The following is a 72,089-nucleotide window of genomic DNA, read 5'->3' as shown; positions in this document are numbered from 1 at the left end:
AAAGACTGCATTCATTTTAAAATAAACCATAACCTTTATTTTATCAATAAAGGTTTAAAAAGCTTTACGTAGATTATCAAATAATGATAATCTAAAATATCCTGTTTACACACGACCATTACATAATGGTTTACAATACAAATATGTTACAACAAAATAAGTTTCTTGAATGCAATTTTTACACAATATCATACAAGCATGGAATCCAAATCTCGTCCTTATTTAAGTATGCGACAGCGGAAGCTCTTAATAATCACCTGAGAATAAACATGCTTAAAACGTCAACAAAAATGTTGGTGAGTTATAGGTTTAACCTATATATATCAAATCATAATAATAGACCACAAGATTTCATATTTCAATACACATCCCATACATAGAGATAAAAATCATTCATATGGTGAACACCTGGTAAACGACATTAACAAGATGCATATATAAGAATATCCCCATCATTCCGGGACACCCTTCGGATATGATATAAATTTCGAAGTACTAAAGCATCCGGTACTTTGGATGGGGTTTGTTAGGCCCAATAGATCTATCTTTAGGATTCGCGTCAATTAGGGTGTCTGTTCCCTAATTCTTAGATTACCAGACTTAATAAAAAGGGGCATATTCGATTTCGATAATTCAACCATAGAATGTAGTTTCACGTACTTGTGTCTATTTTGTAAATCATTTATAAAACCTGCATGTATTCTCATCCCAAAAATATTAGATTTTAAAAGTGGGACTATAACTCACTTTCACATATTTTTACTTCGTCGGGAAGTAAGACTTGGCCACTGGTTGATTCACGAACCTATAACAATATATACATATATATCAAAGTATGTTCAAAATATATTTACAACACTTTTAATATATTTTGATGTTTTAAGTTTATTAAGTCAGCTGTCCTCGTTAGTAACCTACAACTAGTTGTCCACAGTTAGATGTACAGAAATAAATCGATAAATATTATCTTGAATCAATCCACGACCCAGTGTATACGTATCTCAGTATTGATCACAACTCAAACTATATATATTTTGGAATCAACCTCAACCCTGTATAGCTAACTCCAACATTCACATATAGAGTGTCTATGGTTGTTCCGAAATATATATAGATGTGTCGACATGATAGGTCGAAACATTGTATACGTGTCTATGGTATCTCAAGATTACATAATATACAATACAAGTTGATTAAGTTATGGTTGGAATAGATTTTTTACCAATTTTCACGTAGCTAAAATGAGAAAAATTATCCAATCTTGTTTTACCCATAACTTCTTCATTTTAAATCCGTTTTGAGTGAATCAAATTGCTATGGTTTCATATTGAACTCTATTTTATGAATCTAAAAAGTAAAAGTATAGGTTTATAGTCGGAAAAATAAGTTACAGGTCGTTTTTGTAAAGGTAGTCATTTCAGTCGAAAGAACGACGTCTAGATGACCATTTTAGAAAACATACTTCCACTTTGAGTTTAACCATAATTTTTGGATATAGTTTCATGTTCATAATAAAAATCATTTTCTTAGAATAACAACTTTTAAATCAAAGTTTATCATAGTTTTTAATTAACTAACCCAAAACAGCCCGCGGTGTTACTACGACGGCGTAAATCCGGTTTTACGGTGTTTTTCGTGTTTCCAGGTTTTAAATCATTAAGTTAGCATATAATATAGATATAGAACATGTGTTTAGTTGATTTTAAAAGTCAAGTTAGAAGGATTAACTTTTGTTTGCGAACAAGTTTAGAATTAACTAAACTATGTTCTAGTGATTACAAGTTTAAACCTTCGAATAAGATAGCTTTATATGTATGAATCGAATGATGTTATGAACATCATTACTACCTTAAGTTCCTTGGATAAACCTACTAGAAAAGAGAAAAATGGATCTAGCTTCAACGGATCCTTGGATGGCTCGAAGTTCTTGAAGCAGAATCATGACACGAAAACAAGTTCAAGTAAGATCATCACTTGAAATAAGATTGTTATAGTTATAGAAATTGAACCAAAGTTTGAATATGATTATTACCTTGTATTAGAATGATAACCTACTGTAAGAAACAAAGATTTCTTGAGGTTGGATGATCACCTTACAAGATTGGAAGTGAGCTAGCAAACTTGAAAGTATTCTTGATTTTATGTAACTAGAACTTGTAGAATATATGAAGAACACTTAGAACTTGAAGATAGAACTTGAGAGAGATCAATTAGATGAAGAAAATTGAAGAATGAAAGTGTTTGTAGGTATTTTTGGTCGTTGGTGTATGGATTAGATATAAAGGATATGTAATTTTGTTTTCATGTAAATAAGTCATGAATGAGTACTCATATTTTTGTAATTTTATGAGATATTTCATGCTAGTTGCCAAATGATGGTTCCCACATGTGTTAGGTGACTCACATGGGCTTCTAAGAGCTGATCATTGGAGTGTATATACCAATAGTACATACATCTAAAAGCTGTGTATTGTACGAGTACGAATACGGGTGCATACGAGTAGAATTGTTGATGAAACTGAATGAGGATGTAATTGTAAGCATTTTTGTTAAGTAGAAGTATTTTGATAAGTGTATTGAAGTCTTTCAAAAGTGTATAAATACATATTAAAACACTACATGTATATACATTTTAACTGAGTCGTTAAGTCATCGTTAGTCGTTACATGTAAGTGTTGTTTTGAAACCTTTAGGTTAACGATCTTGTTAAATGTTGTTAACCCAATGTTTATAATATCAAATGAGATTTTAAATTATTATATTATCATGATATTATCATGTATGAATATCTCTTAATATGATATATATACATTAAATGTCTTTACAACGATAATCGTTACATATATGTCTCGTTTAAAAATCATTAAGTTAGTAGTCTTGTTTTTACATATGTAGTTCATTGTTAATATACTTAATGATATGTTTACTTATCATAGTATCATGTTAACTATATATATATATCCATATATATGTCATCATATAGTTTTTACAAGTTTTAACGTTCGTGAATCACCGGTCAACTTGGGTGGTCAATTGTCTATATGAAACATATTTCAATTAATCAAGTCTTAACAAGTTTGATTGCTTAACATGTTGGAAACATTTAATCATATAAATATCAATCTCAATTAATATATATAAACATGGAAAAGTTTGGGTCACTACAGTACCTACCCGTTAAATAAATTTCGTCCCGAAATTTTAAGCTGTTGAAGGTGTTGACGAATCTTCTGGAAATAGATGCGGGTATTTCTTCTTCATCTGATCTTCACACTCCCAGGTGAACTCGGGTCCTCTACGAGCATTCCATCAAACCTTAACAATTGGTATCTTGTTTTGCTTAAGTTTTTTAACCTCACGATCCATTATTTCGACGGGTTCTTCGATGAATTGAAGTTTTTCGTTGATTTGGATTTCATCTAACGGAATAGTGAGATCTTCTTTAGCAAAACATTTCTTCAAATTCGAGACGTGGAAGTGTTATGTACAGCCGCGAGTTGTTGAGGTAACTCTAGTCGATAAGCTACTGGTCCGACACGATAAATAATCTTGAATGATCCAATATAGCTTGGATTTAATTTCCCTCGTTTACCAAATCGAACAACGCCTTTCCAAGGTGCAACTTTAAGCATGACCATCTCTCCAATTTCAAATTCTATATCTTTTCTTTTAATGTCAGCGTAGCTCTTTTGTCGACTTTGGGCGGTTTTCAACCGTTGTTGAATTTGGATGATCTTCTCAGTAGTTTCTTGTATAATCTCCGTACCCGTAATCTGTCTATCCCCCACTTCACTCCAACAAATCGGAGACCTGCACTTTCTACCATAAAGTGCTTCAAACGGCGCCATCTCAATGCTTGAATGGTAGCTGTTGTTGTAGGAAAATTCTGCTAACGGTAGATGTCGATCCCAACTGTTTCCGAAATCAATAACACATGCTCGTAGCATGTCTTCAAGCGTTTGTATCGTTCTTTCGCTCTGCCCATCAGTTTGTGGATGATAGGCAGTACTCATGTCTAGACGAGTTCCTAATGCTTGCTGTAATGTCTGCCAGAATCTTGAAATAAATCTGCCATCCCTATCAGAGATAATAGAGATTGGTATTCCATGTCTGGAGATGACTTCCTTCAAATACAGTCGTGCTAACTTCTCCATCTTGTCAGCTTCTCTTATTGGCAGGAAGTGTGCTGATTTGGAGAGACGATCAACTATTACCCAAATAGTATCAAAACCACTTGCAGTCCTTGGCAATTTAGTGATGAAATCCATGGTAATGTTTTCCCATTTCCATTCCGGGATTTCGGGTTGTTGAAGTAGACCTGATGGTTTCTGATGCTCAGCTTTGACCTTAGAACACGTCAAACATTCTCCTACGTATTTAGCAACATCGGCTTTCATACCCGGCCACCAAAAATGTTTCTTGAGATCCTTGTACATCTTCCCCGTTCCAGGATGTATTGAGTATCTGGTTTTATGAGCTTCTCTAAGTACCATTTCTCTCATATCTCCAAATTTTGGTACCCAAATCCTTTCAGCCCTATACCGGGTTCCGTCTTCCCGAATATTAAGATGCTTCTCCGATCCTTTGGGTATTTCATCCTTTAAATTTCCCTCTTTCAAAACTCCTTGTTGCGCCTCCTTTATTTGAGTAGTAAGGTTATTATGAATCATTATATTCATAGATTTTACTCGAATGGGTTCTCTGTCCTTCCTGCTCAAGGCATCGGCTACCACATTTGCCTTCCCCGGGTGGTAACGAATCTCAAAGTCGTAATCATTCAATAATTCAATCCACCTACGCTGCCTCATATTCAGTTGTTTCTGATTAAATATTTGTTGAAGACTTTTGTGGTCGGTATATATAATACTTTTGACCCCATATAAGTAGTGCCTCCAAGTCTTTAATGCAAAAACAACCGCGCCTAATTCCAAATCATGCGTCGTATAATTTTTTTCATGAATCTTCAATTGTCTAGACGCATAAGCAATCACCTTCGTTCGTTGCATTAATACACAACCGAGACCTTGCTTTGATGCGTCACAATAAATCACAAAATCATCATTCCCTTCAGGCAATGACAATATAGGTGCCGTAGTTAGCTTTTTCTTCAATAACTGAAACGCTTTCTCTTGTTCATTATTCCATTCAAATTTCTTCCCTTTATGCTTTAATGCAGTCAAGGGTTTTGCTATTCTGGAAAAGTCTTGGATGAACCTTCTGTAGTAACCAGCTAGTCCTAAAAACTGGCGTATGTGTTTAGGAGTTTTCGGGGTTTCCCACTTTTCAACAGTTTCTATCTTTGCCGGATCCACCTTAATACCTTCTTTGTTCACTATGTGACCGAGGAATTGAACTTCTTCCAACCAAAATGCACACTTTGAAAACTTAGCGTACAATTCTTCCTTCCTCAATACTTCTAACACCTTTCTCAAATGTTCACCGTGTTCTTGGTCATTCTTTGAGTAAATAAGTATGTCATCAATGAAAACAATGACAAACTTGTCAAGGTATGGTCCACACACTCGGTTCATAAGGTCCATGAACACAGCTGGTGCATTAGTTAAACCAAACGGCATGACCATAAACTCGTAATGACCATAACGTGTTCTGAAAGCAGTCTTTGGAATATCATCTTCTTTCACCCGCATTTGATGATACCCGGAACGTAAGTCAATCTTTGAATAAACAGACGAGCCTTGTAGTTGATCAAATAAGTCGTCGATTCTCGGTAGTGGGTAGCGATTCTTGATGGTAAGTTTGTTCAACTCTCGGTAGTCGATACACAACCTGAATGTACCATCTTTCTTCTTGACAAACAAAACAGGAGCTCCCCACGGTGATGTGCTTGGTCGAATGAAACCACGCTCTAAAAGTTCTTGTAATTGGCTTTGCAGTTCTTTCATCTCGCTGGGTGCGAGTCTGTAAGGAGCACGAGCTATTGGTGCAGCTCCTGGTACAAGATCTATTTGAAATTCAACGGATCGATGTGGGGGTAATCCCGGTAATTCTTTCAGAAATACATCGGGAAATTCTTTTGCGACGGGAACATCATTGATGCTCTTTTCTTCAGTTTGTACTTTCTCGACGTGTGCTAGAACAGCATAGCAACCTTTTCTTATTAGTTTTTGTGCCTTCAAATTACTAATAAGATGTAGCTTCGTGTTGCCCTTTTCTCCGTACACCATTAAGGGTTTTCCTTTTTCTCGTATAATGCGAATTGCATTTTTGTAACAAACGATCTCTGCTTTCACTTCTTTCAACCAGTCCATACCGATTATCACATCAAAACTCCCTAACTCTACTGGTATCAAATCAATCTTAAATGTTTCGCTAACCAGTTTAATTTCTCGATTCCGACATATATTATCTGCTGAAATTAATTTACCATTTGCTAATTCGAGTAAAAATTTACTATCCAAAGGCGTCAATGGACAACTTAATTTAGCACAAAAATCTCTACTCATATAGCTTCTATCCGCACCCGAATCAAATAAAACGTAAGCAGATTTATTGTCAATAAGAAACGTACCCGTAACAAGCTTCGGGTCTTCCTGTGCCTCTGCCGCATTAATATTGAAAACTCTTCCGCGGCCTTGTCCATTCGTGTTCTCCTGGTTCGGGCAATTTCTAATAATGTGGCCCGATTTTCCACATTTATAACAAACTACATTGGCATAACTTGCTCCGACACTACTTGCTCCGCCATTACTCGTTCCGACACCATTTGTTCCTTTCGTTCTATTAACCCCTGGTCCGTAAACCTCACACTTCACCGCGCTATGACCATTTCTTTTACACTTGTTGCAAAATTTGGTGCAGAACCCCGAGTGATACTTTTCACACCTTTGGCATAGCTGCTTCTGATTGTTGTTGTTGCGGTTATTATTGTTGTTAGGATGATTGTTGTAGTTACTGTTGTTGTTGTTGTTGTTGTTGTTGGGCCGTTTGTTGTAGTTGCGATTGATGTTGCGATTATTGGGATAATTGTTGCGATTATTGTTGTAATTGCTGTTGTTGTTGTATTGGTGATTCTTATCACCGTTTTCCTTCCACTTTCTTTTGACTTGCTTCACATTGGCCTCTTCAGCAGTCTGTTCTTTAATTCTTTCTTCAATCTGGTTCACTAGTTTGTGAGCCATTCTACATGCCTGTTGTATGGAGGCGGGCTCGTGTGAACTTATATCTTCTTGGATTCTTTCCGGTAATCCTTTCACAAACGCGTCGATCTTCTCTTCCTCATCTTCGAATGCTCCCGGACACAATAGGCACAATTCTGTGAATCGTCTTTCGTACGTGGTAATATCAAATCCTTGGGTTCGTAACCCTCTAAGTTCTGTCTTGAGCTTATTGACCTCGGTTCTGGGACGGTACTTCTCATTCATCAAGTGCTTGAATGCTAACCACGGTAGTGCGTACGCATCGTCTTGTCCCACTTGCTCTAGATAGGTATTCCACCATGTTAACGCAGAACCTGTGAAGGTATGCGTAGCGTACTTTACTTTGTCCTCTTCAGTACACTTACTTATGGCAAACACCGAATCGACCTTCTCGGTCCACCGTTTCAATCCGATCGGTCCTTCGATTCCATCAAATTCCAAAGGTTTGCAGGCAGTGAATTCTTTGTAGGTGCATCCTACACGATTTCCTGTACTGCTAGATCCAAGGTTATTGTTGGTATGTAGCGCAGCCTGTACTGCGGCTATGTTTGAAGCTAGAAAAGTACGGAATTCCTCTTCATTCATATTCACGGTGTGTCGAGTAGTCGGTGCCATTTCCTTCAAAATAGTCAAATGGAACAAGTTAATCATACAGAATATTAAGAGTAGTTAATAGTATTTCGTAGCATAATATGAACTCATTTATAAAAGCTTTTTCTTCATATTAGCGTTTTATAAGTTTAAATTCGGGTAGTACCTACCCGTTAAGTTCATACTTAGTAGCTAATATACAATTCAACTACTACAATTCTATATGAAAAACTAATTATAATAATATTTCGCGTTCAAGCTTTTATCCAATATTTTACAAACTTACAATACCGCTTATTTTACATAAAGCATGAAATATAGCACACAATAACTTTGATACAAGATAGTTGTGAAGATAATTCTAGCTAGTACACAAGTCGTTCAGCAAAGGCAATAAAGACACGTAATTCATACGTCCAGAAACAAGTCATGCATTCTGGTTTTACTAGGACTACTTCCCATCCTTGGTCTTGTATAACATAACCGTTATGGCCGTTGATAAGACAGCGTGTTGTAACGTCGTCAAAGGGACGAGGGTTACGTAATGTCCAACAGTCCCGTAACAATCTAAAAACCTCATTTCTTACCCCAATTACCGACTCCGTCACTTGTGGGAACGTTTTGTTTAATAGTTGTAGCCCGATGTTCTTGTTCTCACTTTGGTGAGAAGCGAACATTACTAATCCGTAAGCATAACATGCTTCTTTATGTTGCATGTTAGCCGCTTTTTCTAAATCACGAAGTCCAATATTCGGATATATTGAGTCAAAATAATTTCTTAACCCATTGCGTAAAATAGCATTTGGGTTCCCCGCAATATATGCGTCAAAGTAAACACATCGTAACTTATGGATTTCCCAATGTGATATCCCCCATCTTTCGAACGAAAGCCTTTTATAAACCAAGGCATTCTTGGACCGTTCTTCAAATATCTTACAAACTGATCTCGCCTTAAATAGTTGTGCCGAAGAATTCTGACCGACTCTAGACAAGATTTCATCAATCATGTCTCCGGGTAGGTCTCTTAAAATATTGGGTTGTCTATCCATTTTGTGTTTTTATACTGTAAAATAGACAAGAGTTAGATTCATAAAAAAAATACTTATTAATACAAGCAATTTTTACATATATCATAAAGCATAAGCACACTATATTACATATATTACACCACACGAATAGAACTATCTTATTCCGACTCGCTTGTTTCTTCTTCTTCTTCGGTTTTGGTTCGTTTTTCCAAGTTTCTAGGGATATATGATGTTCCCCTAATACGAGCCGTCGTTTTCCACATTGGTTTAGAAAAACCTGGTGGTCTAGAGGTTCCCGGGTCATTGTTACAACTTAAGGACTTCGGGGGTTGACGATACATATAAAGTTCATCGGGGTTGGAATTAGATTTCTCTATTTTTATGCCCTTTCCCTTATTATTTTCTTTTGCCTTTTTAAATTCAGTTGGGGTAATTTCTATAACATCATCGGAATTCTCGTCGGAATTCGATTCATCGGAGAATTGGTAATCCTCCCAATATTTTGCTTCCTTGGCGGAAACACCATTGACCATAATTAACCTTGGTCGGTTGGTTGAGGATTTTCTTTTACTTAACCGTTTTATTATTTCCCACACTGGTTCTATTTCTTCATCCGGTTCCGATTCTTCTTCCGGTTCCGATTCTTCTTTCGGTTCCGACTCTTCTTCCGGTTCCTCTTCGAGAACTTGTGAATCAGTCCACGAATCATTCCAATTTACATTTGACTCTTCATTATTATTAGGTGAGTCAATGGGACTTGTTCTAGAGGTAGACATCTATCATATAATATCAAACGCGTTAAGAGAATAATATATCACATAATATTTACATGTTAAAAATATATAGTTTCCAACAAAATTTGTTAAGCAATCATTTTTCAAGTAAACACGGTCGAAGTCCAGACTCACTAATGCATCCTAACAAACTCGATAAGACACATTAATGCAAAATTCTGGTTCTCTAAGACCAACGCTCGGATACCAACTGAAATGTCCCGTTCTTATTGATTAAAAACGTTCCATATTAATTGATTTCGTTGCGAGGTTTTGACCTCTATATGAGACGTTTTTCAAAGACTGCATTTGTAGTGACCCGAACTTTTCCATGTTTATATATATTAATTGAGATTGATATTTACATGATTAAATGTTTCCAACATGTTAATCAATCAAACTTGTTAAGACTTGATTAATTGAAATATGTTTCATATAGACAATTGACCACCCAAGTTGACCGGTGATTCACGAACGTTAAAACTTGTAAAAACTATATGATGACATATAATGGATATATATATAGTTAACATGATACTATGATAAGTAAACATATCATTAAGTATTAACAATGAACTACATATGTAAAAACAAGACTACTAACTTAATGATTTTTAAACGAGACATATATGTAACGATTATCGTTGTAAAGACATTTAATGTATATATATCATATTAAGATATATTCATACATGATAATATCATGATAATATAATAATTTAAAATCTCATTTGATATTATAAACATTGGGTTAACAACATTTAACAAGATCGTTAACCTAAAGGTTTCAAAACAACACTTGCATGTAACGACTAACGATGACTTAACGACTCAGTTAAAATGTATATACATGTAGTGTTTTAATATGTATTTATACACTTTTGAAAGACTTCAATACACTTATCAAAATACTTCTACTTAACAAAAATGCTTACAAATACATCCTCGTTCAGTTTCATCAACAATTCTACTCGTATGCACCCGTATTCGTACTCGTACAATACACAGCTTTTAGATGTATGTACTATTGGTATATACACTCCAATGATCAGCTCTTAGCAGCCCATGTGAGTCACCTAACACATGTGGGAACCATCATTTGGCAACTAGCATGAAATATCTCATAAAATTACAAAAATATGAGTAATCATTCATGACTTATTTACATGAAAACAAAATAACATATCCTTTATATCTAATCCATACACCAACGACCAAAAACACCTACAAACACTTTCATTCTTCAATTTTCTTCATCTAATTGATCTCTCTCAAGTTCTATCTTCAAGTTCTAAGTGTTCTTCATAAATTCCAAAAGTTCTAGTTTCATAAAATCAAGAATACTTTCAAGTTTGCTAGCTCACTTCCAATCTTGTAAGGTGATCATCCAACCTCAAGAAATCTTTGTTTCTTACAGTAGGTTATCATTATAATACAAGGTAATAATCATATTCAAACTTTGGTTCAATTTCTATAACTATAACAATCTTATTTCAAGTGATGATCTTACTTGAACTTGTTTTCGTGTCATGATTCTGCTTCAAGAACTTCGAGCCATCCAAGGATCCATTGAAGCTAGATCCATTTTTCTCTTTTCCAGTAGGTTTATCCAAGGAAATTAAGGTAGTAATGATGTTCATAACATCATTCGATTCATACATATAAAGCTATCTTATTCGAAGGTTTAAACTTGTAATCACTAGAACATAGTTTAGTTAATTCTAAACTTGTTCGCAAACAAAAGTTAATCCTTCTAACTTGACTTTTAAAATCAACTAAACACATGTTCTATATCTATATGATATGCTAACTTAATGATTTAAAACCTGGAAACACGAAAAACACCGTAAAACCGGATTTACGCCGTCGTAGTAACACCGCGGGCTGTTTTGGGTTAGTTAATTAAAAACTATTATAAAATTTGATTTAAAAGTTGTTATTCTGAGAAAATGATTTTTATTATGAACATGAAACTATATCCAAAAATTATGGTTAAACTCAAAGTGGAAGTATGTTTTCTAAAATGGTCATCTAGACGTCGTTCTTTCGACTGAAATGACTACCTTTACAAAAACGACTTGTAACTTATTTTTCCGACTATAAACCTATACTTTTTCTGTTTAGATTCATAAAATAGAGTTCAATATGAAATCATAGCAATTTGATTCACTCAAAACGGATTTAAAATGAAGAAGTTATGGGTAAAACAAGATTGGATAATTTTTCTCATTTTAGCTACGTGAAAATTGGTAACAAATCTATTCCAACCATAACTTAATCAACTTGTATTGTATATTATGTAATCTTGAGATACCATAGACACGGATACAATGTTTCGACCTATCATGTCGACACATCTATATATATTTCGGAACAACCATAGACACTCTATATGTGAATGTTGGAGTTAGCTATACAGGGTTGAGGTTGATTCCAAAATATATATAGTTTGAGTTGTGATCAATACTGAGATACGTATACACTGGGTCGTGGATTGATTCAAGATAATATTTATCGATTTATTTCTGTACATCTAACTGTGGACAACTAGTTATAGGTTACTAACGAGGACAGCTGACTTAATAAACTTAAAACATCAAAATATATTAAAAGTGTTGTAAATATATTTTGAACATACTTTAATATATATGTATATATTGTTATAGGTTCGTGAATCAACAGTGGCCAAGTCTTACTTCCCGACGAAGTAAAAATCTGTGAAAGTGAGTTATAGTCCCACTTTTAAAATCTAATATTTTTGGGATGAGAATACATGCAGGTTTTATAAATGATTTACAAAATAGACACAAGTACGTGAAATTACATTCTATGGTTGAATTATCAAAATCGAATATGCCCCTTTTATTAAGTCTGGTAATCTAAGAATTAGGGAACAGACACCCTAATTGACGCGAATCCTAAAGATAGATCTATTGGACCTAACAAACCCCATCCAAAGTACCGGATGCTTTAGTACTTCGAAATTTATATCATATCCGAAGGGTGTCCCGGAATGATGGGGATATTCTTATATATGCATCTTGTTATTGTCGGTTACCAGGTGTTCACCATATGAATGATTTTTATCTCTATGTATGGGATGTGTATTGAAATATGAAATCTTGTGGTCTATTGTTACGATTTGATATATATAGGTTAAACCTATAACTCACCAACATTTTTGTTGACGTTTAAAGCATGTTTATTCTCAGGTGAATATTAAGAGCTTCCGCTGTTGCATACTAAAATAAGGACAAGATTTGGAGTCCATGTTTGTATGATATTGTGTAAAAACTGCATTCAAGAAACTGATTTCGATGTAACATATTTGTATTGTAAACCATTATGTAATGGTCGTGTGTAAACAGGATATTTTAGATTATCATTATTTGATAATCTACGTAAAGCTTTTTAAACCTTTATTTATGAAATAAAGGTTATGGTTTGTTTTAAAAATGAATGCAGTCTTTGAAAAACGTCTCATATAGAGGTCAAAACCTCGCAACGAAATCAATTAATATGGAACGTTTTTAATCAATAAGAACGGGACATTTCAGTTGGTATCCGAGCGTTGGTCTTAGAGAACCAGAAAATTTGCATTAGTGTGTCTTATCGAGTTTGTTAGGATGCATTATTGAGTCTGGACTTCGACCGTGTTTTCTTTAAAAATGATTGCTTAACATTTTTGTTGGAAACTATATATTTTTAACATATGAATATTATGTGATATATTAATCTCTTAACGTGTTTGATATTATGTGATAGATGTCTACCTCTAGAACAAGTCCCATTGACTCACCTAATAATAATGAAGAGTCAAATGTAAATTGGAATGATTTGTGGACTGATTCACAAGTTCCCGAAGAGGAACCGGAAGAAGAGTCGGAACCGGAAGAAGAATCGGAACCGGAAGAAGAATCGGAACCGGATGAAGAAATAGAACCGGTGGGGGAAATAATAAAACGGTTAAGTAAAAGAAAATCCTCAACCAACCGACCAAAGTTAATTATGGTCAATGGTGTTTCCGCCAAGGAAGCAAAATATTGGGAGGATTACCAATTCTCCGATGAATCGGATTCCGACGAGAATTCCGATGATGTTACAGAAATTACCCCAACTGAATTTAAAAAGGCAAAAGAAAATAATAAGGGAAAGGGCATAAAAATAGAGAAATCTAATTCCAACCCCGATGAACTTTATATGTATCGTCAACCCCCGAAGTCCTTAAGTTGTAACAATGACCCGGGAACCTCTAAACCACCAGGTTTTTCTAAACCAATGTGGACAACGACGGCTCGTATTAGGGGAACATCATATATCCCTAGAAACTTGGCAAAACGAACCAAAACCGAAGAAGAAGAAACGAGCGAGTCGGAATAAGATAGTTGTATTCGTGTGGTGTAATATATGTAATATAGTGTTCTTATGCTTTATGATATATGTAAAAATTGCTTGTATTAATAAGTATTTTTTTATGAAACTAACTCTTGTCTATTTTACAGTTTAAAAACACAAAATGGATAGACAACCCAATATTTTAAGAGACCTACCCGGAGACATGATTGATGAAATCTTGTCTAGAGTCGGCCAGAATTCTTCGGCACAACTATTTAAGGCGAGATCAGTTTGTAAGACATTCGAAGAACGTTCCAAGAATGTCTTGGTTTATAAGAGACTTTCGTTTGAAAGATGGGGGATATCACATTGGGAAACCCATAAGTTACGATGTGTTTACTTTGACGCATATATTGCGGGGAACCCAAATGCTATTTTACGCAACGGGTTAAGAAATTATTTTGACTCAATATATCCGAATATTGGACTTCGTGATTTAGAAAAAGCGGCTAACATGCAACATAAAGAAGCATGTTATGCTTACGGATTAGTAATGTTCGCTTCTCACCAAAGTGAGAACAAGAACATCGGGCTACAACTATTAAACAAAACGTTTCCACAAGTGACGGAGTCGGTAATTGGGGTAAGAAATGAGTTTTTTAGATTGTTACGGGACTGTTGGACATTACGTAACCCTCGTCCCTTTGACGACGTTACAACACGCTGTCTTATCAACGGCCATAACGGTTATGTTGCACAAGACCAAGGATGGGAAGTAGTCCTAGTAAAACCAGAATACATGACTTGTTTCTGGACGTATGAATTACGTGTCTTTATTGCCTTTGCTGAACGACTTGTGTACTAGCTAGAATTATCTTCACAACTATCTTGTATCAAAGTTATTGTGTGCTATATTTCATGCTTTATGTAAAATAAGCGGTATTGTAAGTTTGTAAAATATTGTATAAAAGTTTGAACGTGAAATATTATTATAATCAGTTTTTCATATAGAATTGTAGTAGTTGAATTGTATATTAGCTACTAAGTATGAACTTAACGGGTAGGTACTACCCGAATTTAAACTTATAAAACGCTAATATGAAGAAAAAGCTTTTATAAATGAGTTCATATTATGCTACGAAATACTATTAACTACTCTTAATATTCTGTATGATTAACTTGTTCCATTTAACTATTTTGAAGGAAATGGCACCGACTACTCGACACACCGTGAATATGAATGAAGAGGAATTCCGTACTTTTCTAGCTTCAAACATAGCCGCAGTACAGGCTGCGCTACATACCAACAATAACCTTGGATCTAGCAGTACAGGAAATCGTGTAGGATGCACCTACAAAGAATTCACTGCCTGCAAACCTTTGGAATTTGATGGAACCGAAGGACCGATCGGATTGAAACGGTGGACCGAGAAGGTCGAATCGGTGTTTGCCATAAGTAAGTGTACTGAAGAGGACAAAGTGAAGTACGCTACACATACCTTCACAGGTTCTGCGTTAACATGGTGGAATACCTATCTAGAGCAAGTGGGACAAGACGATGCGTACGCACTACCGTGGTCAGCATTCAAGCACTTGATGAACGAGAAGTACCGTCCCAGAACCGAGGTCAATAAGCTCAAGACAGAACTTAGAGGGTTACGAACCCAAGGATTTGATATTACCACGTACGAAAGACGATTCACAGAATTGTGCCTATTGTGTCCGGGAGCATTCGAAGATGAGGAAGAGAAGATCGACGCGTTTGTGAAAGGATTACCGGAAAGAATCCAAGAAGATATAAGTTCACACGAGCCCGCCTCCATACAACAGGCATGTAGAATGGCTCACAAACTAGTGAACCAGATTGAAGAAAGAATTAAAGAACAGACTGCTGAAGAGGCCAATGTGAAGCAAGTCAAAAGAAAGTGGGAGGAAAACGGTGATAAGAATCACCAATACAACAACAACAGCAATTACAACAATAATCGCAACAATTATCCCAACAATCGTAACATCAATCGCAACTACAACAAACGGCCCAACAACAACAACAACAACAACAACAACAGCAACTACAACAATCATCCCAACAACAATAATAACCGCAACAACAACAACAACAATCAGAAGCAGCTATGCCAAAGGTGTGAAAAGAATCACTTGGGGTTCTGCACCAAATTTTGCAACAAGTGTAAAAGAAATGGTCATAGCGCGGCGAAGTGTGAGGTCTACGGACCAGGGGTTAATAGAACGAAAGGAACAAATGGTGTCGGAACGAGTAATGGCGGAGCAAGTAGTGTCGGAGCAAGTTATGCCAATGTAGTTTGTTATAAATGTGGAAAACCGGGCCACATTATTAGAAATTGCCCGAACCAGGAGAACACGAATGGACAAGGCCGTGGAAGAGTTTTCAATATTAATGCGGCAGAGGCACAGGAAGACCCGGAGCTTGTTACGGGTACGTTTCTTATTGACAATAAATCTGCTTACGTTTTATTTGATTCGGGTGCGGATAGAAGCTATATGAGTAGAGATTTTTGTGCTAAATTAAGTTGTCCATTGACGCCTTTGGATAGTAAATTTTTACTCGAATTAGCAAATGGTAAATTAATTTCAGCAGATAATATATGTCGGAATCGAGAAATTAAACTGGTTAGCGAAACATTTAAGATTGATTTGATACCAGTAGAGTTAGGGAGTTTTGATGTGATAATCGGTATGGACTGGTTGAAAGAAGTGAAAGCGGAGATCGTTTGTTACAAAAATGCAATTCGCATTATACGAGAAAAAGGAAAACCCTTAATGGTGTACGGAGAAAAGGGCAACACGAAGCTACATCTTATTAGTAATTTGAAGGCACAAAAACTAATAAGAAAAGGTTGCTATGCTGTTCTAGCACACGTCGAGAAAGTACAAACTGAAGAAAAGAGCATCAATGATGTTCCCATTGCAAAAGAATTTCCCGATGTATTTCCGAAAGAATTACCGGGATTACCCCCACATCGATCCGTTGAATTTCAAATAGATCTTGTACCAGGAGCTGCACCAATAGCTCGTGCTCCTTACAGACTCGCACCCAGCGAGATGAAAGAACTACAAAGCCAATTACAATAACTTTTAGAGCGTGGTTTCATTCGACCAAGCACATCACCGTGGGGAGCTCCTGTTTTGTTTGTCAAGAAGAAAGATGGTACATTCAGGTTGTGTATCGACTACCGAGAGTTGAACAAACTTACCATCAAGAACCGCTACCCACTACCGAGAATCGACGACTTATTTGATCAACTACAAGGCTCGTCTGTTTATTCAAAGATTGACTTACGTTCCGGGTATCATCAAATGCGGGTGAAAGAAGATGATATTCCAAAGACTGCTTTCAGAACACGTTACGGTCATTACGAGTTTATGGTCATGCCGTTTGGTTTAACTAATGCACCAGCTGTGTTCATGGACCTTATGAACCGAGTGTGTGGACCATACCTTGACAAATTTGTCATTGTTTTCATTGATGACATACTTATTTACTCAAAGAATGACCAAGAACACGGTGAACATTTGAGAAAGGTGTTAGAAGTATTGAGGAAGGAAGAATTGTACGCTAAGTTTTCAAAGTGTGCATTTTGGTTGGAAGAAGTTCAATTCCTCGGTCACATAGTGAACAAAGAAGGTATTAAGGTGGATCCGGCAAAGATAGAAACTGTTGAAAAGTGGGAAACCCCGAAAACTCCGAAACACATACGCCAGTTTTTAGGACTAGCTGGTTACTACAGAAGGTTCATCCAAGACTTTTCCAGAATAGCAAAACCCTTGACTGCATTAACGCATAAAGGGAAGAAATTTGAATGGAATGATGAACAAGAGAAAGCGTTTCAGTTATTGAAGAAAAAGCTAACTACGGCACCTATATTGTCATTGCCTGAAGGGAATGATGATTTTGTGATTTATTGTGATGCATCAAAGCAAGGTCTCGGTTGTGTATTAATGCAACGAACGAAGGTGATTGCTTATGCGTCTAGACAATTGAAGATTCACGAACAAAATTATACGACGCATGATTTGGAATTAGGCGCGGTTGTTTTTGCATTAAAGACTTGGAGGCACTACTTATATGGGGTCAAAAGTATTATATATACCGACCACAAAAGTCTTCAACACATATTTAATCAGAAACAACTGAATATGAGGCAGCGTAGGTGGATTGAATTATTGAATGATTACGACTTTGAGATTCGTTACCACCCGGGGAAGGCAAATGTGGTAGCCGATGCCTTGAGCAGGAAGGACAGAGAACCCATTCGAGTAAAATCTATGAATATAATGATTCATAATAACATTACTACTCAAATAAAGGAGGCGCAACAAGGAGTTTTAAAAGAGGGAAATTTAAAGGATGAAATACCCAAAGGATCGGAGAAGCATCTTAATATTCGGGAAGACGGAACCCGGTATAGGGCTGAAAGGATTTGGGTACCAAAATTTGGAGATATGAGAGAAATGGTACTTAGAGAAGCTCATAAAACCAGATACTCAATACATCCTGGAACGGGGAAGATGTACAAGGATCTCAAGAAACATTTTTGGTGGCCGGGTATGAAAGCCGATGTTGCTAAATACGTAGGAGAATGTTTGATGTGTTCTAAGGTCAAAGCTGAGCATAAGAAACCATCAGGTCTACTTCAACAACCCGAAATCCCGGAATGGAAATGGGAAAACATTACCATGGATTTCATCACTAAATTGCCAAGGACTGCAAGTGGTTTTGATACTATTTGGGTAATAGTTGACCGTCTCACCAAATCAGCACACTTCTTGCCAATAAGAGAAGATGACAAGATGGAGAAGTTAGCACGACTGTATTTGAAGGAAGTCATCTCCAGACATGGAATACCAATCTCTATTATCTCTGATAGGGATGGCAGATTTATTTCAAGATTCTGGCAGACATTACAGCAAGCATTAGGAACTCGTCTAGACATGAGTACTGCCTATCATCCACAAACTGATGGGCAGAGCAAAAGGACGATACAAACGCTTGAAGACATGCTACGAGCATGTGTTATTGATTTCGGAAACAGTTGGGATCGACATCTACCGTTAGCAGAATTTTCCTACAACGACAGCTACCATTCAAGCATTGAGATGGCGCCGTTTGAAGCACTTTATGGTAGAAAGTGCAGGTCTCCGATTTGTTGGAGTGAAGTGGGGGATAGACAGATTACGGGTCCGGAGATTATACAAGAAACTACCGAGAAGATCATCCAAATTCAACAACGGTTGAAAACCGCCCAAAGTCGACAAAAGAGCTACGCTGACATTAAAAGAAAAGATATAGAATTTGAAATTGGAGAGATGGTCATGCTTAAAGTTACACCTTGGAAAGGCGTTGTTCGATTTGGTAAACGAGGGAAATTAAATCCAAGGTATATTGGACCATTCAAGATTATTGATCGTGTCGGACCAGTAGCTTACCGACTAGAGTTACCTCAACAACTCGCGGCTGTACATAACACTTTCCACGTCTCGAATTTAAAGAAATGTTTTGCTAAAGAAGATCTCACTATTCCGTTAGATGAAATCCAAATCAACGAAAAACTTCAATTCATCGAAGAACCCGTCGAAATAATGGATCGTGAGGTTAAAAGACTTAAGCAAAACAAGATACCAATTGTTAAGGTTCGATGGAATGCTCGTAGAGGACCCGAGTTCACCTGGGAGCGTGAAGATTAGATGAAGAAGAAATACCCGCATCTATTTCCAGAAGATTCGTCAACACCTTCAACAGCTTAAAATTTCGGGACGAAATTTATTTAACGGGTAGGTACTGTAGTGACCCGAACTTTTCCATGTTTATATATATTAATTGAGATTGATATTTACATGATTAAATGTTTCCAACATGTTAATCAATCAAACTTGTTAAGACTTGATTAATTGAAATATGTTTCATATAGACAATTGACCACCCAAGTTGACCGGTGATTCACGAACGTTAAAACTTGTAAAAACTATATGATGACATATAATGGATATATATATAGTTAACATGATACTATGATAAGTAAACATATCATTAAGTATTAACAATGAACTACATATGTAAAAACAAGACTACTAACTTAATGATTTTTAAACGAGACATATATGTAACGATTATCGTTGTAAAGACATTTAATGTATATATATCATATTAAGATATATTCATACATGATAATATCATGATAATATAATAATTTAAAATCTCATTTGATATTATAAACATTGGGTTAACAACATTTAACAAGATCGTTAACCTAAAGGTTTCAAAACAACACTTGCATGTAACGACTAACGATGACTTAACGACTCAGTTAAAATGTATATACATGTAGTGTTTTAATATGTATTTATACACTTTTGAAAGACTTCAATACACTTATCAAAATACTTCTACTTAACAAAAATGCTTACAAATACATCCTCGTTCAGTTTCATCAACAATTCTACTCGTATGCACCCGTATTCGTACTCGTACAATACACAGCTTTTAGATGTATGTACTATTGGTATATACACTCCAATGATCAGCTCTTAGCAGCCCATGTGAGTCACCTAACACATGTGGGAACCATCATTTGGCAACTAGCATGAAATATCTCATAAAATTACAAAAATATGAGTAATCATTCATGACTTATTTACATGAAAACAAAATAACATATCCTTTATATCTAATCCATACACCAACGACCAAAAACACCTACAAACACTTTCATTCTTCAATTTTCTTCATCTAATTGATATCTCTCAAGTTCTATCTTCAAGTTCTAAGTGTTCTTCATAAATTCCAAAAGTTCTAGTTTCATAAAATCAAGAATACTTTCAGGTTTGCTAGCTCACTTCCAATCTTGTAAGGTGATCATCCAACCTCAAGAAATCTTTGTTTCTTACAGTAGGTTATCATTCTAATACAAGGTAATAATCATATTCAAACTTTGGTTCAATTTCTATAACTATAACAATCTTATTTCAAGTGATGATCTTACTTGAACTTGTTTTCGTGTCATGATTCTGCTTCAAGAACTTCGAGCCATCCAAGGATCCATTGAAGCTAGATCCATTTTTCTCTTTTCCAGTAGGTTTATCCAAGGAAATTAAGGTAGTAATGATGTTCATAACATCATTCGATTCATACATATAAAGCTATCTTATTCGAAGGTTTAAACTTGTAATCACTAGAACATAGTTTAGTTAATTCTAAACTTGTTCGCAAACAAAAGTTAATCCTTCTAACTTGACTTTTAAAATCAACTAAACACATGTTCTATATCTATATGATATGCTAACTTAATGATTTAAAACCTGGAAACACGAAAAACACCGTAAAACCGGATTTACGCCGTCGTAGTAACACCGCGGGCTGTTTTGGGTTAGTTAATTAAAAACTATTATAAACTTTGATTTAAAAGTTGTTATTCTGAGAAAATGATTTTTATTATGAACATGAAACTATATCCAAAAATTATGGTTAAACTCAAAGTGGAAGTATGTTTTCTAAAATGGTCATCTAGACGTCGTTCTTTAGACTGAAATGACTACCTTTACAAAAACGACTTGTAACTTATTTTTCCGACTATAAACCTATACTTTTTCTGTTTAGATTCATAAAATAGAGTTCAATATGAAATCATAGCAATTTGATTCACTCAAAACGGATTTAAAATGAAGAAGTTATGGGTAAAACAAGATTGGATAATTTTTCTCATTTTAGCTACGTGAAAATTGGTAACAAATCTATTCCAACCATAACTTAATCAACTTGTATTGTATATTATGTAATCTTGAGATACCATAGACACGTATACAATGTTTCGACCTATCATGTCGACACATCTATATATATTTCGGAACAACCATAGACACTCTATATGTGAATGTTGGAGTTAGCTATACAGGGTTGAGGTTGATTCCAAAATATATATAGTTTGAGTTGTGATCAATACTGAGATACGTATACACTGGGTCGTGGATTGATTCAAGATAATATTTATCGATTTATTTCTGTACATCTAACTGTGGACAACTAGTTATAGGTTACTAACGAGGACAGCTGACTTAATAAACTTAAAACATCAAAATATATTAAAAGTGTTGTAAATATATTTTGAACATACTTTAATATATATGTATATATTGTTATAGGTTCGTGAATCAACAGTGGCCAAGTCTTACTTCCCGACGAAGTAAAAATCTGTGAAAGTGAGTTATAGTCCCACTTTTAAAATCTAATATTTTTGGGATGAGAATACATGCAGGTTTTATAAATGATTTACAAAATAGACACAAGTACGTGAAATTACATTCTATGGTTGAATTATCAAAATCGAATATGCCCCTTTTTATTAAGTCTGGTAATCTAAGAATTAGGGAACAGACACCTTAATTGACGCGAATCCTAAAGATAGATCTATTGGGCCTAACAAACCCCATCCAAAGTACCGGATGCTTTAGTACTTCGAAATTTATATCATATCCGAAGGGTGTCCCGGAATGATGGGGATATTCTTATATATGCATCTTGTTATTGTCGGTTACCAGGTGTTCACCATATGAATGATTTTTATCTCTATGTATGGGATGTGTATTGAAATATGAAATCTTGTGGTCTATTGTTACGATTTGATATATATAGGTTAAACCTATAACTCACCAACATTTTTGTTGACGTTTAAAGCATGTTTAGTCTCAGGTGAATATTAAGAGCTTCCGCTGTTGCATACTAAAATAAGGACAAGATTTGGAGTCCATGTTTGTATGATATTGTGTAAAAACTGCATTCAAGAAACTGATTTCGATGTAACATATTTGTATTGTAAACCATTATGTAATGGTCGTGTGTAAACAGGATATTTTAGATTATCATTATTTGATAATCTACGTAAAGCTTTTTAAACCTTTATTTATGAAATAAAGGTTATGGTTTGTTTTAAAAATGAATGCAGTCTTTGAAAAACGTCTCATATAGAGGTCAAAACCTCGCAACGAAATCAATTAATATGGAACGTTTTTAATCAATAAGAACGGGACATTTCAGCATTCATTTTAAAACAAACCATAACCTTTATTTCATCAATAAAGGTTTAAAAAGCTTTACGTAGATTATCAAATAATGATAATCTAAAATATCCTGTTTACACACGACCATTACATAATGGTTTACAATACAAATATGTTACAACAAAATAAGTTTCTTGAATACAGTTTTTACACAATATCATACAAGCATGGACTCCAAATCTCGTCCTTATTTAAGTATGCGACAGCGGAAGCTCTTAATAATCACCTGAGAATAAACATGCTTAAAACATCAACAAAAATGTTGGTGATTTATAGGTTTAACCTATATATATCAAATCATAATAATAGACCACAAGATTTCATATTTCAATACACATCCCATACATAGAGATAAAAATCATTCATATGGTGAACACCTGGTAACCGACATTAACAAGATGCATATATAAGAATATCCCCATCATTCCGGGATCCTCCTTTGGACATGATATAAATTTCGAAGTACTAAAGCATCCGGTACTTTGGATGGGGCTTGTTGGGCCCGATAGATCTATCTTTAGGATTCGCGTCAATTAGGGTGTCTGTTCCCTAATTCTTAGATTACCAGACTTAATAAAAAGGGGCATATTCGATTTCGATAATTCAACCATAGAATGTAGTTTCACGTACTTGTGTCTATTTTGTAAATCATTTATAAAACCTGCATGTATTCTCATCCCAAAAATATTAGATTTTAAAAGTGGGACTATAACTCACTTTCACAGATTTTTACTTCGTCGGGAAGTAAGACTTGGCCACTGGTTGATTCACGAACCTATAACAATATATACATATATATCAAAGTATGTTCAAAATATATTTACAACACTTTTAATATATTTTGATGTTTTAAGTTTATTAAGTCAGCTGTCCTCGTTAGTAACCTACAACTAGTTGTCCACAGTTAGATGTACAGAAATAAATCGATAAATATTATCTTGAATCAATCCACGACCCAGTGTATACGTATCTCAGTATTGATCACAACTCAAACTATATATATTTTGGAATCAACCTCAACCCTGTATAGCTAACTCCAACATTCACATATAGAGTGTCTATGGTTGTTCCGAAATATATATAGATGTGTCGACATGATAGGTCGAAACATTGTATACGTGTCTATGGTATCTCAAGATTACATAATATACAATACAAGTTGATTAAGTTATGGTTGGAATAGATTTGTTACCAATTTTCACGTAGCTAAAATGAGAAAAATTATCCAATCTTGTTTTACCCATAACTTCTTCATTTTAAATCCGTTTTGAGTGAATCAAATTGCTATGGTTTCATATTGAACTCTATTTTATGAATCTAAAAAGGGAAAGTATAGGTTTATAGTCAGAAAAATAAGTTACAAGTCGTTTTTGTAAAGGTAGTCATTTCAGTCGAAAGAACGACGTCTAGATGACCATTTTAGAAAACATACTTCCACTTTGAGTTTAACCATAATTTTTGGATATAGTTTCATGTTCATAATAAAAATCATTTTCTTAGAATAACAACTTTTAAATCAAAGTTTATCATAGTTTTTAATTAACTAACCCAAAACAGCCCGCGGTGTTACTACGACGGCGTAAATCCGGTTTTACGGTGTTTTTCGTGTTTCCAGGTTTTAAATCATTAAGTTAGCATATCATATAGATATATAACATGTGTTTAGTTGATTTTAAAAGTCAAGTTAGAAGGATTAACTTTTGTTTGCGAACAAGTTTAGAATTAACTAAACTATGTTCTAGTGATTACAAGTTTAAACCTTCGAATAAGATAGCTTTATATGTATGAAGCGAATGATGTTATGAACATCATTACTACCTTAAGTTCCTTGGATAAACCTACTAGAAAAGAGATAAATGGATCTAGCTTCAACGGATCCTTGGATGGCTCGAAGTTCTTGAAGCAGAATCATGACACGAAAACAAGTTCAAGTAAGATCATCACTTGAAATAAGATTGTTATAGTTATAGAAATTGAACCAAAGTTTGAATATGATTATTACCTTGTATTAGAATGATAACCTACTTTAAGAAACAAAGATTTCTTGAGGTTGGATGATCACCTTACAAGATTGGAAGTGAGCTAGCAAACTTGAAAGTATTCTTGATTTTATGTAACTAGAACTTGTAGAATATATGAAGAACACTTAGAACTTGAAGATAGAACTTGAGAGAGATCAATTAGATGAAGAAAATTGAAGAATGAAAGTGTTTGTAGGTGTTTTTGGTCGTTGGTGTATGGATTAGATATAAAGGATATGTAATTTTGTTTTCATGTAAATAAGTCATGAATGATTACTCATATTTTTGTAATTTTATGAGATATTTCATGCTAGTTGCCAAATGATGGTTCCCACATGTGTTAGGTGACTCACATGGGCTGCTAAGAGCTGATCATTGGAGTGTATATACCAATAGTACATACATCTAAAAGCTGTGTATTGTACGAGTACGAATACGGGTGCATACGAGTAGAATTGTTGATGAAACTGAACGAGGATGTAATTGTAAGCATTTTTGTTAAGTAGAAGTATTTTGATAAGTGTATTGAAGTCTTTCAAAAGTGTATAAATACATATTAAAACACTACATGTATATACATTTTAACTGAGTCGTTAAGTCATCGTTAGTCGTTACATGTAAGTGTTGTTTTGAAACCTTTAGGTTAACGATCTTGTTAAATGTTGTTAACCCAATGTTTATAGTATCAAATGAGATTTTAAATTATTATATTATCATGATATTATCATGTATGAATATCTCTTAATATGATATATATATATACATTAAATGTCTTTACAACGATAATCGTTACATATATGTCTCGTTTAAAAATCATTAAGTTAGTAGTCTTGTTTTTACATATGTAGTTCATTGTTAATATACTTAATGATATGTTTACTTATCATAGTATCATATTAACTATATATATATATATATATATATATATATATATATATATATATATATATATATATATATATATATATATATATCCATATATATGTCATCATATAGTTTTTACAAGTTTTAACGTTCGTGAATCACCGGTCAACTTGGGTGGTCAATTATCTATATGAAACATATTTCAATTAATCAAGTCTTAACAAGTTTGATTGTTTAACATGTTGGAAACATTTAATCATGTAAATATCAATCTCAATTAATATATATAAACATGGAAAAGTTCGGGTCACTACAGTTGTTTCCTTCTAACCTTTAGTTATTTTTAGGGTATCAAACTCACTACACTCTGTTTCAAGTTTAGTGGTTAATCGTTTAAGAGTAAGCAGAAAATTAGTTATTAATACCTCAAAAGTCTTTATCAAAGCATCAAATTTATTCTGGCATTCTATGACTTGAAGATTTATCATATATTGCTTTGTCATAAAGTTGACTAAAAATTTTAGAGTGGAAAGTAGGTTGGTGTAATGTAAAGATTATATTAGAGTTCGAGCTATTTTGTTGTTTATATGCCCATCTAGGATAAGGATGCCTTAGACTGGTTCTAGTTGCATCGGGACTTTTAGGAATTGATAAACTTTGAAGAGTGAGGGTGAGATCTTGTAACCTGGTTTCTAGCACTTTTACTGTTTGATTGAAGATGTCATCCTTCTCAGCAGCTTCATTGCTCCAATCTTCCTGTTGTGCAGCTATTATTTGTGACAATCCGGGAATTTCCGACTAAATTTAAACTTAATCTTTATATGATTTCGACACGATAAGCAAAGTCTACAATGTTGAATCTCAAAAATTTTGAACTGTTATATAAATTCAGTTACCCTTTGACTATTTTCGACGATTCAAGAACAATTGTGTGTAAATAAATATGTAAATATATATATATATATATATATATATATATATATATATATATATATATATATATATATATATATATATATATATATATATATATATATATATATATATATATATATATGTATGTGTGTGTGTGTGTGTGTGTGTGTGTGTGTGTGTGTGCGCGTGTATTAATTTGTATTAATATAATATCATTTAATCATGTGATTTAAACATGTAAATTAATTTACAAAATAGTAAGATATTATTAAAGTAAATATATAAATGAATTCTGTACACAAATAATATTATATGTATGTTGTAATATATCTAATGTATATAAATTATTCAATTGTGTTATTATAAGTATTACATAACTAATAAAATGTAATATTATTATATTAAATTTAATTATGAGTTAAAATATAGTTATTATATTACTTTCATTATTAATATTGATATCAGTATTAATAAAAGTATTAATTTAATATATAGTATATATATATATATATATATATATATATATATATATATATATATATATATATATATGAGATTTGAAATGTATAAATTGTTATATCAATATTATTTTACTAAAATTATCAATTTTATTTATCATTATCATTATCTTTATTAGTATCATATTACTATTATCTTTATCAATTATATTATGGTTAATATTGATATTATTATTCGTATTGAAAAAATAATTATTCTAAAATAAAATATATATATATATATATATATATATATATATATATATATATATATATATATATATATATATATATATATATATATATATATATATATAATTTAATATGAGAAAGTTATTATATTATTATACTCATATTATTATTATCAATATTTTTATTACTTTTATCATTTTTCTTAGTATCATTTTTTTATTAGTATTATTAATATTACTATTAATTCTATTATTATTATTATTATTATTATTATTATTATTATTATTATTATTATTATTATTATTATTAGTATTATTATTATTATTATTATTATTATTATTATTATTATTATTATTATTATTATTATTATTATTATTATTATTATTATTATTATTATTATTGTTATTATTAGTATTATGAGTAATAATATTATTATCATTTATATTGTTAACATCATTATTATTCTTTGGTATCGTTATAATTATTATTAATATAATTATTATTAGAATTATTATTATTTATTAATATTATTAATATAATTATTATTATTATTATTATTTATTAATATTAATTATATAAAATATAAAATCAAGGAATTCGTACAATTTTGTTACAAGTCTCAATCGATTCTTTCCTTTATTTGTTTGTATATCAATTAGTTGATTCTATATGTCGATTCTTTTAGCATTACCAGACAAATTCTGTTAGAGTTCCACATCCAATTTGTTTTCTTTTTATATTTTTTTTTTGTCGTCTGCAATTGTAACTGAGACCCACATTTTTTTTATAAATGAGTAAGCCAAGTGATTTAATTCAATCATTCCAATATCTTTTCACTACCTTTATCAATTACAACCCCTTATCTTTTATTTGATTGAATTAAAAAAAAAAAAAAAACAGGCCCGTTATCTCTGTTTTCATATCATTTAATCAAAAGCTATATTTCAAATGAAATTTTAAAATCCATAAATGCAGTTTAGTTAGGAATCAAGTGTATAAACTATCTACAAAAGATGAAACTCCAATTTTATCTATCAACTTTTAATTGTCGAGTCAAAGTTTACGTTTCAAAAGTTAAACGTTTTGTTCATTAAGAAATTTGAGTTTGTTTCGATGTTTTAGATTAAATTGAAGGTCCAGAAAGTTTCCTGGAACCATTTGAAACTCATTTCATTCAGAAATCTTTGTCTAAAACATCCTAGAATTTGAAATTGGATATAGAGTTCATACGGGTTTATAAACGGACTGTACAGCATCTGTTTCATTTTTTTTCTGTTTTAATTGATTTCAAACACATACAATTGATTTCTGTTTCAGTTTAGGATCCTAAAAGCAACAATTAATTTGTTTTATGGCTAGCTTATGATTTATGGTCAATTAAGTTTTGTGAGGAAGAAGATGAAAAGGGAAACAGGCAGATACGGTTTATATATATGTGAGTAGCAATTTAATCCAAAAAAACAGGATGGCTCAGATGGTTTAGGATGTTTACGGGTTATCAGGAGGTCACGGGTTCGAGCCTTGCAATGGCCTATTTTTTTTAGAATTCATTTTATAAGGTAGTTTTTATAACTTTTATTATTATTATTATTATTATTATTATTATTATTATTATTATTATTATTATTATTATTATTATTATTATTATTATTATTATTATTATTATTATTATTATTATTATTTTTATTATTATTATTATTATTATTTTTATTATTATTATTATTATTATTATTATTATTATTATTATTATTATTATTATTATTATTATTCTTATTATTGTTTTTATAATTATTATTTTTATTGTTGTTGTTATTATTATTATTATTATTATTATTATTATTATTATTATTATTAGTATTATTATTATTAAGCAGTAGTTATCATTCATTATTAGTATTATGATTAAAGCCATAATTATGAATAATAGTATTATTATTATGATTACTAATTTACCATTTTAGTACTATTATCATTATGATTATGATTAGGATTATTATTATTGTTACTATAAAAAAAATTAAATAATAATAATAATACAAGTTATTATTATTTTTCACTAAATTAGTATTAATATTATTTTTGTAATTATTAGTATTACTATTATTATTAATATAAGTACCATTTTTAACAATATCGTTATTATTATTAATATTATCATTATCAAGAAAGTTATAATTATTAGTAAATCCTTATTTTCATAACTATCATTTTAACGAATAACTATATATAACATATAATTAACGATATATTATAAGTATACGTTTTTAAATGGAATTTAGTATAAATTCTACATAACCACAAATATATAAATAATATATATTAATAAATGAAATTATGTAATTTCCATTACATGTCATAATAACTATACAATTGATATAGGTTCGTGAATCCAAGGCCAACCCTGCATTGTTCAGTTTCGTCGTATGAATATTTTTACTACAAAATATTGGATAGTGAGTTTCATTTGATTCTCTTTTACTCTTTACATTTTTGGGACTGAGAATACATGCACTGTTTTTATAACTGTTTTATTTAAATGCTTTTGAGATATATTTTTGAACTGAGAATACATGAACTGTTTTTATAAATGATTGACGAAATAGACACAAGTATTCAAAACTACATTCTATGATAGAATTATTTGGATTCAGAGGTTCGACTTCTATAAAGATTGTATTATCGACCATCGGTGAGATGATTTTGTCATTGCACTACGCATTAGCTACCAAAATGGTTCGATTTAGTAGTTAGTAACGGTGAGATGATTTTTGCATTGCACTACGTACTAGCTACCGTTTTAGCTACCCTCGGTGAGATGATTTCGCATTGCACTACGCGTTAACTACCGTTGTATTATATTGTATTGTATTCGATTTAGTAGGTAGTAACGGTGAGATGATTTTGCATTGCACTACGCACTAGCTACCGTTTTAACTACCCTCGGTGAGATGATTTTACATTGCACTACGCACTATCTACCGTTGTAAAAATTATATATTATTAACTACCACGGTGAGATGATTTTGCATTGAACTACGCACTAGCTACCGTTGGTGAGTTATTTTGAAAGGTTCCGGTGTTCTTCATATGAATGATTTTATAGCAGGGGTAGACCTGCACATATTGTTTTCTAAATATGAGTATCTTGTGGTCTATTATATAATTGGAAATGATTGATTATGATAAACTAATGAACTCAACAACCTTTTGATTGACACTTTAAAGCATGTTTATTCTCAGGTATTAAAGAAATCTTTCGTTGTGCATTAGCTCATTTTAAGGATATTATTTGGAGTCATTCATGGCTTATTTCAAAAGATGTTGCATTCGAGTCGTTGAGTTCATCAAGATTATTATTAAGTCAATTATAGTTGGATGTATTATGAAATGGTATGCATGCCGTCAACTTTCGATGTAAAGAAAGTTTGTCTTTTAAAAACGAATGCAATGTTTGTAAAATGTATCATATAAAGGTCAAATACATCGTAATGAAATCAACTATTGTGAATCATTTATAATCGGTATTAACGGGTCCTTTCAGTTGGTATCAGAGCGGTGGTCTTAGCGAACTAGGTCTGCATTAGTGTGTCTAATAGAGAGTCGTTAGGATGCATTAGTGAGTCTGGACTTCGACCGTGTCTGCATGTCAAAAGTTTTGCATATCATTTCGTGTCAAAAATTACCTGCTTATCATTCTTAGTCTAGACACATCTTACTACCTTTATTGCATAGATAGTGTATAAACAAAATTCATATCTTAGTGTATCTGATAATTCATATCTTAGCGTATCTGTTACTGTAAACTTTGCCTAGTATATTCTGTAAATTCCTCCGTAATCTATGAAATCTTTTGTTCTATATATATATATATATATATATATATATATATATATATATATATATATATATATATATATATATATATATATATATATATATATATATATATATATATATATATATATTCTATATAATTAGAATACCACCCGATAGCCGGAAACCATTTCATATCGAAAATTCTTTATTCAATCTTACGAAAAGGAACTCGCCACTAGTTCAAGTTCCTCGGATTCCGATATGGAGTTCCACTCAAGCTCCGAAAACAGTGTGACCGGAATTGATCAACCAATCAGCCATCACCTGTTCTGGATGAATTGGGGATGGGTTCGTAGTCAACTTAATCAATGGAGACGCGAATAAGGCGATCCTTTCCACCAACCGAATTCACCTCTTGGCGAAGAACCTGAAGCACTTACCGGCGAACCTGTTAGTAATACCATTTTCTCTCTCATTTCCAGAGTATCTCGTCATGATTATATACTATCTCAAATTCTAGATCTTATTCACCCGCTCATCCGAACCGTCAATCATCCTGGTGTAATAGAAGAAGTTACCGAACTTCACGCTCGGGTAGTGGCTTTGGAGAATATGGTGTAAAGATTACAAGCACCAGCAGCAACACGGACATCAACAGTACCACCAAGATCAGCACCAACAGTACCAGTACCACCAACAACAATATTCACATCATCTCGACATCACAATCTATACCTCTAGTATAATCTTCGTTCTACATATCTTTCTATATCAATTACCTTCACTGAACATGGCGATTATGTAATCTCTAAAGTCTTAGAAATTATTTATTCTAACTCGAATCGAAAAGCAAATGAGGTTAATATCATATTAATTCATCAAATCCATGATTACATGTGAAGAAAAAATATATGTATATATGTTTTCATAAAGATTGTAATTAAAAATTCTTTTGTACAAATTGTTAATGGTGAAAATATTTTAACGGGTAGGTAATACCCGAGGAATATTTAGATTTTACATTAATAAGTTACACTGTACATTCTTCGAATCTGATTCAACAGTTCCTACTTACATCCACAGATATACGAATCCGTTCACCACATAATAACCATTTTCATTCAATTTCATATTTGGATTTTGACTTACCAGAATCCAACAAGTGGCATAATGAAGAAAACATTGGACAAAAAATAAAATTTGTTAGAAACAAACAAATTAACTATGAGAAATTTTGTTAAGAAACCACGCTAACAAAATCCTAGCTAACTATTCCTAGCTAACTGTTAATTCCTTATTACATTTATTTATTGCAATTTAATTATCGCAATTTTAATTCTCGCAATTTTATTTATCGTCATTTAATTTCTGTTAATTATTTTACGCACTTTAAATATCGTCGTATAAATCGGGACACATATACAGTGTTTTGACATATCATGTCGACGTCATCTATATATATTATTTCGAATAACCATAGACACTCTATATGCGGTAATAATCGAGTTAGCTGTACAGGGTTGAGGTTGATTCTAAAATAATATATATACTTTGAGTTGTGATCGAGTCTGAGACATGTATACAATGGATCACGATACGTATTAATTAATTCGAATATTATATATTAAACTACATACAAATTATTGAATTACTAACTGTGGACTGCTAAGATTGGACAATTAAAATAAATTAAATTATTGATTATAACATATGAAACTAAACGTTTCTTCAAGTTTGCCACTTGATTTCATCTTAAACCTCATTTGTATATTGAAGATTACAATCTGCGTTCAAACCTTTCATGATTCTTGAAAACACCTCAATCGAGAGGATGAACCAACCGCACTTCATCTACGGAAGAAAAGATTGATACATATAGTTATGCACTTGAAAACACTCGGAACCTGAGTAAACGTTTAACACGTATCTGTGATAGCTCTTTTGACGTGGTTATTACTGAAAATAACTTTGCAATCCCTCTCCAAATTAGCCAATTTTGTCACAGCTTCAGCAAATCAACATCAACTTTCATTCAGATTAGCCTTATTATAACTTTGATATATAAGTTTCCCTTTCGTCATCGTTATCGGGGAACCGTTTATATTCCACCACATTAGCAGTAAACTTATCAGCAACTTCATTACTTATTGGCTTAAGTCTCTCCGAAAAATCATTATATTTGTTCATTGAAACCCTATCATATATTCATCCGCATCTTGTAACAGGAATTGCCATACCAATTACCGGGAATTAGCAATCAGTATTTTGAAATCTCTCAGCATGTCTACATCAACAGTTATATATGTACATATAACATCTATCTCTTAGACTTACGTACTCCAGTTGTGAATTTCTGAGAAGCACTTGATAATGCTAAAAACGAATATATATTTCATAGCATTATCCTTCAATAAAGACAAGCTTTTGGTTGCAATTGTTCTATTTACAAGTGATATTCGTTTAAATAATAAAAGGTGAAGACAAAAGACAGATTCGACGATTTGAAGACGCAAACGAACAAAAAGCTAAAAAGTACAAAGTACAATCAAAGTGGTTCAAATTATTGATGAGAAACGTCTAAAAGTTACAAGAGTACGAGCCGCAAAACGCAAAGTACAAGATATTAAATAGTACACAAGGACGTTCGAAAATCCGGAATTGGGACATGAACCAACTATCAACGTGCGACGCAATGGACCTAAAATGACAAGTCAACTATGCATATAAATATAATATAATATATATATAATTATATAATATTATATATATTATATATATATATATATATATATATATATATATATATATATATATTAATAAGTGTCGGCAAGCTTGCAAACAAAAGATCCTGAGCTGTAAAATGGTGCCATGCGATCGCATGGCCTGGAGGCATAAACTCCATGCGATCGTATGGAGTCCTGTAGCTACCCAAGTGCTATAAAAAGCAACGAATTCGGCCGAATGAATTACACCTTTTTCTTCTTCTTCCTCTGTAATCATAATTATATTTTTAATTATAATTTTAATTTTAAATTGAGTTTAATAATAATTAGGTTATTGTAAAGAATGTTTTACGGGTTTTAAAGTCGAAATTATGTCCGTGTAACACTACGCGATTAATACTCATTGTAAGTTATGTTCAACCTTTTTAAATTAATGTCTCGTTACTAAGTTATTATTTTTCTTAATTAAATCGAAGTAATCATGATGTTGGGCTAAATATTAAAGACGGGTTTATTAGGCCTTGTACCATAATTGGGGTTTGAACAAAAGACCGACACTTGTGGAAATTGGACTATGGACTATTAATGGGCTTTATATTTGTTTAACTGAATGATAATTCGTTAATTTAATATAGAGATTTACAATTTGACGTATCTATAAATAACCACATACACTCGATCGGACACGATGGGCGGGATATTTATAAGTACTAATAATCGTTCATTTGACCGGACACGGGGATGGATTAGTAGTCAATGGACTCATTAAAACAGGGGTGAATTACATACAAGGACACTTGGTGTAATTGTTAATAAAGTATTAAAACCTTGGATTGCACACAGTCGATAACCTGGTGTAATCATTAACAATGTATTAAAACCTTATTACAGTTTAAGTCCCCAATTAGTTGGAATATTTGACTTCGGATATAAGGATAATTTGACGAGGACACTCGCACTTTATATTTATGAATGATAGACTGTTATGGACAAAAACCGTATGGACATATTGAATAATCCAAGACAAAGGACAATTAACCCATGGTAATAAATTAAAATTAACACGTCAAACATCATGATTACGGAAGTTTAAATAAGCATAATTCCTTTATTTTATATATTATCGCACTTTTAATTATCATACTTTTTAATTATCTCAATTTTATTTATCGCATTTTTATTTAACGCAAAATTTATTGTCGTCATTTACTTTACGCTTTAAATTAAGTTATATTTATTTTTAATATTTTACATTAGGTTTTAATTATAACTTAAGACATAAAATCGACAAACCGGTCACTAAACGGTAAAAACCCCCTTTTTATAATAATAATAATAATAATAATAATAATAATAATAATAATAATACTTATATATATATATATATATATATTTTTATATTTTTACAATTATAGGTTGAAATAATTATAGCGTTAAACTTGCTTACTGTATCCCTGTGGAACGAACCGGACTTACTAAAAACTACACTACTGTACGATTAGGTACACTGCCTATAAGTGTTGTAGCAAGGTTTAGGTATATCTCATTCTATAAATAAATAAATAACTTGTGTAAAATTGTAGCATATTTAATACTGTAGTATTTTGCAATAAAAATATAACTATTTCGTATACACCTCGTATAACATCAAGTAAATTTTGGCGCCGCTGCCGAGGAACCGAAAGCGAAACGTTATATAAATTTTTTTTTTTGTTTTTAAGTTATTTTTGTAAAAATATTTTTCATATAAATATTGAAATACAAAAATATAAAAAAGTATATATATCTATTTAAGTTTTTAGATAAAAAGAAAATATATGTTTATAAAGTATACAAGTATTTTTCTTTAGTTTTTTTTAAAAAAAAAATAAATTTAAGTTTACTTTAATAAATTTTACTTGTATTAATTTGTAAAGATTAAAAAGTAAAGAAAAAAAATAAATAAATAAAAAATTAATTAAAAAATAAAAACAAAACTGAACCTGCGATTTTTGAACCTGCATTGAACTGAACTTGAAGCTCATGCGATCGCATGAGACTGAAGAGGTAAACCTATGTGACCACATGGCCTGCTCTGACACGTCTGACCTGGTACAGAATCGATTAGGGTTTGTGTTTAATTAATATTATTATTAATTAATTATAGTTAGGGTTTAATTTAATAATAATTAGTTTAAGTTTTAATTAAATTTGTATTTTTAAGTTTCAATTAGTTTTATTATTTATAAAATTAATACTTTTATAAAATAATAATATAAAAATAATATTTTTATAAAATTGTAATTTTATTACTTTTCATTTCTTTTTATAAATTGTATATTTTAATCGTTTATTCGTAATATTTGTATTTTTATCGTTCGTACTTAGTTTTAAATTTAGTATTTGCCGTAGTTATTTTTATTTCTAGATTTTTAGGCCTTGCCGTAAAATCCCTTAATTGCTTTTTCTTTAGACTAAGAATTAGGGGCTTTAGAATTTTGCGACGCCGTTTTAAGATTTTAGTACTTTTTAAGTTATTGCCGTTTTGGATTTAGAATTCCTTTTAAGCTTTAATACCATTAGACGTAAGTTTTAATTTTTAGTTTATAGAATTCTAAGTTTCGACGCTTATTTTCTTATTTTTATTTTATTTTTATTTCAACATTTGTTTTTCGACCTTTTATTTTTCGACGTTTTTCGACGCGCTCTTTTTCTTTCTTATTTCTCGACGCTCTAGTTTTTAGGACATAGAATTTTCTATTTCTTCTCTAAAATTTCAAAACGAACAATTATTTTAAGCAGTTAAATTGATAGACATCTAAAATTTTCTTGTTCGTAGTAATAGTTGGATTTGTTAGTGGCGAGTTGTGGGCTTTCGATTTAAAGGGTCCTGGCTACCTGCTGCATCTATTGGCTATTCGAAACGTGGGAAAAATCAGAAAAGTCTATTAATTTGATAGCTTATATAAGTTTTTATCTTTTATAACTAATAGGATATTCAGTGAATGCACCGAGCAAAACGTTCACCACCTTTCATACGTTCACCACCTGTAACTCGATCAAGACATTTAGCCAACATTATCGCCGTTGATTTTTCTTTAGAATCGTCATCTAGTCGACCAAGTACTCCAATTCAAATTTCCGATAATCCATTTTTTGAACCCAACCTCACAATTGAGAATCCGGAGGACATTCAGGGACAATTCAGAGATCCTGAACCACTAATATTACCTCCTGAACCTCCAATCATACAATCAGAGATTGTCGAGGAAGAAACCATTAAGTCAGAATCCTCTAGTGATTCAGATTCAACAAATTCAATCATGGAAAATCCGGAACCTCTAAGTATGGAAGACCGAATGAGAGCTAAACGCACTGGCCAAGGTCACGCAATTACTCAACCAGACATTAATGCACCAGATTATGAAATCAAAGGAAAAATCCTACACATGGTAACTAATCAATGCCAATTTAGTGATGTAAGATCCAAACGAACATCTTCGTACATTTAATAGGATCTGTACTCTATTCAAAATCAGAGAAGTTGAGGATGAACAAATCTATCTCATGTTATTTCCCTGGACTTTAAAAGGAGAAGCCAAAGATTGGTTAGAATCGTTACCTGAAGGGGCGATTGATACATGGGATGTTTTAGTTGAAAAATTTCTTAAACAATTCTTTCCTGCATCTAAAGCCGTAAGACTTCAAGGAGAAATTGTTACATTCACGTAAAAGCCAAATGAAACATTATATGAGGCGTGGACAAGATTTGAAAAGTTGTTGAGAGGATGTCCGCAGCATGGTTTAGACACTTATCAAATAGTACAAATATTTTATCAAGGATGTGACATCACTGCACGAAAAGACATCGATATAGCAGCTGGTGGTTCCATTATGAAGAAAACCACAACTGAAGCTTACAAAATTATTGATAACACTGCTTCCACTCACATGAGTGGCATCAAGAAAAAGACATCGTTAGATCATCTAAAGCGGCTAGAGCCGATTCTAGCCATGACTTTGATTCTATTTCCGCAAATATAGATGCTTTCGAGAGACGAATGGAAAAGATGACTAAAGATATTCACGCAATACGAATTAGTTGTGAGCAGTGTGGAGGACCACATTTGACAAAAGATTGTTTCAGTATTGAACAAACAATGGAATAAAGAGAGAATGTTTCATACATGAACCAAAGGCCTGGAAATAATTATCAAAATAATTATCAACCGCCAAGACCAAACTACAATCAGAATTATAACCGAAATGTTCCATACAAGAACCAACAAGGTCCTAGCAATCAACAAGTATCCAATAATACTTACAATCAGCAAAGACCTATTTTTCCAAATAAACCACCACAAACCGATGATAAAAAGCCAAATTTAGAAGATATGATGTCAAAGCTAGTTGAATCTCAAACGCAGTTTTTCACATCTCAGAAACAAACCAATGAACAAAATGCTCAAGCATTTAGAAATCAACAAGCTTCAATTCAAAATCTAGAACAAGAAGTAAGCAACCTAGCAAGGTTGATAGGTGAAAGAAAACCGGGAAGTCTACCTAGCGATAAAAATGCTAACCCCCGGAATGAAATAGTTAAAGCCATTACCACAAGAAGTGTTATTACACTTAAACCACCTGAAATACCTGTAATTTCTGATAATGCTATTCCTACTCCACAGGCACCACAGCCTGAGCAAGAGAATGAAACAGAATCGGTAGTTGAAAAGGTTAATGAAGAGAACACATTTAAGGCAAAACCTTATGTTAAACCATACCAACCACCACTTCCTTACCCGAGTAAAATGAGAAAAGAAAGACTTGAAGCCGAGCAATCCAAATTCTTGGATATGTTTAAACAAATAAATGTCAATCTTCCTTTCATTGATGTGATTTTAGGAATGCCAAGATATGCCAAATTCTTAAAAGATCTAATCACAAATAGAAAGAAAATGGAAGAACTCTCGGCTGTTACTATGAATGCTAATTGTTCTGCAGTGTTGTTGAATAAGATACCAGAAAAATTATCAGATCCAGGAAGTTTCACAATTCCATGTTTTCTTGGTAGTCTTAGTTCAATAGAAGCATTGGCAGACTTAGGTGCTAGTATAAATTTAATGCCATATTCATTATACACTAAACTAGACCTTGGAGAATTGAAACCAACACGAATAAGCATACAACTAGCCGATCGATCAGTAAAATATCCTAGAGGGATAATGGAGAACATGCTAGTTAAAGTTGGTACTTTAGTATTTCCAGTAGATTTTGTTATTCTGGATATGGAAGAAGATTCTCGAGTTCCTCTCATATTAGGAAGACCATTCTTAAACACGGCTAAAGCAATAATAGACGTGTTCGGTAAGAAACTGACCCTAAGTATAGAGGACGAGAGTGTTACCTTTTCTGTTGATAGAGCCATGCAATAACCGCAATCTGCAGATGATACATGTTATTATATTCAAACTATAGATTCACATACAGATTTGTTAGAAGAATTTCTAGAATTACAAGGAATAGGAGAATGTTCTTTAGGAGAAGGAACTGAACCAATTGATGAAGTTGAAATGTTAGCTACACTCATGGCTAATAATTACGAACCAACTACAGAAGAAATTCAAATGCTAAAAGAGGAAGACAGATATCGATACAAATCATCGATAGAAGAACCATTGACATTAGAGTTAAAGCCACTTACAACCCATTTGGAATACGCTTATTTACATGGTGAATCTGAATTACCTGTATTAATATCATCTTCTCTTACGGAAAATGAAAAATCTCAACTCATTTCTGTGCTAAAAGCTCATAAACCAGCTGTTGCATGGAAGATTCATGATATTAAAGGAATAAGTCCTTCGTATTGCACACATAAAATCCTTATGGAAGAAGGCCATAAAACCTATGTGCAACGCCAACGAAGACTAAATCTAAATATGCAAGATGTTGTTAAAAAAGAAATTATTAAGCTGCTTGATGCAGGTTTAATTTATCCAATCTCTGATAGTCCATGGGTAAGTCCAGTTCAATGCGTACCTAAGAAGGGTGGCATGACTGTCATCACAAATGAAAAAAATGAGCTTATTCCTACTAGGACTGTAACAGGATGGCGTGTCTGTATTGATTATAGAAAATTAGATGACGCCACCAGAAAAGATCACTTTCCCTTACCTTTCATTGATCAAATGTTGGAAAGATTAGCCGGAAATAGTTACTATTGTTTTCTTGACGGTTTTTCCGGATATTTTCAAATTCCAATAGCACCCGAAGACCAAGAGAAAACCACATTCACGTGCCCTTATGGTACTTTTGCTCACAAACGCATGCTATTTGGACTTTACAACGCCCCTGCAACCTTTCGAAGGTGCATTATGGCGATTTTTCATGACATGATAGAAGAATGCATGGAAGTTTTCATGGATGACTTTTCAGTCTTCGGTGATACTTTTGAAACATGTCTAGTTAATCTTGAACGAATGCTTATTAGATGCGAGCAATCAAATCTAGTTCTTAATTAGGAGAAATGGACATAAGATTTCAAAGGAAGGAATTAAAGTGGATAGAGCTAAAGTAGATGTAATTGCTAAACTTCCACATCCCACCAATGTTAGAGGAGTTAAGAGTTTTCTAGGGTATGCCGGTTTTTACCGACGTTTCATAAAATATTTTTCTAAAATTGCCACTCCTATGAATAAACTCCTAGAAAAGGATGCTCCATTCATCTTTTCAGATGAATGCATCAAATCTTTTAATATTCTTAAAGAAAAAACTCACTAATGCGCCGATCATGATAACTCCAAATTGAAATCTACCATTTGAACTTATGTGCGATGCAAGTGATTTTGCAATGGGAGCTGTTTTAGGACAAAGGATTGAAAAACGATTTCAACCTATTTATTACGCTAGTAAGACGTTACAAGGAGCACAAACAAATTACACAACTACTAAAAAAGAACTCCTTGCTATTGTCTTTGCTTTTGACAAATTTCGATCATATCTCGTTCTAGCTAAAACGGTGGTCTATACCGACCATTCTGCTCTTAGATACTTATTTTCGAAACAAGAAGCCAAACCACGATTAATCCGTTGGATCTTACTCTTACAAGAGTTCGATATTGAGATCCGAGACAAAAAGGGAGCAGAAAATCTCGCCGCTGATCATCTTTCTCGTCTTGAAAATCCCGAATTAGAAGTTCTAAATGAATCAGCCATACAAGACAACTTTCCTGATGAATATCTTTTGAAGATCGATTATAATGAAATTCCATGGTTTGTAGACTATGCAAACTACTTAGTATGTGAATTCCTTGAAAAAGGGTTGTCGTACCAAAAATGAAAGAAATTCTTTAGTGATATAAAACACTATTTTTGGGAAGATCCACATTTGTTTAAAAGTTGTCCCGATGGAATAATACACCAATGTGTATTCGGGGATGAAGCTAGTAAATCTTAAACCATTGTCACACAGGACCATCAGGAGGGCATTATGGGCCTCAACTTACAGCAAGAAAAGTCTACGACGCTCGATTCTATTAGCCTACAATTTTCAAAGACGCACACCTTCTTTGTAAATCCTGCGATGCTTGTCAAAGGACCGAAAAAATAAGTCAACGTGATGAAATGCCACAAAATGTCATTCAAGTATGTGAAGTATTTGACGTTTGGGGTATTGATTTTATGGGTCCATTTCCAAAATCTCATAATAATCTCTACATTCTCGTTGCCATTGATTATGTATCGAAACAGACGGAAGCACAAGCTCTCCCAACTAACGATGCACGAGTTGTAGTCAATTTTTTAAAACGTCTTTTTGCTAGGTTCGAAACACCGAAAGCTTTAATAAGTGATCGGGGTACTCATTTCTGTAATAATCAACTTGAGAAAGTTCTTAAAAGATATGGAGTAACTCATAAAATCTCAGCTGCTTATCATCCACAAACAAGTGGACAAGTTGAAAATACCAACCATGCATTAAAACGTATTCTATAGAAAACCGTAGGATCAAATCCGAAGGAATGGTCCATGAAATTGGAGGATGCACTCTGGGCTTTTAGAACAGCCTACAAAACTCCAATTGGTACCACACCTTTTAAACTCGTTTACGGAAAAGCATGTCACCTTCCAGTAGAAATTGAGCACAAAGCATTTTGGGCTTTGAAAACATGTAATCTTGATTTACATGAAGCTGGACGTCTACGGTTAAGTCAATTAAACGAATTAGAAGAATTAAGACATGAAGCATATGAAAATTCGTTAATCTATAAAGAAGGAACGAAGAAATGGCATGATAAAAGAATCAGAAGTTCAAAAGAATTTAAAGAAGGAGACAGAGTTCTTCTTTTCAATTCAAGATTCAAGCTATTTCCTGGAAAATTGAAATCAAGATGGTCTGGACCATTCATAGTCAAAAGAGTTTTCCCGTACGGAACAGTAGAATTAATAAATTCAAATGGGATTGAATTTAAAGTTAATGGTCACAGAGTTAAACATTACATAGATAGTCGAATGGAAGTTGAAGATGAATTTAATCACAATTTCGACACCACAGCTAACTAAGTGTGGGGAGGTTCAAATCTTTTTAGGGTAATATGTATTTCTGTTAGAGTTAGATTTTCTGTTTTGGTGTAGTTTCTGAAAATGGAATCCGAATGGTCTTTCCCTAGCAGACCCTAAAGAACTAGTCTTCTCCCTCCATTCTGATTTTTTTTTTTTTAGGTTTTACGAGATGAAGAATTCCTTTGATCTGAACCATGGTCTACTACTACACGCTATGATTACTAAACGTAATAATAACATCTTCCTGAGTGAACTTGTATCATTCATAAGAGGCAAAATGGACGAAGTGAGGAAAGAACTCAAGAAAGATCATCATAAGACACATTTTGGTAAAGGAAAATTAAAATCCGCAACAAAAAGAAGAGCACCACATCTTGAAAGATGTCATAAATGCGGAAAATGGTCACACAAAAGTAAATGTTCAAACAATCAAACATATTTAAATACCGAATTTGTTACTCTATGTAGAGAAGGGCAGTTCATATGTTTAGAAGAAAAGTTATTGAAGAATTGAGCTTACACTTATGTAGCTATGGAAAACCATATCACGCGACTCTCCTATGAGTCGACTAAAGCAGGTCTCTGAGAATTCTATCTCACGGGTAAGTATGTACAGTTTTTATTTATTTTTATTTGCTTTTAACCTTTTGATAATAAACGCTGAATCGTTCGCTATAAAGTATTAAATTAATATTCAATAAAATTAGGTATGCAAAACCAAAATTAATGATATCATACAAAAATTTATTACATCACTGCGAAATTTACCATTTATTCTTAATGTATAAATATCTTTAATCAATCAATCCAAAAATATTTCAAATCCAAAAATATTTCAAAAATTCGTCAGGAGTAAAACTATGTAATATAGCCGAAATTACTTTACCCAAAAAGAGGGGCGTATATTTTTGATAATATTTGATTGATTAAAGTGAGATAAAAGACCAAAAAGATTTTTTTTTACCTTGTTTTTAAATTAATATAATATTAATAGTTTTAAATATTTTAAAAATTAATATTTTCAATATAAGTTTGTAAAATTAATGTATAAAAATATTAATGATATTTATATGAATTTTTTTTATTTTATGCATTTTAAATTTATGTTTGGTGTGAATTTAAAAACAAAATTTACTTTATTTTATTAAGTTAAAAATGTGATTTCTAAAAATTCGTCGTGAGTTGAAGACTAGGTCGTTGAACCGAAATTGCTTTACCCGAGGGCGGGACGAGAAATTTTATTATCATTATTTTTAATCTTATAGAATTAAAGTATGCCAAAAACATTAAAAAAAAACCCAAAAATCTTTGCTTTTAAAACAACGCTTACAAGTGACAAATTTTAAAATTTTGTCGAGGGACGGACTAGGTCGACGTACCGAAATGCCCTCATTCTTAAAAGAAACAAAATTTTAATTAATTTAATTTTTGTTTTATTAGTCAAAGGATTTTATAAAAAAAGAAAAAAAAATATATATATATATATATATATATATATATATATATATATATATATATATATATATATATATATGGACCTCATGCGATCGCATGGGATTTGCAAGGAGGATCCATGCAATCGCATGGAGCTAAAATCCTGGACAGAAACATAAAGGCAGTCGACCTGCTTCTGTCTTCTCACAAAAACACACACATACACGAAACTCTCCCAAAAATCACCCAAAAATCTTCATTTTTCAACCAAAATCAAACAAATTTCTCATAATAATCCGCTACAATCATGTCTTTTCTCAGATGGGGAAGCAAAAGGTAAAAATTTCACCCCTAAACTCATAAAATTCCTAATTTTTGTGATAATTTTAATTAATTGCAATAATTTAATTTTGTTAATTTATAGTGTAATTAGAGTTAAATTGTTAGTATATTATGCATGTATAACCTAGATTGATGCTATTTAACATGATTTGAAGCCTTAAACTTCAAAATTTTTAGAAATCGAGGGTTTGTGTTCTTGAGCAATTTGGGGCTTTTTGATATAAACAGGTTATGGCCGATTTTTGTCATGAATTATTGCTAAATTAAGTAGTGTAACATATTTAGGTAGTTAAATGATCCAAACTTTGATCCTAAACATGATTTTTGAGAATTAAAGTGAACTTTTTAAGTCTAAAATTCATGAACTTGATTAATTTGATGTGAATGCCATTTGAAACTTGTTTAATTGCTAGTAATGATTATTTTGACATGATATTTGAGTTGAATGCTTATGAACTTTATAAACATTTTCATATATGCTTATTTAAAAAAGTGTAGAATTGATAAAAATATAAAAATGAATATAAGTTTAATATGGATTAAACATGTTATTGTAATTGTTTTATTTTGTTATTTTGCTAACACTAATGCATATTTGGATGCACAAATTTTGTGTTTAATGTGTATTGCAGAGAAATACCGATACTGATTGTGCATCATCATCATCTAGGCAACCTGCTCCGGAACCAAAACCAGAGATGCAATATCACGAACCGGAGCAACAACAGGAACAACAACAACAACCTGATCAACACGTACCATACTATGAACCAGACCCCCAATTTTTCATTGCCTACGTAGTATTTCCCGTTCACCATATAGTAGAACACCCAACAATTCATGAAGAATAGTTGCATCCCAATTTAAGGATTGATAGAAGTTGGAGAGATTACCCGACGTACCAAAGTAACAAATTTAAGCTTTGGACCAAAAATGTAGAAGTACCGAGGGTAATCGATTGGGAGCCTTTGGAAAGGGTCCACCTAGCTAACCCAGTTAGGAAGCATCTAATCCAAAGGTATGGCGGCTCTTCTTTTCCCGATTGGGAACATTTATTTACCACTCCTAGGCCTGTATATAAGGAATGGTGTGTTGAGCTTATGAGTTCTATAGCTTTTAATAAGGATGTAGATAGGTTACACGATAAGAGTTTTCTTAGATTTTTACTTGGCCGTAGGATGTACAGGATGTCCATGCTGGACATGGCCAGGGCTTTACAGATTTACGCTCCTGCTGAATTACTACTACCTGATTGTACAAATTTGATTTATCATGGTGAAAGGGTTAGATAGGAATTTTGACGCGAACACCATCTGGAGGCGTATGTCAAATTATAATGTTTTTTCGCGGGGGGGGGGGGGGGGGGGGGAGGGGGGAAGACACTCCTATTTAGATATTAATAATGCCGAACTTCGTATAATACATAGATTCTTAGCAAACTCGATTACACAAAGAGGTAACAACAAGGAGAAAATGACTCTACACGATTTATTTTACCTTAAGTGCATTCGAAACACTAGAAGCTTTGTTAATATCCCCTACTATGTTGGTTTTTATCTGTCCAAAATGGTGGAAGGAATACAGGAAGGGGATATAATAGGAGGGGGTATTTTTGTTACTCTCATTGGAGAGTATTTAGGAGTAGATAGGGAACAAGGGGGTCCGATGATGGTATGTAGGGAACAAGACGAGACTTTAGGATTGCAAGTCTATCAAAGTTCAAAGGTGTTGACTAGGAGACGCAATCAGGCATTCCCATATCAGGGCCGTCATCCACAAGAAGAGAGGGGTTCAGATGAAGAGATGGAGGAAGCGGATGACATCAGGGATGTCATTAGGGATAGTTTTACTGACATTTTCCAGCGTATAGATGAGGTAGAAATGACTAATGAGGAAAGGCATCGTCGGTATGAGCAGTGGCAAGCCGCGAATGAGTATGAACATTCCAGGCAACACCAGCATGATAGATGGCACTATTATCAGCATCAAATCATGAGCCAGCTATCATATCAGGTACCAAATAACTACATCCCGACTCGACCTGCTTACTATCCACCACATTAACCCGATATGCGACCACTCTTTGACCTGTACGACCCCAATCAAGCATACCAGAACACCTATCACCAACCATGGAACCCGAACGACGATATGAATTAGAATCCCTATCCAAATCAATAGTGTTCCATTGGTGATGTTTTCTCTTTTATTATTTTTTATCTATTTATGTTAAACATTTAACATTTTGATACTTTTATGTAATGTTTAATATTTTTATTATTTTATACTAATATTTCATTTTTGTAATTTGAAAGTGGGATATTAAGTCCCATTTCAAATTACCATGCATGTTTATATTTGTATTGTATGTATTTTATTTCATGTACACAACAGGGTAAAACAGCGCACTCTCAAATATTGGCATTAAGTTCAGCAAAAGCTATTAATTTTAACGACAAAACGAAAAACAAGTGTGATGTAGCAACAGACGGAATGAACAAATGATGTGCACCATTTATCATTCAACATAAACAACAATATGTTTGGAAACTTTGGTAAAATTTAATAATTTTTTCTACGCTAATCACCCTCAATAATTTAAATTGCTACTGATTTCTTGCAAATGAGGGCATTGCAAGATCTTAAGTGTGGAAAGGGTTAAATTCTTTCGGATTTTTAAAATTTTAATCTAAACACTTGGTTACCATTAAAAATACTAGTAACGCAGTAGTAGTATTAGAATCTAGTGCTCTCTGATAATAAAGAAAAACACTAGTCTTATATACTGACTACCCACTTCAAGTAAAATTTTTAAATTTTTTTTTCAAATAAATGAATTCAAAATCATGTTTATACATATTTATGAATGATAAAACTAGGTGTTAACACCAAAATTATTGTTACCTCGGAAAGGACATAAATTGAAAAACAACCCAAAATGCTTGAATTCATTTAAAATGGAATAGAGGAAAATAAAAAGGCAAAGAAAGAAAAATAAAAGCCAAGTGTGGGAAAAATTTAACAAGTTATTTAGAACATATATCACATATTTTTTTTACAAATAATTGAAGATACTTTTATTTTGAACGATATTAATCAGTTTTACCCAATTTATTGTAATATAAATGGAAGTTAAAAGGAAGTAAAGTCTTCCGAGAAAAAGACACGCACTTCTTGATTTAGGTCAGGAAGTTGTCATCCAGACCAGTTGTAGAGTCTACGAAAAACCTTGAAAAGTTTTCTCGAAAATCAGCAGGAAATCCACGGACCTCAGCATCAAACAGGGTCGCCAAGTGGTCAGACTTATCCTAACCATGAGAGGATCTGTCTCGTACAATGGGGGAACCATGCAAATTAGCTTATAAGACTAATGAATCATATCCCCAGAAAGGATAATCTCCTTAAAGATCAAAAATCAGCTTTTAAGACTGATATTACTCAATCCTTGAGATTGACCTTAAAGATTGAGAATTTAAACTCATGGAATTCAATGATATCTAAACTTGAGCTTGAACGAGAAAATATTTTGATCAAATTACAAACCGATTTGTTTTCTGAAAACCCATATTCAATACGTGCATTACCATTGAACATAAAATCCTAGGAATTCATCAGAATTCATTAGGTCACCTGAACCAAATCTGGTGTCAACCGTAAGAACGGTGGTTGTATAGCATGGTCGAAGACAGGACCGTGTGCCAGATCGAAAAAATTATAGGGTGATCTTTACTATTGCTCCTACAAAGGATAGTAATTACATCCGATACGATATAGACCATAATCAAAAAGCATGTCACGGGACATTACCTTAACAGTTGCTTGTTTAACGCTTTCCTTTACAACCGGACGGTAGTTTACTGAAAGGTAATAAACGGAGCAAGTATACTAGATGTGTTGCTTTCCCAATACTAGGTTAGCAAGTGGGTGACACAAAACCACAAGCTTTGAGCTAAAATTTTCAAATCTGAAACCCACAAAACCCACAAAAATATTTTGCAAAATACCGGTGAAGGGTTATTCCAGAAAACTTATTCAGGGTAAAAGCTAGATTGAATTTTCAAAAAGATCAAATGTTTTCATAAAGATCCAATTTCCTAAAGGGTCTAACTTTTTATAGTCATGTGGGACTGTAAACCACATCGTTACTTCCATTATTCATACCGCCATATTAAAATCACTGATGTACAAAGTGTGAAGAATAAAGAAGTGATTCAAGTATGTTTATATTCAAGTTCTATATTGCTTGAGGACAAGCAACGCTCAAGTGTAGGAATATTTGATAATGCTAAAAACGAACATATATTTCATAGCATTATCCTTCAAGAAAGACAAGCTTTTGGTTGCAATTATTCTATTTACAAGTGATATTCATTTAAATAATAAAAGGTGAAGACAAAAGACAGATTCGACGATTTGAAGACGCAAACGACCAAAAAGCTAAAAAGTACAAAGTACAATCAAAGTGGTTCAAATTATTGATGAGAAACGTCTAAAAGTTACAAGAGTACGAGCCGCAAAACGCAAAGTACACGATATTAAAGAGTACACAAGGACGTTCAAAAATTCGGAACCGTGACATGAACCAACTATCAACGCACGAATCAATGGACCTAAAATGACAAGTCAACTATGCATATAAATATAATATAATATATATATAATTATATAATATTATATATATTATATATATATATATTTAATAAGTGTCGGCAAGCTTGCAAACAAAAGATCCTGAGCTGTAAAATGGTGCCATGCGATCGCATGGCCTGGAGGCATAAACTCCATGCGATCGCATGGAGTCCTGTAGCTGCCCAAGTGCTATAAAAAGCAACGAAATCGGCCGAATGAATTACACCTTTTTCTTCTTCTTCCTCTGTAATCATAATTATATTTTTATTTATAATTTTAATTTTAAATTAAGTTTAATAATAATTGGGTTATTGTAAGGAATGTTTTACGGGTTTTAAAGTCGAAATTCTGTCCGTGTAATACTACGCAATTAATACTCATTGTAAGTTATGTTCAACCTTTTTAAATTAATGTCTCGTAGCTAAGTTATTATTATGCTTATTTAAATCGAAGTAATCATGATGTTGGGCTAAATATTAAAGACGGGGTTATTGGGTCTTGTACCATAATTGGAGTTTGAACAAAAGACCGACACTTGTGGAAATTGGACTATGGACTATTAATGGGCTTTATATTTGTTTAACTGAATGATAATTCGTTAATTTAATATAGAGATTTACAATTTGACGTATCTATAAATAACCACATACACTCGATCGGACACGATGGGTGGGATATTTATAAGTACTAATAATCGTTCATTTGATCGGACACGGGGATGGATTAATAGTCAATGGACTCATTAAAATAGGGGTGAATTAGATACAATGACACTTGGTGTAATTGTTAATAAAGTATTAAAACCTTAGATTGCACACAGTTGATAACCTGGTGTAATCATTAACAATATATTAAAACCTTATTACAGTTTAAGTTCCCAATTAGTTGGAATATTTGACTTCAGATATAAGGATAATTTGACGAGGACACTCGCACTTTATATTTATGACTAATGGACTGTTATGGACAAAAACCGTATGGACATATTGAATAATCCAGGACAAAGGACAATTAACCCATGGTAATAAATTAAAATCAACACGTCAAACATCATGATTACGGAAGTTTAAATAAGCATAATTCCTTTATTTTATACCTTATCGCACTTTTAATTATCGTACTTTTTAATTTTCGCAATTTTATTTATCGTCATTTTATTTATCGCACTTTTATTTATCGTAAAATTTATTATCATCATTTACTTTAAGCTTTAAATTAAGTGATATTTATTTTTAATATTTTACATTAGGTTTTAATTGTAACTTAAGACATAAAAACGACAAACCGGTCACTAAACGGTAAAAACCCCCTTTTTATAATAATAATAATAATAATAATAATAATAATAATAATAATAATAATAATAATAATAATAATAATAATAATAATAATAATAATAATAATAATAATAATAATACTTATATTTATATTTTTTTATATTTTTACAATTATAGGTTAAAATAATTATAGCGTTAAACTTGTTTACTGTATCCCTGTGGAACGAACCGGACTTACTAAAAACTACACTACTGTACGATTAGGTACACTGCCTATAAGTGTTGTAGCAAGGTTTAGGTATATCCCATTCTATAAATAAATAAATAACTTGTGTAAAATTGTAGCATATTTAATAGTATTTTGCAATAAAAATATAACTATTTCGTATACACCTCGCATAACATCAGCACTCAATCTATGAATCAATACTTCAAATTTTGAAAATTGCTGATGAAGCAGCAAAAACTGTAAACGACCATAACAGTCGAAAGTTTGATGATAAAGAATGGAGCGTTGGAAACGCTCGATAGAAAACTTAGTACCAAAAAGCGGATTATGAGAAATTATGAAGGAGACTGTGGACAAATCACAAGGACTAAACTTGTACATAAAGAATCCTGATGATTCTAATTCTGATGAAATCTTTAGCGAATATCTTGCTTCTTAATCGCTCTAAATCATCGTGAATGAATTTCTTCATCACAATTTGATTCTAAAATTCTAAGATATCATCGTATCTTTCATTATAAATATCCTCGATATTTCTGAAGATATTTTCATAACTATTCTTACCTGAAATCATCTATCTCTTCTTGATATCAGTGTTACATCAGAAAGGAAACTGTTTTAGTTTCTAAATTCTGAAAAATTCGAACTTAAAATATGAATGATATTGAAGTATTGTTGGAAACTGAAGCATGAGTTAGTATAATATGATGACACTTGATCAATGTGATTATATTACAGTAAGTCATGCGGAGTTTCTAATGGAACGTGATGATTCACAGATCATAACGTCATCAGGTGCCATGTTGCACGACTCTTACATTTTACCTAATCTCCCAACATATCAAGAATATATCTTTCTGATAGTTCTATCTTTTCTCTTGAATTCTGGTAAGTTAACCAATCAAAATCATGCTATTACAATCTCTCTCTTAGAACAATAGTCAGGTTCATTTGAAACTTCATACCTACAAATTCTGGACCATTACTCGCTTTACTAGAGTTCGAGAAGAGAATAAAAAGGCAAAGAGCTCCAAAATATAAGAGAAAATATAAAGGCCAATAACAATACGGAGATTACAAACTGCGGATATTAATACGAATAGCAATATAAAGACACGGTAGAATTAAGAATAGTATCACCCAAAGGTAATAGTAGAAGTAGATAGATTTTTCTGGTGGAAGATTGAAAAGAAGGATGACAGAAATGATAGTTAGGAAAATATCAAAAATCAGAACTGGATTGAGCATATTAACGGATGTTTTGAAACTATGAATTGAGGAATGAAGTATAAGAATTGGTAAAAATAATGGAACGGAAGAGGTCAATTTATAGTGAAATATCAAACGTAGCAATCGAGGAAGATTACCGCATTTAATTAAAGAGGATCCTAATTTCCTTGTTTGCCGAAGAATCAAATCTTATATAGATTTCGAAGATTTTCTTTGAATCCCTTGAATTCCGGAATTCAACCATGACTAGTCAAAAGTTTTGATGAAACATGTCTTTCTCATTTCACTATTTAGTGATAGCTTCATTCGAACTATTCGAGTAATCGAATTATTTTATCCGTATTACTCAATGATGATAAAACTCTATTTATCAACGCATATTCGTGATGAAAACATTTTTAGTGTTAGCCATGACGACCTCGATCAAATTTCGGGACGAAATTTCTTTAACGGGTAGGTAATGTGATAACCCGAAAATTTCTGACTAAATTTAAACTTAATCTTTATATGATTTCGACACGATAAGCAAAGTCTACAATGTTGAATCTCAAAAATTTTGAACTGTTATATAAATTCAGTTACCCTTTGACTATTTCCGACGATTCACGAACAATTGTGTGTAAATAAATATAAATATAAATATATATATATATATATATATATATATATATATATATATATATATATATATATATATATATATATATATATTAATTTGTATTAATATAATATCATTTAATCATGTGATTTAAACATGTAAATTAATTTACAAAATAGTAAGATATTATTAAAGTAAATATATAAATGAATTCTGACCACAAATAATATTATGTGTATGTTGTAATATATCTAATGTATATAAATTATTCAATTGTGTTATTATAAGTATTACATAACTAATAAAATGTAATATTATTATATTAAATTTAATTATGAGTTAAAATATAGTTATTATATTACTTTCATTATTAATATTGATATCAGTATTAATAATAGTATTAATTTAATATATAGTATATATATATATATATATATATATATATAAGATTTGAAATGTATAAATTGTTATATCAATATTATTATTACTAAAATTATCAATTTTATTTATCATTATCATTATCCTTATTAGTATCATATTATTATTATCTTTATCAATTATATTATGGTTAATATTGATATTATTATTAGTATTGTTAATATTATTATTCTAAAATAAAATATACATAAATATATATATATACATATATATATATATATATATATATATATATATATATATATATATATATATATATATATATATATATATATATATATTAGTATCATATTATTATTATCTTTATCAATTATATTATGGTTAATATTGATATTATTATTCGTATTGTTAATATTATTATTCTAAAATAAAATATACATACATATATACATATACATATATATATATATATATATATATATATATATATATATATATATATATATATATATATATATATATATATATATATATATAATTTAATATGAAAAAGTTATTATATTATTATACTCATATTATTATTATCAATATTTTTATTACTTTTATCATTTTTCTTAGTATTATTTTGTTATTAGTATTATTAATATTATTATTAATTCTATTATTATTATTATTATTATTATTATTATTATTATTATTATTATTATTATTATTATTATTATTATTATTATTATTATTATTATTATTATTATTATTATTATTGTTATTATTAGTATTATGAGTAATATTATTATTACCATTTGTATAGTTAACATCATTATTATTCTTTGGTATCATTATAATTATTATTAATATAATTATTATTAGTATTATTATTATTTATTAATATTATTAATATAATAATAATTATTATTTATTAATATTAATTATATAAAATATAAAATCAAGGAATTCGTACAATTTTGTTACAAGTCTCAATCGATTCTTTCCTCTATTTGTTTGTATATCAATTAGTTGATTCTATATGTCGATTCTTTTAGCATTACCAGACAAATTCTGTTAGAGTTTCATATCCAATTTGTTTTCTTTTTATTTTATTTTTTTTGTCGTCTGCAATTGTAACCGAGACCCACATTTTTTTTTATAAATGAGCAAGCCAAGTGATTTAATTCATCCATTCCAATATCTTTTCACTACCTTTATCAATTACAAACACTTATCTTTTATTTGATTGAATTAAAAAAAAACAGACCCGTTATCTCTGTTTTCATATCATTTAATCAAAAGCTTTATTTCAAATGAAATTTTAAAATCCATAAATGTAGTTTAGTTAGGAATCAAGTGTATAAACTATCTGCAAAAGATGAAACTCCAATTTTATCTATCAACTTTTAATTGTCGAGTCAAAGTTTACGTTTTAAAAGTCAAACATTTTGTTCATCAAGAAATTTGAGTTTGTTTCGATGTTTTAGATTAAATTGATGGTCCAGAAAGTTTCCTGGAACCATTTGAAACTTATTTCATTCAGAAATCTTTGTCTAAAACGTCCTAGAATTTAAAATTGGATATAGATTTCATACGGGTTTATAAACGGACTGTACAGCATCTGTTTCATTTTTTTCTGTTTTAATTGATTTCAAACACATACAATTGATTTCTGTTTCAATTTAGGATCCTAAAAGCAACAATTAATTTGTTTTATGGCTAGTTTATGATTTATGGTCAATTAAGTTTTGTGAGGAAGAAGATGAAAAGGGAAACAGACAGATACGGTTTATATATATGTGAGTAGCAATTTATTCCAGAAAAACAGGATGGCTCGGATGGTTTAGGATGTTTACGGGTTATCAGGAGGTCACGGGTTCGAGCCTTGCAGTGGCCTGATTTTTTTTAGAATTCGTTTTATAAGGTAGTTTTTATAACTTTTATTATTATTATTATTATTATTATTATTATTATTATTATTATTATTATTATTATTATTATTATTATTATTATTATTATTATTATTATTATTATTATTATTATTATTATTATTATTATTATTATTATTATTATTATTATTATTGTTATTATAATTATTATTGTTATTGTTATTATTATTATTATTGTTATTATTATTATTATTATTATTATTATTATTATTATTATTATTATTATTATTATTATTATTATTATTATTATTATTATTAGTAGTATTATTATTATTATTATTAAGTAGTAGTTATCATTTATTATTAGTATTATGATTAATGCCACAATTATGATTAATAGTATTATTATTATGATTACTAATTTATCATTTTAGTACTATTATCATTATGATTATGATTAGGATTATTATTATTGTTACTATAAAAAAAAATTAAATAATAATAATAATAATACAAGTTATTATTATTTTTCACTAATTTAGTATTAATACTATTTTTGTAATTATTAGTATTACTATTATTATTAACATAAGTACCATTTTTAACAATATCGTTATTATTATTAATATTATCATTATCAAGAAAGTTATTATTATTAGTAAATCCTTATTTTCATAACTATCATTTTAACGAATAACTATATAACATATAATTAAAGATATAATATAAGTATACGTTTTTAAATGGAATTTAGTATAAATTCTACATAACCACAAATATATAAAGAATATATATTAATAACTGAAATTATGTAATTTCCATTACATGTCTTAATAAATATACAATTGATATAGGCTTGTGAATCTAAGGCCAACCCTACATTGTTCAGTTTCGTCGTATGAATATTTTTACTACAAAATATTGGATAGTGAGTTTAATTTGATTCCCTTTTACTCTTTACATTTTTGGGACTGAGAATACATGCGCTGTTTTTATAACTGTTTTATTTAAATGCTTTTGAGATATATTTTTGAACTGAGAATACATGAACTGTTTTTATAAATGATTGACGAAATATACACAAGTATTCAAAACTACATTTTATGACAGAATTATTTGGATTCAGAGGTTCGACTTCTATAAAGATTGTATTATCGACCATCGATGATATGATTTTGTCATTGCACTATGCATTAGCTACCGAAATGGTTCGATTTAGTAGTTAGTAATGGTGAGATGATTTTGCATTGCACTACGTACTAGCTACCGTTTTAGCTACCCTCGGTGATACGCGTTAGCTACCGTTATATTATATTGTATTGTATTCGATTTAGTAGTTAGTAACGGTGAGATGATTTTGCATTGCACTACGCACTAGCTACCATTTTAACTACCCTCGGTGAGATGATTTTGCATTGCACTACGCACTAGCTACCGTTGTAAAAATTATATTGTATTAACTACCACGGTGAGATGATTTTGCATTGAACTACGCAATAGCTACCGTTGGTGAGTTGTTTTGAAAGGTTCCGGTGTTCTTCATATGAATGATTTTATAGCAGGAGTAGACCTGCACAGATTATTTTCTAAATATGAGTATCTTGTGGTCTATTATATAATTAGAAATCATTGATTATGATAAACTAATGAACTCACCAACCTTTTGGTTGACACTTTAAAGCATGTTTATTCTCAGGTATTAAAGAAATCTTTCACTGTGCATTAGCTCATTTTAAGGATATTATTTGGAGTCATTCATTGCTTATTTCAAAAGATGTTGTATTCGAGTCGTTGAGTTCATCAAGATTATTATTAAGTCAATTATAGTTAGATGTATTATGAAATGGTATGCATGTCGTCAACTCTCGATGTAAAGAAAGTTTGTCTTTTAAAAACGAATGCAATGTTTGTAAAATGTATCATATAGAGGTCAAATACCTCGCAATGAAATCAACTATTGTGAATCGTTTATAATCGGTATGAACGGGTCCTTTCATTGTTTCTAATAGATTCCATGCTTCATCTGCCATTCTTGACATGAAATTGCTTTGCGAGGCCATGTCTAAGAGAGACTTATCATCCTTGGTCAAACGATTGTAAAGTGTGCAGATTATGTCTGTCCGACTTAACGAATGATTCGGACATCTTTTAAGCATCATCTTCAATCTATTCCATGCTAGACATAATTACTCATTTTCTTTTTGAGAAAAGTTTGTGATGTCATTTCTTAAATAGGTTTGTAGTGAAGGTAGATAACATTTGTTCAAAAACATTGTGGCTAATTCTTCCCATGAATGTATTGAATTGGGTTTAAGCTCATCAAACCATGTTAAAGCATGTGTAGACAAAGAATATTGGAAAAGGTGAAGTTTCAAAATATTTTTCTCATTTTCTTCCTTCTTAAAAGAGTCAACCAGACTGATAAATTTGTTTAGGTGAAAGTTTGGATCGTCAGTTGCAAGTCCTTGAAATTTACAGATCATAATGACCAATTTGATCATATGTGAATTGATTTCAGGGATACCTTTGGTTCCTAAGGTGATTGGTCATCCTCTTTCTTCTAAGCATGGCTTTTTCATAGAAGCGAGGGTGGTTTGTTGTTCCATTTTTTTTTTTTTTTTGATTTTCTGTTTAAAAAATGGAAAAAGTAACTTTCAGAAAATATTAATTAACTAAAAGGATCGATAATTTAATTAAAACATTTATTCTTGAAATTTGGTCACTAACCTTATCGGATATTCCAATTGATAGGGTTTCTTACAGATTAATTCGTACCTAGGTGGCCAGATCGACTACGGAGAGGCAGGATCCTTTTGGTTCCAATATAATTGGAGACTGTTCAGAAAATGCAAAAACCAAGTCCGTGTATAATTGTCTTTCTTAGACACCACCAAATAGCACTTTTGTCTGTTTAAAACCTTTCTCAATCAAAATATTCCATCCCCGCAGCGGCGCCAATAAATTAGTCTCCCTATGATATGTCTAAACTTGATGGTTTTATTTATGCGTGTCGTTAGGTCGCAAGGTGACAGTATGAACTTCTCAACAGGGTTTCCTCTTTCTTCTATTTATATTTTGCATGGTTTAACGAATTGAAGATCAAGTGGATAATTGTTTTTAGTTAAATTACCTTGATGAAAGATAGTAGTTAGTTTTACACTAATAATCCTAATTACGAAAAGGTAAAGGTGATAGATGTGACAACCCGGAAATTTCCAACCAAATTTAAACTTTAATCTTTATATGTTTCCGACACGATAAGCAATATTTGTTAAGTTAAATTGCAAGAATTTTAAACTATGTTCACACATTCATTCAACCTCGACCAAGTTCCAACGATTCACGAACCATTGAACGAATATGATTATATATGTATATGTGTATATATATTATAACTTGAAACGTAAACAAAATATTAGATTAAATACTTTATATGATTGTATCTATTTCAAAATGTTTATCAATGGAATTAGAAGATAAGATCAAATGATTGAATTATCAGATATATTGAATTATGATTACAAGTCTCTGTTGAAAGGCCCACGTTGATTTGAGAAATCTTTCCATTTTAACAATATTCGGAAAATGGTAAAGTGATTTATAAATAAGAACAAATTGTCAATCATTGAGAACTAGACAAAGGATAGTGGAAGATTGAATCTCATAAAGACTCGATTGATCTATTTAGTTTCAAACGTAAAAAAAAAAACGTTTTCAGTTTAAAAAGAACTTTATTATTAAAACGTATATAACTTTTATAAATATCTAGAACCACTTTGACAACTCATTACTTAACTAGTATGATAAAGATAACGATATTTATATTTTATTTTATTAAATATATATAATGATTTAAATTAATATTATATATTTTTATACGCGTATTATACGTACATAGTTTTATACTTTTACTATACTTAAACTTTACCTTTACTTTATTTTTACTTTACTTTAACTTTAATAATTCACTTTAATAATTCATACTTTAATAATTCACTTTAATAATTCATACTTTAATAATTTACTTTAATAATTCATACTTTAATAATTCACTTTAATAATTCATACTTTAATAATTCACTTTAATAATTCATAATTTAATGATTCACTTTAATAATTCAAAAATCTATTATAAATAAAATTCAATAGGTTTCATTATTTCATAAAAACTTGAAAATATTTTTCTCTAAACTCTCTCAATCGATTTACATATATATATTTACTCCATATTATTTCAAGATATTATTAGTATACATAAAATATTACGACGGAGTGCTGTCCGAGTGATTTAGAAATTGTTTTTCGAGTAGGATAGGATTAAGAAAATTATGGGTTATAGCTATGGAGGTGATTGAGTATGGTTCATGGGTATGCTCATGAGGTCAATATAGTGTTTATCATTTCCGTTGCGTCTACGTACCTTTCTTGCAATATTGAATCTCAATATTGATACCTGAGCACTCATAATTTAACTTTTACATACTAATAGTGTATCCCTGACTAGTGCTCGAGTATTTAGGATTATGCATGCTTGTACTTTTGATATTGCCCTTAGACAGGTTAGGTTAAATATTGAATTAGTTACACTTGCGGTTGAGATAAGGTATAAGATATGCATGTCCTTGGAAAGCTAGCGAAAAATTAAGAACTTTTCCTTTAGATATCGAATGGTTTCGATGAACGGATTAGAAGTTATAATCAATTGAATTTTCGATATTTTTATTAAAAATGATTATTATTATTATCGTTGTTTTTATCGTCGTTCTAGTTTTATCTTATTATTATCATTATTATTATATTTATCAATAAAAGGGATTTATCATTAAAAATTGTTATTTTTTTATTATTACTATCGTTATTATCGTTAAAGTTATAATTAGTATTATTATTATTATTATCCAATTATTATTATTATTATTATTATTATTATTATTATTATTATTATTATTATTATTATTAGTATTATTATTATTATTATTATTATCATTATTAATATATATATATATCATTATTTAAAAATGGTTATTGTTATTGTTATTATTATTATTACTATATTATCATTAAGATAATTATTAGTATTATCGTTAATAATGTTATAGTAACTATCATTATTAATATTAGTGTAATTAAAATAAATATTTGTAACACCTAATTATTTTGATTACTATTATTATCATTATTATGAACACGATATAAAAGACAATTAAAAGCTATTAAACGAAATGATTAGAAAATAATGAGTAAGAGTATCATGATGAAATTAAAATATTATAAGATATTGATTTAGATAAAATTATCGTTCTTATTATTTTTATCATTACTATTATTATTAAAAGTATCGTTAGTATTAAAACTATCATTTTACCAAAAATTATCATTTTAATAGAAATGTCATTGTTACTATAAAATATTATTATTATTATTATTATTTTAAATAGAATTATTATTTTAAAGATAATAACAAAAATTATCGTAAATATTAAAGTTATCATAATTAGAATTATTGTTTTATCATAATGTCATCTTAGTAATTATAAATATTGATATTTTTATAATAATAATTATTATTACAAAATAATACAACTTTTACTTACTATCATTATAGATATTATTTTATCAAATAAATATGTGATACAAACATATTTTACTACGTGTAATAACTTACTTTAATAATACCTATCATATTATCTTTATGATATTAAATGAACCCTATAAATTTTATTACTTAATATATATATATATAAGTATATTTTATTATATAAATTTAATATAACAATTTTATTTATTAATAAATAAATTATAATATTTACTCTAATAAATCTTTTAAAAGTATTTAAAAATATAAAATGACGATATTTAAACTATATATTAATCATGTATACATTTTTGGAAATTATTTTGAGTCAAATTTACTTTTGTTGACTTTTGCATATTAGTCTCGAGCATTAAGATTGTGGTACACTATGACTTGACCTAATTTGTTAGACAAATATTGACCAACACATAATTATATATAATTAATTTAGGTTCGTGAATCCGAGGCCAACCTTGCACTTGTTCAATGACGTTATATGTATTTTTACTACGAAATACAGTATGGTGAGTTTCATTTGCCTTTTTACCCTTTATATTTTTGGGACTGAGAATACATGCGCTTTTATAAATGTTTGACGAAATAGATACAAGTAATTGAAACTACATTCAATGGTTGAATTATCGAAATCGAATATGCCCCTTTTTATTAAAGTCTGGTAATCTAAGAATTAGGGAACATACACCCTAATTGACGCGAATCCTAAAGATAGATCTATTGGGCCTAACAAACCCCATCCAAAGTACCAGATGCTTTAGTACTTCAAAATTTATATCATGTTCGAAGGAGGATCCCGGAATGATAGGGGATATTCTTATATGTATCTAGTTAATGTCGGTTACCAGGTGTTCACCATATGAATGATTATTTTTGTCTCTATGCATGGGACGTATATTTATGAGAACTGGAAATGAAATTCTTGTGGTCTATTAAAATGATGGAAATAAATAATTATGATAAACTAATGAACTCACCAACCTTTTAGTTGACACTTTAAAGCATGTTTATTCTCAGGTGTTAAAGAAATCTTCCGCGGTGCATTTGCTCATTTTAAAGATATTACTTGGAGTCTTTCATAGCATATTTCGAATAACGTTGCATTCGAGTCATTGAGTTCATCAAAGATTATTATTAAATCAATTTATAGTTGGATAGTGGATATTATGAAATTGTATGCATGCCTGTCAATTTTCGATGTAAAGAAAGTTTGTCTTTTAAAAATGAATGCAATGTTTGTAAAATGTATAATAAAGAGGTCAAATACCTCGCAATGTAATCAACTATTGTGAATCGTTTATAATGTATATGAACGAGTCCTTTCAGTTGGTATCAGAGCAGTGGTCTTAGCGAACCAGGTCTGCATTAGTGTGTCTAACTGATAAGTCGATAGGATGCATTAGTGAGTCTGGACTTCGACCGTGTCTGCATGTCAAAAGTTTTGCTTATCATTTTGTGTCGAAAATTAACTACTTATCATCCTCAGGAAATTACCTGCTTATCATTTTTAGTCTAAGACACGTCTTGCTGCATTGATTTCAAGAATAGTGTATAGACAAAAATTCATATCTTAGCATATCTGCTAAATCATATCTTATCGTATCTGTTACTTTAAACTTTGCCTGACATATCCTGTAAAGTCCTCCGCAATCTACGAAATCTTTTGATCTATATATATATATATATATATATATATATATATATATATATATATATATATATATATATATATATATATATATATATATATATATATATATATTCTATGTAATTAGAATACCATCCGTTAGCCAAAATCATTTCATATCGAAAAGAAAAAAAAATCCTTTATCCAATCGTACGAAATGGAATTCGTCATCAGTTCAAGTCACTCAGATTCCTAAATGGAATCCCATTCAAGCTCTGAAAGCAGTGTGACCGGAATAGATCAACCAATCAGTCATCACCTATTCTGGATGAATTGGGGATGGGTTCATAGCCTCCTCAATCATTGGAGACAAGAAGAAGGTGATCCCTTCCATCCACCACATTGCCCTCTTGACGAAGAACCTGAAGCACTTACCAGCGAACCTATCCGAAACACCATTTTCTCGCTCATTTCCAGATTATCTCGTCACGATTATATATTACATCAAATTTTAGATTTTATTTATCCGCTCGTCTGAACCAACAATCACCCCGGTGTAATAGAAGAAGTCAACGAGCTTCGTGCTCGGGTAGTGGCTTTGGAGAATATGGTGCAGAGATTACAAACACCTGCAGCAGCATCAGCAGCATAACCAGTACCACCATCATCAACACCAACAGTACCATTACCACCTTCAACCACAACCGCGTCGTAATCCTCAACTTCACAATCTGTCCCACGAGCATCAACGTCATACGCACCATAGATACCAAGGAGTACCAACAACAATAACTGACGAAGTATTAATTCATAACTTCATTGGAGAAACATTCCGCGGCGATTATGTAATCTCTAAAGTCTTAGAGATTATCTAATCTAGCCCTAACCATAAATCAGTTAAACGAACCAAAATGATAGAAGGAAGAGTAGAAACCCTGACAAAAATGGTGTATGATTAACAAGCTAAACTTGCTTTACCAACAGCATCAACAGTACCGTCAGCGTTACCAGCATCGTCAGTACAGTCAACATCCGAATCAACAACACCGATAACATCACAAACTCTGTCAGTTCAAGAATCACTGTGGACATCATTACGAATCAATAACGTGTATATTGTATCAACGAGTTATGAAGAATTAACTCATTCCCTCTGAAGAAATTATATGTATATTATATATATATATAATATATATATATAATATATATATATATATATATATATTATATATATATATGTATATATATATATTATATATTATATATATATATATAATATATATTATATATTATAATATATATTATAATATATATAATATATATATTATATATTATATATAATATATATAATATATATTATAATATATATTATAATATATAATATATAATATATATTATATATAATATATAATATATAATATAATATATATTATAATATATATAATATATAATATATAATAATATATAATATATATTATAATATATAATATATAATATATAATATATATTATATATTATAATATATATAATATATAATATATATATATTATATATAATATATATAATATATATTATATATTATAATATATATTATAATATATATAATATATATATTATATATTATATATAATATATAATATATATTATATATATATTATATATTATATAATATATATATTATATATAATATATAATATAATATATAATATATAATATATATATTATATATTATATATTATATATAATATATTATATAATATATATATAATATATATTATATATATATTATAATATATATATTATAATATATATAATATATATTATAATATATATATTATATATTATATAATATATATAATATATATTATATAATATATATATTATATATATATATTATATATAATATATTATATAATATATATATAATATATATTATATATATATTATAATATATATATTATAATATATATAATATATATTATAATATATATATTATATATTATATAATATATATAATATATATTATATAATATATATATTATATATATATATTATATATATATAATATATATAATATATATTATATATTATAATATATATAATATATATATTATAATATATATATTATATATAATATATATATAATTTATATATGTATATATATTATATATTATATATATAATATATATATATATATATATATATGTATATTATATATATTGAAATAAATCTTTCCGTGCTAAGCTATTGTGTGTGAATCTTAACTACTAGGTTAATTCATATTACAAATATGCAATAATGTACGTCCTTCGGCCGCAACTTAACCAACGTTAACTACAATCTCTGTCGCAATTCAACAAATTCCAATTCATAATAAATCAAGTATATATTTGATTTTACACTTTCATCATCGATATACCCGAAACTTTTCTGATAACATCATTCGTACTTTGCAAAATTCACAAGAATTCCACGAACCAAACATCATACATCAATAAATAACGAAGTATTGATTCATAATTTCAATGTCATTAAAGAAATACTGCGTAAAAGTTATGTACTTTTTAAAGCCTTTAGAGATTATTCAATTCTAGTTTCAACCGTAAATCAAATGAGTTTAATTTAACATTAACTCATTAAATCTATGTTACATCTGAAGAAAATATACATATATATATATATATATATATATATTTTCATAAAGACTGTAATAAAATTCTTTTGTACAAAATATTAATTGTGAAATTTTTTTTAACGGGTAGGTAATACCCAAGAGATATATAATTTCACAATTAATATGTTACATTCTTCGAATCTGATTCAGCAAATCATCCATTATACTCCCTACTTTCACAACAATATACATTCTTTTATAGAAATCAAAACAACCATACTCATTCAAAATTTAATTACATATTCTGATTTTGAAATCTCAAAATTCAACTTGAGATATGACCAAAATCATCACTCTTAGATCCTTACATCTTTCACAAGCTATATTTTGACTTCAAAACTGTGTTAGAACATCAAATGTATGATAACGATTACAATCTGTGTTCAATCCCTTCGAAAATTTCTGAAGACACTTCGAATGATGAGCAATCGAGATGATGATCCAACCACATGTTACCCACAGTTATGTACCCGAAAAACTCTTGAAACCATAGTAAAAGTTTAAACAACGTATCCGCGTCAGATTCTTTGACATTTATTAGCAAAAATAACTTTGCGACCCCTATTCAAAGTAGCCAGTTTTGTCACAGCTCCAGCAAGTCAACTTCGACTTTTCAGTCACACTAACCTTATTATAACCTTGAGATATACACCATCGTTACCAGGGAACCTTTTACTTTCCACCACATTATTAGCAGATGTACCAACAACTTCATTACACTTTGACTTTAGCCTCTCCAAAAAGTCATTATAATTATTCATTGAAACCCCATCATTTACTCATTCGCATCTTGTAATGAGAATTGCCATACGAATCATTGGGAATTAGCAATCAGTATTTTGAAATCTCGCAGAATGTCTACGCCAACAGTTATATGTGTATGTATAACGTCTATCTTCTGGACTTAATTTGAATGTGAAGTTTCTGAAAAACACTCCGAACTACGAATTGGTTCTCCGAAAATGGAAAAAAATGCTGATGAAGCAGCAAAAACTATAAACGACTTTAAACGGTAAAAGCTGGATGATAATGATGAAATGTGCTGGCAAAGCGCAAAAAAAGAAAAGTTTTGGAACTAGAAAACGGATTGAGTAAAGTAGGAAGGAGGCTGTGGACAAATTACAAAGACTGAACCTGACTTCAAAGGATCCAAATGATTCAGTACCTGCTGAAGTCATTAACGAATACCTTGCTCCTGACTCTAAACCCCTGCGGACAATATTCTTCATCATCCTCTGATATTATAAATTCTAAAATATCATCATATCTTTCATTATAAATATCCTCCAAATTTCTGAAGATATTTTCTTAATTTTTCTTATTTGAAATCATTTACCTCTTCGCGCTATCTGTATTACATCATAAAAGAAACTATTTTAGTTTCTAAATTCTGAAACATTCAAGTTTAAAATAGGAATATTTTGAAGTAATGTTGGGAACTGAAGCATGAATTAGTATAATATAATGACACTTAATCAATGTGATTATATTACAGTAAGTCATGCTGAGTTTCTAAATGGAATGTGATGATTCATAGATCATAACATCATCATGTGCCATATTATACGACTCTTGTATTCTATTTAACCTCTAAAATATCAAGAAAATATTTCTTGATAATTCGGCCTTTTCCAAGGTATTCTAGTAATTTGACAAGTCAAGATCGTGCCATCACAATTTCCTCCCTAGAACATTAACAATGTTCATTCCGAAATTCATATCTGTAAATTCTGGACCATTACAAGCGGTGCTTAATTGCAAGAAGAAGAAACGAAAGGACAAAACTCCGAAATAGAAATTGGGGTATAAATTGCAGCAAATAAAAGAGAGCATTAACTGTAAATGATAATGATTATAGAAGACAGAAGCAGAGACTTTGAAATATAGGGGAACATATAAATCCCAACGACAAACCAGAAATTATATATCATATATATCGATGCATATAGCAATATAAAGACATGGGATAACTAGAAACACTATAAACCAAAGAGTATAGTAGAAGTAAATAGATTCTTCTGACGGTAGATGAAAAAGAAGAATGACCGATATGAAAGTTAGAAGTATATCGAGAATCAGAACTGGATGGAGCATATTGATGAATACTTTAAAATATGAGTTGAGGGAGAAAGAATAGAAGGTGATGAAACATGACTAGGAACTTAGAAATCAACAGATTTAACTCACACAATGGCGGAATAAGTGAATCAAACCCTCTAGTGAATAGGTTAAGTTTTTTTTGATTAATTTAGTCAAACCACAACTAAATCAAGTATGATTAGATCAACACCTAGAGCTATTATTCACCACCTGGGTAATTTGGACTGAGAGAGAATCGGAGGAGCTCACTAGATCTGAGTGTGTGTAACAAATGAGAGGCTTAACCTAAAATGACGAACATAAGACTTTATATACCCCTGCTGTTGACTCACCCATACGATTCATTCATCACACGTACGAGTTGGCTTCATCAGCCGTACGGGTGATCACTCACTCGTGTCTTCTCATTTAGGTTGTAATTGTGACTTAGCTCAGCATCAACCGTGTGTATGAGCCTGTCAGCCATACTAGTGAGGCTTCACTCGTACGTCTGACTATGTCTAACATAGTCAAACATCTAAATCTCGTTCCTGCAGTTCCTGTAACCACATACAAACACGGATGGGATAATAATGACCAATCATGGTGGCTTGTAAACTGTTGTACCTGCAATGGACGTGGGTAGATGACTAGGGACTTGCATAAAATGCATCACCAGAAGGTGTGAGTTGTAAGGAAATGAAGGAGGTGAATTTATAAGAAAATCTCCGACAGAACAATTAAAATGGACGATCGCATTTAAAGCGGATCCTAATTCCCTTGATTACCGGAGAGTTAAATCTTATTAAGAAGATTTTCTTCAAATCCCTTGAAATCTGAGAATCAATCATATCTACATCAAATGATAAGATGAATCTACACTTACTCATTTCACTCTTCTATGTTAGCTTCATTCGTACTCTTCATATAAATGGATTGTTTATCCAAATTATTCGCTTATGATAAAACTCTAATTTTCAGCCCGTATGCATCATGAAAACATACTTATTATCATTCACAACCTTTCCACTCAAATTTCGGGACGAAATTTCTTTAACGGGTAGGTACTGTGACAACCCGGAAATTTCCAACCAAATTTAAACTTTAATCTTTATATGTTTCCGACACGATAACCAATATTTGTTAAGTTAAATTGCAAGAATTTTAAACTATGTTCATACATTCATTCAACCTCGACCAAGTTCCAACGATTCACGAACCATTGAACGGATATGATTATATATGTATATGTGTATATATATTATAACTTGAAACGTAAACAAAATATTAGATTAAATACTTTATATGATTGTATCTGTTTCAAAATGTTTATCAATGGAATTAGAAGATAAGATCAAATGATTGAATTATCAGATATATTGAATTATGATTACAAGTCTCTGTTGAAAGGCCCACGTTGATTTGAGAAATCTTTCCATTTTAACAATATTCGAAAAATGGTAAAGTGATTTATAAATAAGAACAAATTGTCAATCATTGAGAACTAGACAAAGGATAGTGGAAGATTGAATCTCATAAAGACTCGATTGATCTATTTAGTTTCAAACGTAAAAAAAAAACGTTTTCAGTTTAAAAAGAACTTTATTATTAAAACGTATATAACTTTTATAAATATCTAGAACCACTTTTGATAACTCATTACTTAACTAGTATGATAAAGATAACGATATTTATATTTTATTTTATTAAATATATATAACGATTTAAATTAATATTATATATATTTATACGCGTATTATACGTACATAGTTTTATACTTTTACTATACTTAAACTTTACCTTTACTTTATTTTTACTTTACTTTAACTTTAATAATTCACTTTAATAATTCATACTATAATAATTCACTTTAATAATTTATACTTTAATAATTCACTTTAATAATTCATACTTTAATAATTCACTTTAATAATTCATACTTTAATAATTCACTTTAATAATTCAAAAATCTATTATAAATAAAATTCAATAGGTTTCATTATTTCATAGAAACTTGAAAATATTTTTCTCTAAACTCTCTCAATCGATTTATATATATATATTTACTCCGTATTATTTCAAGATATTATTAGTATACATAAAATATTACGACGGAGTGCTGTCCGAGTGATTTCGAAATTGTTTTTCGAGTAGGATAGGATTAAGGAAATTATGGGTTATAGCTATGGAGGTGATTGAGTATGGTTCATGGGTATGCTCATGAGGTCAATATAGTGTTTATCATTTCCGTTGCGTCTACGTACCTTTCCTGCAATATTGAATCTCAATATTGATACGTGAGTACTCATAATTTAACTTTTACATACTAATAGTGTATCCGTGACTAGTGCTCGAGTATTTAGGATTATGCATGCTTGTATTTTTGATATTGCCCTTAGACAGGTTAGGTTAAATATTGAATTAGTTACACTTGTGGTTGAGATAAGGTATAAGATATGCATGTCCTTGGAAAGCTAGCGAAAAATTAAGAACTTTTCCTTTGGATATCGAATGGTTTCGATGAATGGATTAGAAGTTATAATCAATTGAATTTTCGATATTTTTATTAAAAATGATTATTATTATCGTTGTTTTTATCGTCGTTCTAGTTTTATCATTATTATTATCTTTATCAATAAAAGGGATTTATCATTAAAAAATTTTATTTTTTTTATTATTACTATCGTTATTATCGTTAAAGTTATAATTAGTATTATTATTATTATTATCCAATTATTATTATTATTATTATTATTAGTATTATTATTATTATTATTATTATCATTATTAATATATATATATCATTATTTAAAAATGGTTATTGTTATTGTTATTATTATTATTACTATATTATCATTAAGATAATTATTAGTATTATCGTTAATAATGTTATAGTAACTATCATTATTAATATTAGTGTAATTAAAACAAATATTTGTAACACCTAATTATTTTGATTACTATTATTATCATTATTATGAACACGATATAAAAGACAATTAAAAGCTATTAAACGAAACGATTAGAAAATAATGAGTAAGAGTATCTTGATGAAATTAAAATATTATAAGATATTGATTTAGATAAAATTATCATTCTTATTATTTTTATCATTACTATTATTATTAAAAGTATCGTTAGTATTAAAACTATCATTTTACCAAAAATTATCATTTTAATAGAAATGTCATTGTTACTACAAAATATCATTATTATTATTATTTTAAATAGAATTATTATTTTAAAGATAATATTAAAAATTATCGTAAATATTAAAGTTATCATAATTAGAATTATCGTTTTATCATAATGTCATCTTAGTAATTATAAATATTGATATTTTTATAATAATTATTATTATTACAAAATAATATAACTTTTACTTACTATCATTATAGATATTATTTTATCAAATAAATATGTGATACAAACATATTTTACTACGTGTAATAACTTACTTTAATAATACCTATCATATTATCTTTATGATATTAAATGAACCCTATAAATTTTATTACTTAATATATATAAAAGTATATTTTATTATATAAATTTAATATTACAATTTTATTTATTAATAAATAAATTATATTATTTACTCTAATAAATCTTTTAAAAGTATTTAAAAATATAAAACGATGATATTTAAACTATATATTAATCACGTATAGATTTTTGGAAATTATTTTGAGTCAAATTTACTTTTGTTGACTTTTGCATATTAATCTCGAGCATTAGGATTGTGGTACACTATGACTTGACCTAATTTGTTAGACAAATATTGACCAACACATAATTATATATAATTAATTTAGGTTCGTGAATCTGAGGCCAACCTTGCACTTTTTCAATGACGTTATATGTATTTTTACTACGAAATACAGTATGGTGAGTTTCATTTGCCTTTTTACCCTTTATATTTTTGGGACTGAGAATACATGCTCTTTTATAAATGTTTGACGAAATAGACACAAGTAATTGAAACTACATTCTATGGTTGAATTATCGAAATCGAATATGCCCCTTTTTATTAAAGTCTGGTAATCTAAGAATTAGGGAACAGACACCCTAATTGACGCGAATCCTAAAGATAGATCTATTGGGCCTAACAAACCCCATCCAAAGTACCGGATGCTTTAGTACTTCGAAATTTATATCATGTCCGAAGGAGGATCCCGGAATGATAGGGGATATTCTTATATGTATCTAGTTAATGTCGGTTACCGGGTGTTCACCATATGAATGATTATTTTTGTCTCTATGCGTGGGAAGTATATTTATGAGAACTGGAAATGAAATTCTTGTGGTCTATTAAAATGATGGAAATAAATGATTATGATAAACTAATGAACACACCAACCTTTTGGTTGACACTTTAAAGCATGTTTATTCTCAGGTGTTAAAGAAATCTTCCGCTGTGCATTTGTTCATTTTAAAGATATTACTTGGAGTCTTTCATAGCATATTTCGAAGAACGTTGCATTCGAGTCATTGAGTTCATCAAATATTATTATTAAATCAATTTATAGTTGGATAGTGGATATTATGAAATTGTATGCATGCCTGTCAATTTTCGATGTAAAGAAAGTTTGTCTTTTAAAAACGAATGCAATGTTTGTAAAATGTATCATATAGAGGTCAAATACCTCGCAATGTAATCAACTATTGTGAATCGTTTATAATGTATATGAACGGGTCCTTTCAATAGAGGGATATCCGGAGTTTGCAGATCAGGGAAATATTGACCAATATATCAGTTTGGGCTAGGGAAAGGTAATTATGTTTATGTTAATGCTATGATTATAATAGTGTAGATCTGGTTGGATGAGCCAATTACACAGACCTACTTACCTCTAGACTTTCGGAGTTCTCGTTGAGCTGTGAAAAGTATGTCACTTGGTTGTATAATTGAAAGGTAACTATACCTCGGAGGTTATCCTTAGTATAACACTAGGTTTATTAGTAAGTTGAGTTCTAATCCTAACCCTCTTTATCAATTTAGATAACTGAATAACAACGTGTTGTGTTGAGTGAACACTGATCACATACGGAAGGAGTTTATCAGGTCAAGTTGACAAAACATTAATATAAACTAACAACTATTTCATCATACTAATGAGATCATACTAATCCAAACATTATACAGCATTACAGTTGATATACTGAAAGTAAAGTAGATAGAAACCTAATAGATACCTGAAGCAGTTGATATGACTTAATCATAGGGCAACAATCAAACAAGAACATGCAATAGGTTTAGGTCACACAGTTAAGGTACTAAGTAGATCTTAATAGCTCCTAAGAGGTACCCTTGGAACAATCAATAGGCATACTACGTCATTCATGTCTCAATTCCTAAGTTTCGTGTCCTAAAAGCGCATTAGATGCCTCTCGAGAACTCCAGCCATACCGAGTTCATAGAATCTTCAGGTACAGTATAACCAGGGGTCTTAATCCAATGAAGTCGCTAAGTTCATATAGGTGGATAAGTCATGATCACAATATAGGTTTGTCAATCTTTAAGATGCTAGTATACAAATCTATCGGGGTTACAAATTTAATATAACAACAGTAATCGTACTAAT

Source organism: Rutidosis leptorrhynchoides, chromosome 1, assembly GCF_046630445.1.
Source record: "Rutidosis leptorrhynchoides isolate AG116_Rl617_1_P2 chromosome 1, CSIRO_AGI_Rlap_v1, whole genome shotgun sequence".
NCBI lineage: Eukaryota > Viridiplantae > Streptophyta > Magnoliopsida > Asterales > Asteraceae > Rutidosis > Rutidosis leptorrhynchoides.
This window is presented reverse-complemented; position numbering follows the sequence as displayed.